Consider the following 72089-nt stretch of genomic DNA (forward strand, 5'->3'; position numbering starts at 1 on the left):
AGTTCAATGTTTTTGTGTCATTTCTTTGTTTTCTTTTTATCTGCTTCCTGGATATGACTCATTAATAAATAATAATTACTAAAAGACTTTTGGAAATCACAATAATCTGTTTCCTAAAATACTGTTTAACAGTCTTTATTTCTGATCTTGTGTTTTGATCAGCAAAGAAACAAAATGAACTACATAATCTGAAAAGCAGAGATGAGATGAGCTTTCTACTACTTGGCCACGCTTAAAAATTCAGTCAATAAAAATTATGAACATAATATGACCCGCCAGCCAACCCACTGGGGAAAAATCCAAAGTGTTGCTGGTTATGTGGACCAACCTGTTTCAACAGTTGTAAATGAATGGAAAACCCCCAACATACAAGCAGCAAGCCGAGGGGATACTAAAATACCCACCCCAGCTACTGCCTCTTAGCAAGAGTAACTCCAGACTGAGACAGTCCAGTCCCTCTCCAGGAAACTGGTTCTTGTTAGCTGAGCCTGACTATATACCTGAAGGCCTGAAGGTACCTCTCAACCTAGCTCAGGCTCCTTTCCCACGAGAGAGGTGACATTCCATGTCCCACTTGCTAGTCTCAGTAGCCAGGGAACAGTCTGCCAGGATCTCCACTCGTGGCCACCGCCCAGCACACACTTCACCTGACCCCTATGGCACCATCTATTGGTAGGGGGCCTACAGGAGGAAAACTTCTGCACAATCTTGTCAAATTTGAATAGTTTTTAGCAACAGTCAGTTAATGATTTTGGTAATAAAGAAATGTGTTCACAGAGCGAGGAAGAGGAGTGCTGTTTGTGAGGAGGAGCAGCTGTCCTGCTGTGCTTTGTGTCAGGATGTCCTGAAGGATCCAGTCTCTACCAGCTGTGGACACTGGTTCTGCAGACAGTGCATCTCCTCATACTGGGACCAGTCTGCTTCATCAGGAGACTCGTCCTGTCCCCAGTGTGGAGAAAGATCCAGAAGCAGAGCTGGACTGCAGACAGCCAGTCAGAGCAGCTGTGTACAAAGTAAGACTGAACATCTGTCTGCTGATGGACTCATTTCTGAAAACTGGACTTCTTGTTGTTGTTCAGACATTGAAGAGTTTTCTTTCTCTTTCTTTCAGCAGATGTTGGTCTGCAGGAGGTTTTAGATGAACATAAGATCAGTCTGAGGAGGAGATGTGAACGTGTGACTGAAGGAAGTGATGAAACAGGAAGTAGAACCCTCCTCAACAGGATCTACACTGAGCTCTACATCACAGAGGGACAGAGTGAAGAGGTTCATACCCAACATGAGGTGAGGCAGCTGGAGACAGCTTCCAAGATGGACGCCCTCCATGACGCTCCAATCAGGTGCCAGGACATCTTTAAAGCCTTCCCTGACCAACAGAGACCCATCAGAGTGGTTCTGACCAACGGCGTGGCTGGTGTTGGAAAAACCTTCTCAGTGCAGAAGTTCACTCTGGACTGGGCAGAGGGCTTGGAGAACCAACATGTCAGTGTGGTGGTTCTGCTTTCATTCAGGGAGCTGAACCTGATCAGAGATGAGCAGTACAGTCTTCTGGAGCTGCTCCATGTTTTCCATCCAACATTACAGAAGGTCACAGCAGAGAAGCTGGCTGTCTCTCAGCTTTTGTTCATCTTTGACGGCCTGGATGAAAGCAGACTTTCATTGGATTTCACCAACAGGAAGCTGCTGTCTGACGTCACACAGAAGTCATCAGTCAGCCAGCTGCTGACAAACCTCATCCAGGGGAATCTGCTTCCCTCGGCTCTCGTCTGGATAACTTCCCGACCCCCAGCAGCCAATCAGATCCCTCCTACATGTGTCGACAGGCTAACAGAAGCACGAGGCTTCACTGACGCCCAGAAGGAGGAGTACTTCAGGAGGAGATTCAGTGATGAAGAGCTGTCCAGCAGAATCATCTCCCACATGAAGACATCCAGGAGCCTCCACATCATGTGTAGTATCCCAGTCTTCTGCTGGATCACTGCTACAGTTCTGGAGCACATGTTGACTACAGAGCAGAGAGGAGCGCTGCCCAAGACCCTGACTGACATGTACTCACACTTCCTGCTGGTTCAGACAAAGAGGAAGAAGAACAAGTACCATGAGGGACATGAGACGAGTCCACAGGAGCTGACGGAGGCTGACAGGGAAGTTCTTCTGAAGCTGGGGAGGCTGGCGTTTGAACATCTGGAGAAAGGAAACATCATGTTCTACCAAGAAGACCTGGAGCAGTGTGGTCTGGATGTGACAGAGGCCTCGGTGTACTCAGGAGTTTGTACAGAGATCTTCAAAAGAGAGTGTGTGATCTTCCAGAAACCAGTCTACTGCTTTGTTCATCTGAGCATTCAGGAGTTTCTGGCTGCAGTCTACATGTTCCACTGTCACACCAGCAGGAATACAAAGGTGCTGAAGAACTTCCTGGAAAATAAACCACTTGATCCTTACTATTACATTTCATTTTCAGATGATTTGTTGAGGAGAACCATAAACAAATCCCTCCAGAGTAAAAATGGCCACCTGGACCTGTTTGTTCGCTTCCTTCATGGCCTCTGTCTGGAGTCCAACCAGAGACTCTTAGTAGGTCTGCTGGGTCAGACAGAGATCAGTCCAGAAACCATCCAGAGAGTCATCAACAACCTGAAGGACATGAACAGTAATAAAATCTCTCCTGACAGAAGCGTCAACATCTTCCACTGTCTGATGGAGATGAACGACCTCTCAGTACATCAGGAGATCCAAGAGTTCCTGAAGTCCAAGAACAGATCAGAGGAACTCTCTGAGATCCAGTGCTCAGCTCTGGCCTTCATGCTGCAGATGTCAGAGGAGGTTCTGGATGAGTTGGACCTGCAGAAGTACAACACATCACAATGGGGACGACTGAGACTGATTCCAGCTGTGAGGAACTGCAGAAAGGCTCGGTGAGTCCAGATGTGATCATTAACATCATTGATCAGTGTAGGTTAGAAGTTTAGTTCTTCAGATATACACAGTACTAAACGACTCTCATTAGTTTGAGTTCCTCAGATAAAATGATATTTTCTGTCGATCAGGAAATGTGTGTGTGCACTCAGCATGATCCTGCATTGGTAGTCGTACGCTGTGTATTGTAGACTCACATCTACATGTAGTACCTGTGTTGTGTCATTAGGGGGCAGTATTTTAAATCTGCTGCTGCTGTTGTTGGTCATTCAGACGCTGCTGTTAGAGAGAAGACGGAAATAAGAATCTATGAAGAGCTTCTTTGTAGTGAAGTGAACTCTGATGTTACAAACAGAGACAAATATCCAGAGCAGTCACCATCTGAGCTTCTCCTCTGACTACAGACAGAACTACAGACACAGAGTTTGGTGGCATAAACATGGTGAGTGAGGATGAAGGTGCTGAGGAAGACTCTGGTTTAGTGTGATTACAGTGTGATGTCCTGATGAGTGACAGAGCTGTGGGTCAGAGTGAGGCTCAGAGGTGAACCAGTTGTGCTCTCTTACTGCCAACAGTGGGACAAACTGAGAGAGAAGACACATCTGGACTGAACATGTGTCAAATCTGTGAGCTAACGTTGTCCCTGTTTCCTGCTGATGGAATTCACTGCTGTTTTTCTGGCTGCTGTTTACATCCCCGAGCTAACGTCCTGGCAGCCAAACGTCATGATGTCATCAGTGCTTTATAGATGGTAGGAGGTTTAGGTTGTAAGCACAAAGTGTTTGTGTCCGTACACTGCAACCTTCCACACCATCCTTTATTGTACAGACTCAGCAGCAGCTCCATGGATCCCAAATCCAAGAGTGGAGAACAGGTTTGAAGTGTGTCACATCCATGCAGTCACAGCTGTTTCCACCATGTTTCCACTGATATTGATCCTGTTCAATGACACGTTTCATATCAGTGAATATGTTCTTTAGGACGTCCACTGACATGTTTAAGTGTCCTGCTGGAAATCACGCAAATCATCCATGAAATCCATGAAAAATCCTTTTAGTGTTTCTAACTTCACCCTCTGTCCTCTCTCTCTCTCCATCCTCCTCACTGCTTCTTCCACTGATAATCACACAAACATCGTATTCAGCTACAAAATAACACAATAATATCATCTGATGATCATTATTATAAGAGCAGGATCCATATTTGATATCAGAGTAACACACTGCTTGGTTATGTGCAGTCATCATCAGTGACTGTGGGTCAGACAGCAGCTCTCTGATTGGTTGCTGACCTTGGTCACCTGTCCACTCTCACCTGTTTGTGTTTGCTCTCTCTTTGCTGTCTCCATCCTCTCTCTCCTTTCTCTCCCTCTCTGTCTTTGTACCGTCACTCAGGTCCAATGGAAACAGTGACATTTACAAACCAATCAAAGACAAACTGATCCATGTCAGGTTAGAACAATATTCAGAGTGAATACAGGCTGCTGCTGGACACAGACAGGTAACATCATTGTGACTTGCTGTCACCTGGATCTGGACTCATAAACACTGAAGCCCTGAACAGGAATACAAATCATTTTCTGCCAATGAGAGATATACCAGCAGATAATGGCTCAGAAAGCTAAAATGAGCCAATCATTTCTGTGTTTAGTTCCCCTGAAATCAGATCTGATATCAGCAGCTCTGAGTTCATTCATCATTATTGTCCAGTGATGAGATTTCTGCTCCGTTTGGTAACAGTCAGCAGGTTTTTCCTGCGTGTGGACGTGAACAGTCGTACCTGACAGCAGGTAGCAAACAGAGATCATCTTTCCAGCTGGAACTCTTCACTGAGCTGAACTCATTCAAAATGTTCTGGATCAGATTCAACACAGGAAAAAGTCCAAATGTGTGTCTTCACTCTGACTCTGGATCAGATCTCAGGGACAGACTGTGGACATTATGGAAGCCTAAATGTGACACCATCTTCCTCCTTCATCTGCAGATTAAAGCCAAACAAAGATTCTCATTAAAAGTCTGCAGGTCTGAGAGAGACTCAATCGTTGTGTCAAACACAGTAAGAGGAGCTGAAGCACAGATGTGAAGAGCAGATGTTCATCAGATTATGACCTCACTCTGTTTTGTCTTCATATACATTCAGTCTGTGTTTATAACACAGATTTTCTGCTTTTATAATAACACATTTTATATTTGCTATTATCACAGACTGGCTGAGTGTGGACTCTCAGAGTCTCACTGTGAAGTTGTGGCCTCAGCTCTGAAGTCCAACCCCTCCCATCTGACAGAGCTGGACATGAGTGAGAACAAGCTGCAGGATTCAGCAGTGAAGCTTGTGTGTGCTGGACTGGAGAGTCCAAACTGTCGACTGGAGACTCTGAGGTGAGTTCACTGACTGCGGCTGTTGTTGTTTTTGATGTTTGAAACTTTCTTTAGTTCCTAAATGTTCAGGATGTGTCTGAAGAGAAATGTAAAGAAGTTTGAGTGCTTTCAGAAATGTTGTGTCTTTCCAAACGACAACAGTTCGAGCAGGGTTCATTTAAAGGCTGACAGAAGTGGAGTGGTGACGGGGAGATGTTTGACAGGACAGTGTTTCAGCCTCCACAGGTTCATGTTGTGCTCCATCAGCCAGTGAAGATGAAGTCAGTGCTGATGAGGCTGTAGAGTGTGTGAGGGATGTGAATGAGACTGTTGAAGATCTGATGATAGCAGATAAAAACAGACTTCAGAGACTTTGAGCTTGTGTGGAAAGACATGAATGTCAAAGCTAATGAAGGTGAAGTTAGGAGCTGTGATGATGTTCATGTATCAGAAGCTGATCTGGCTGCTACAGAGACGACCCACACAGCTGCTGTGGTGAGGTGTGTGTTAAAGCAGAGGAACACAAAGCAGCCTAACACAGGCCCAAACATGACAACACAGCAGGATTCAGGCTCTGTGAGAGGATTTCAAGCTGGCGAAGAGAAAAGACTCTGTTGGACTGACCACAGAAAGAAGGCAGCTGAGACCAGTCTCAGTGTTTCCATGGAGCCCGGTCTAACATTCATTTATACACTAACGTATAGAAGTGAATGGGAAAATGAATCCATTGTTTCAAATGTAGAAATAGTTCTCAGTTCATTTACAGAGTTTAATACAGTTCATAAGGTAATGAGAAATGTTCAAAACAGCAGCTGGTAGGAAGTCTGCTTCACAAAGTTGGTTCCAATTCCAATAGTTTGTGATGCACTTGAAAGCAGCATGAGCAGTTCACGGCCTAACCCCACAGATACTGTCAGTCTGGACTTTCCTTTTTACCTGTTAGCTGTCAGTGAGATTTCAGAGCAATCAGACTGTGGGTCTGTGTATGAAGTATAATTCACGTGCAGTTGTAGAATGAATGGATTAACCCTAACCTGAGAAACATGGTACGCCCCGGCTCTGCTAGGCGACAGGGGAGGTAATATGAATGAGCCCAGAGACAGGAGGGTCAGATAAAAAAGAAAAACAAAAGGTTTATTACCACAACTGAAAACCGTTACGGAAACAACTCACTAGGCAATGAGGTGATATAAACAAACAAAAAAACTTATCTATAGAGGTTGACAGACCACGTGACTTTCAAGCATTGCTTTGTGGGTACCCGTGGCAACAAAATCAAAACACTGCATCAAGCGCTAGTATTTCCAGCACCGGTAATCATTAATTCTGCGGTTTTAATCCCTACTTGCATTTTATTTGCCCCAAAAACAGTTCTGTACAAAACAACGAAGAACACGACAGCTCCGTACAAAGACAGACTTGACGAAAAGGCAAAAAAAAAGTACGAGGAAAAAATCAAAGGAGTGAAAGGGTCAGACCCATACGAGCATACAGAGTGGAGTAAGGACGTTAGCGTGCTGCCCAACTGTCATCACGCACATATTTATTATTATATGGTCCTAAGTGTGAGTGCATACACTCACAAAATGTTTAGTAACTTCAGATCCCTGCAACAAGCCCAGCTCCAGTTTACTTTGTTGATTTGGACTATTCCATTTCACCGCTGTTGTTTTTTTCCTTTATCTCCTGTACAGGCCAACACATCTGTTTGTTGTTTCAGGTTGTAGTGTTACACAACATTTTCAGATCCAGTAGAAATAAAATGAGTGTTTCCCAATTCATCCAATTTATTGTCTTTATTTATAACTGTCATTATTGTTTCATTCTATTATAGAATCTTACAAGAAAGAGGCAAAATTGTATTCCATCACGCTTTATTAGCTGCTTCGGTGAAAAACAAATCAACAATGCAAAAAAAAAAAACCCAACATTGCAAAACAACATACTGGAAAACAGTTATTCATCACTTGATTGCTTCAATACAACACTTGGGCACATATATGCGGGACTTTTCGTGGCTGCTTTGATATCTCTCTTAATCGATCAAATCTGGCTGTGGTAGCAGCTTTACACTCGGTATGACCCAGGTTGATAGAGGGCGCCCAGTCTGGAGCCATTCCAGCATTTTGTAGGCTGGTTTTCCTACAAAACACAACAAACATTAGCCCGCAAAGCCACAGTGAACAAAGCAGCATAGCGCAACACATTCAATTCAAATCAATATAAGACTTATTTGTAACCTACATCAACAATTATGTTATGATAAATTACGTATTAACTACTACAAAACACTTACCTTGGTGGAAATATTTGGAGCAGACTAACATGTGAGCTGGAGTGTTCTGGGACGTTACATTTGGTCTTCGAATGGCTGCAATCCAGGCCATCCGTCGGCTCTTTGTTTTTTGGGGGGTTTTTTTTGTTTGTTTTTTGTTTTTTGTTTTTTCTGCCTGTCCCGTTTGGATCTTTAGCCATCAGAATTGTTGTCTTAAGGCCAAGAGAGATGCCAAGCGGATTTACTTTACCAAGTGGATCATCATGGCCTCGCCATATTGGTCCATTTGATTGACCTTTATTATAATTATGTATTTATTTTATTTTATTTTCGGTTGTTACAGACGGGACAGACATGGAGAAATGGAGAAAGAATGAAAGAAAGAGAGGGAGAGAAAGAAAAATAGAGGGGAGAAGAGATGGAGAGAAAGGGGGGAAGAAAGAAAGAAAGAAAAACAAACAAAACACCTGGATCACCTGTATGGAGAAAAAACAAAACAGAAGAGAAAACAAACAAAAAAGAGCAACATAATATATACAACACCATTACAATAAACTAGCTAGCAGTAGATAACAGTAGATACTAAATATTAAATGTTATTGTGCAGTACACAAGATTGACAGCGCACCATGTGCTTTGAGGTAGCAGCCAAGAAAGTGTACACCTGTGAGCATGAACGCGCTTGTTTTTAAAAGGTTCCTGCATGTAATGATCTGTTAGAGGGTGTGGCTCCCCACACCCTCTAACAGATCGGCCGTCGGCTCTTTGTTACTTCGGAAACACGGCTTGAACAATTTCTCTTCAACGACGTAATCCGATAACAACCGATCTCTTTACCCGTCGGCTTCCCGTGGCTGTCATGCGACCGGCTATTGCAGTTAGTAATACAACAGCCTCTTGCCATTTTTTGTGTTTCCTTTTTATCGCTGTGTAACCACTCGTTCCCACAATCCTTTGCGGTTTTACCCCTGAATGACATCACATTTTCGATCTCTATTTAAATAACACAAGAACACTAGTAGACCGCTAATCATCTCACAGGCAGCAACTCAAAAACAAAGGTTCAAAAGGCAGCAGTACAAAGGCAGAGGCAGGTGGGACAGTCTACACCAGGGGTCTCAAACTCACGGGCCATTTGCGGCCCACGTCACCTCTACTTGCGGCCCGCATATTGATATGAAGAAATTCTATATCAGCACTTACTCCTTGTAAGGAGTAAGTGCTGATATAGAAGAAGAGTTGTGTTTTAATGAAGCTATTTAGTTAACCAATTATTGTATTGTATGCTGGCATTAAAAAATATTTCATTAGACTGATTTAATTAATTTGTTTGTTTGTTTTTCTTCCAGACTGAGTGGCTGTAACCTCTCAGAGAGAAGCTGTGATGCTCTGTCCTCAGTTCTCAACTCCCAGTCCTCTAGTCTGAAAGAGCTGGACCTGAGTAACAATGACCTACGGGATTCAGGAGTGAAGCTTCTGTCTGCTGCACTGCAGAGTCCACACTGTACACTGGAAACTCTCAGGTCAGGATCCAAACATCCCCACTGCTGATCATTGAATGATATTATTGTATAAACAACCAAGCTTTATAGAATTAGCAGGTGAACTTTTCTTTTTTTTAATTATTATATGAAAAATGATTTAATACGACGGCAGAGTGTTACGGGCATGGGCCTTTAAGACTGTAGCCTCATGGGCGGTGTAGTCCTTGCTGCAAGCAGAACGTGTGGGACCGCCCCTCCTGCTGTGTGTGTGTGAGCATGAGGGAGGGAGAAAAAGGGGAAAAGTACGAGGTGCTACTGAGCAGAAATGGGAGATGGAAGCATGTAAATATAATAATAACCACTGCAGCCCAAAAGAGTGCCTGACGAGCCCAGTAAGCTATTAAGACTCGACTGTATGCTGTGTTCGTGTTTTCCTCCGAAACAATAAAGTTCTGCTGGAGCAGCCTTTCAACGCCTCTTTCTGTCTCTCGCTCGCAAAGTTGACCCAGACAGTAAAGCTAGTTCCCGGCTACGAGCCCGACACAGAACCCAAAGTCTCATTACCACGGTTCGGAGCTGCGGACCTGGCCGAGGTAACAAGAGAGTGCAAACATGTTGAGGAATTAGCTGTGTTAGTTCAGTGACAGATTTATTTGGAAAGAAAACAGTTTTTAACTTGCAGTCAAAAACTAATGTGTACGCTTATGCCTACATTTTTATTTTGTTAAATACAAACAAAATTATAGCAAAAGTGCTGCCACGTGTCTGGCCAGAAAGAGCTGTTTATTTGGTAGTTCAATGAACGGCTTCAGATAGTAAGAGTGAGAAAAGAAATACGTTCTTGTTTGCAGTTTTGTCTTGTTACACAATATTTTTAATAAAACAAACAAAACACTACATTTTAGGAAATATCAGTGGGGGTTTTCGTGTTTGTACTACTTGGACACTAAAGTGGCCTCCAATGAGATGACGGTGCCAGAAGTGGCCCGCGGCTCATTTGAGTTTGAGACCCCTGCTCTAGAGAAAGAAAACTAGTCTCACCCTCTCTCCTAGTATGTAGGGTCAGCAAGAGCAATCACACAAAATGACAAAGGTCACAAGAAGATGCCAAGAAAAAATAAACTTAGCAACACGCACAATGCAAACAATTCCTTGTTTATCTTCTAAAAATGTTTGGGAACTGTAATAAAAAGAACCATGTGTCTTCTGCAGACATTACCAATAAGTTTGATGTGTCACATGGCCCTCTTCCTATTGGAAAAACAAAAGTTGTATCCAAGATGGCCGACTTCTAAATGGCCACCATGGTCACCACCCATCTTGAGGAGTGTGGCCCCTCACATATACTAATGTGCCACAAACAGGACTTTAATATCACCAACGATTCCCATGTTATTACGGTGCATCCATATAAATGGCCCACCCTGTACATTGTGACCTTTGTTTGTGTAAAGTACTAGAAACAAAAATGCATTTCTGGAGGGTTGCTCGCCTTTAAATATACAGATAATATCTTCTTGTAGATGTCAGCTTTTACCACAGCTCTGATCAATGAAAAAAATTATTTCTTTGCGTATTTATTTTAATGAAGCTTTGCATACGGTTTCCCCTGTCTCCAGTATTTGCATTAAGTTGTGATAAATGTAGATCAAGAGTATACAACCCCACAGTGATACCATATCAATTTCGAGTCAGTCTGATTTTGCCTTTCAAATTAATAGCACTTTCAAATTGACCACAATTGACTTACTCTTGGAACGATTTTGAAATGCTCTAAAAAGAAAAAATTATGGTTCCACAGGGTAATTCCACTTTAGATCAACAGTATACAACCCCACAGTGAAACCATATCAATGTCAAGTCAGGCTGATTTCGCTTTCCAAAATAAAAGCCTTTTCAAATTGCCCATATTTGACTTACTCTTGGAACTATTTAGATCAACAGTATACAACCCCAAAGTGATACTATATCAATATCAAGTCGGTCTGATTCTGCCTTCCAAAATGACTTACTCATTTAACAATTTCAAAATGCTCTTAAATTGAAATTTGATGTTTCCACAGGATGTTAGATCAATAGTATCCAATAGTATCCAACCCCACTTCTCCCTCCCTTCCCGCCTTCTCTGTCCTATACCGTGAAGACAAAAGGCCTCAAGTTCTGAAAACTCTTCCCCTTCATCATCTTCCAAATCATCTCTCTCATCTAAAATCACCAGTATTCTCTGAATAGAGAATCTTTTCACAATCTTGAATGATAATGATCCAAGTGGGTAAAGTTTATGTATTTGCTGTGTTCTCCCCAATTTGTAGTTGGGACAGAGTGTGGAAAACTCCCCAAATTACATCCAGTTTAGAAGAAAAACATTGAGTGAAGTGTTTGTTTCATCATTTTTCACAACTCATCAACCAGGTGTCACAAACTGCAGCAGAGCAGTACAAAGCATGTCGTACTGGATGGCTGCAACAAGCAGAGTTTTACCTACCTTTGGTATATCTTGACAGCATGAGCGTAATATTTACTGAACAGAGTCGTCTTCTGTAATCTTTTCAGATTCAGATTCAGAACACTGTATTTATTTTCAAGGGGCAATTAGGATACTGACCTTGCCAACCGTACATACAATACACAAACATCACATTGGGGAGACAGGTCAGGCTAGGTAGCTGGCCGGTCAGTAGCTGAGACGGTGTCCTTCGCCCTGCCAGGTGAAGTAAACAGTCTTCCAGCCGTCCCAGGTGGCCTTGCTTAGGATGGGAAGGAACAGTCTAAACACCGTCTGTTATCAGGGTGAGATTTGTTATGTTCAGCTCCAGCCTTGAGACCACAGCTGTCGCCGGTATGTTAGCCGCATGAAATGATGGTGGTTTTCTTTGGTGTGAACAACTGCATGTCAATTTCACAGCTGATCTAACAGTCCATCACTCGTCTCTCAATCTCCCGTTGGAGAGCCACGAGCTTCTCCGAGAGGTTATCAGTTTTGCGCTCAAAGAGCAAAGTCTGAGAACTCACGACCGCCATGAGCTTCTTCAAGATCTTATCCGTGCTGCGTTCAATGAGCCCATTTTGAGAAGTCACGACCCGTCCCATTGTTTCAGTCACAGCGGGCAGCCTGGTGGGGTTTTGAACAGCTGATTCCGCTTTCTTTAATCTTTGATAAGCCAGGGCCAAGCCAGCTCAGATCAGCAAGTGGCAATGGATCTGAGAAGATTTCCAATCATGTTTGTGCTAGATTTACAGTTTGTTTTCATGTCTTCTGACTCAGAAGGTGGAGCAGGTGGAGCTTACAAGGAGTAAGTGCTGATATAGAAGAAGAGTTGTGTTTTAATGAAGCTATTTAGTTAACCAATAATTGTATTGCATGCTGGCATTAAAAAATGTTTCATTTGACTGATTTAATTAATTTTTTTGTTTGTTTTTCTTCCAGACTGAGTGGCTGTAACCTCTCAGAGAGAAGCTGTGATGCTCTGTCCTCAGTTCTCAACTCCCAGTCCTCTAGTCTGACAGAGCTGGACCTGAGTAACAATGACCTGCAGGATTCAGGAGTGAAGCTTCTGTGTGCTGCACTGCAGACTCCACATTGTACACTGGAAACTCTCAGGTCAGGATCCAAACATCCCCACTGCTGATCATTGAATGATATTATTGTATAAACAACCAAGCTTTATAGAATTGGCAGGTGAACTGTTCTTTATCTTTGGATTGCTTAGGACATTCTTAATTACTGTCTGAAGATTTTTTACAGTCATTTTGTTTTAATGGTAAAACAGAATTATTGTTCAGTTCAATGAGCAGGTAGCTGTGAGATTCATAATAATGAGGTATATTTGTATTAAAGATGACTAAATTTGAACAGTAGCTGTGTGAGTTACTTTGTTTACTCATGTGTGTTGATGTTGTGAGTCATTTAAAGCTGAAGTAAACTTGTGATGAGTTTAATAGAGTTTCTGAAGTAAGTGTACTTGGAGATATTTATGTGTTTACTAAAGTCCAGGAGCAGGAGGCTGTGTGTAGCATAGAGGAACCCAGACCTCAGCTTTGTCTCCTGGTTTCTGTTGCTGCTGTTACAGTTTCCCCTCATCGTTCCCTTCAACAGTCTCCTCACTGTAACAAATCAAAGTGTTACTGTATAGATTCACGTCTGAATGTTGCCATGTGCTATTAAAACTAAAAGCGATGTTTCATAAACCCACGTGGTTCAGTCACACAGTAACTGATGGTAAGTAATGTTTGTGTTGAGCACATCGTACAGGTCAGCTGCTCCACACAGATCTCAGGTTTACATGCTGGAACAGTTTGTGATCATGAAGGATAAACTTCCTCTTTGTTTCATACAGATGTGACATGAACAATAACACGTTCATGAAATCCTTTTAGGAACACAAACACTATTGTAGCTGGAGAATATATTTGAATGTAGGATACTGTAGGGGATCATAAACAACAGTAATAACTAACCACCACCTCACCATTTGGGTGGTAGCTGCATGTTGATTGATGAAGTCATTTTCTTCTTCCTCCATTTCTACCTTATTAACATCAGATTAAAAGCTGCACAGAGACAGACACTGGACATGTTTAGCCTAGCTTAGTACAAGAACTGGACATTGGGGAAACGGCTCTCATCACTGGATCAACACATGAAAACAAATCTGAAGTAAAGTTTTGTTGAAGTGAACTGTGGTGGTGCCCAATGCTCCCTCTAAGCTGCATGCGTGCGCAATTGCGCACTGCTGGCACGATCTCTGCGCACAGAAAATCTGCGTTGTGCACAAAAAAAATCAAATCTCAATTGAAATTAAAATTAATACTTTAACAATTCTGTTTTGCAGTGTTAGTCAGTAAGTGACTGGCTGCTCCCGTATGGGATTAGAACGATGCCACCTTATCCCATAGTCCAGACAATGATGTGATTCACATTCATATATACGCAGCTAATCAACGTGGTTGACAGGCTATGACAGCGTCCTTATGTGCCGACACCGGTGTCTTAGCTAGCAAAGCGGCGTGGCTGATGTCGAGTGAAGCCACGTTAATGTCAACGTGTACAACCATTGGAGATGTGAGCAGGACGGAAAAAGTGTGGACTTTATACCGGTTTTTAAATTGTGTTGATAGGCCACGTAAAACCAGAGTTATGATAAAAATATCTGCAATGTTTGGTTTTCTTCCTGAATACTGTCGTTGTTTATATTTACTGTGGGAAGAAATGGTAAAAACGGCATTTTATAAGTAAAACGCTCGAAAGCCTGTGAGCAAAGATGAAACCAAAAACCCTTTCCTATTGGTGCAAAAATGTACCATGTCGACCAATCAAAAAATGATATGGCGATATGGCCTTTAGTTGTTTAGGAAGGGGGAAGTTTTAGGAGTGACGGCGGTGTTTTGAGATGTGAGAGATTTGTGACGTTCAGCGTGTTTGGAGTGTGTTAGTGTGTTGTCTTGTGTAGTTAGTGTGTAGTGTAGTCAATACTTTTGTTGTGTGTCATAACAATGAGGCAACTGCTGAGTGTTACAGGTGTTACAGCAGTGATACATCTCCTGCTGTCAGGCCTGCAGGTATCAGGCTGTTGTTTTCCTTTATCTCATAGTGGATAGAAATTAGTTTTTTTGAGTGGCACAAATAATTTATGTGGCATCAAATTTGATGCAGAACAGCTGATTGTTCTGTAAGTAGTTTGAAATGTTTATTTAAAAAAACGCCTTGGCTGCATTTTTAGGTAAACAGCTGCAAACGTTTGTTGTTTGCAAAACTCAGTAACTTTTTTGAAGAAGTAACTATATAATTAATTGCCCAACATTGGTCATTATTTACTGTATTTTGCAGACAGAGAGTTACAGGACTCTCTCCCAGACCACAGACTCATAATACAAGTCAGAGCTTTATAAAAAAAAAAAAAGAAAGTTGTGTTTTCAAAATTGGAGTTCAAGTTATTTTTACTTCCAATAGTGTTAACATACTACACAGGTCATGAACAAGATTGTTTTTAATTGTCATTGTAAGTGGGCTAAAGCAGTTAATTAAAAGTAGTCTAACATAAATGCTGTAATTTGATTATTTTAATAAACCATGTAATTTGGATGGATTAGATGCTGGCGTGACCACAGTGCACACGTCTGATGTCGCTCACAGTGGTCCAAGGGACGCTCAGGGAGTTTGTGTGTTCGCTCAGACACATGAAACATTAGAGGGAACATTGGCGGTGACTGACAGAGAAAAGGGGAATGATAAGACTTACTGTAAATATAATTATGGATGTATTGAAAAAGGAACAACTAAAATGTTCCAGCTGAAAAAAATGAAATCAGTTTCAGTTTATGAGCTCTGTTTGTTTTCTTTACAGTTCCAACCTTTTATATTGAAATGAGCTGCTCATTCCTGTTTAGATGACCTGCATAAAACAATACAGAGCACATTGGGCTGAATATGGAAAGAAATCATCACAGTCCAGCTTCACTGAAGCTTTAAAGTCTCTGATATGAGATGAGAAATGAAGCAGCCAGAGCTTTTTCATGAGTGGAAATCCACTGTGACTGTGAGCTGCTGCTACAGCCTCCAGATTAGCCAGCAGCTCATCCTGCTCAACATTTTCTCACCAACTTTAATGGAAGTGTGATGTTTTCAGCTGGAGTGGTCAGGGTGGCCTCCCTCTCCTCTTCTCCTCTTCCTCTTTCATTTGTAAAGCCACTTCTGCTGCTTTCATTCATTTGGAAGTCCTGTAGCTGAGTTTGGGAGAGACTAACAGCCTCGGCTGCAGAGGGGAGAAAGGCTGTAACACCACCACTTTATTCTGTTCTACCTGTCACATCATTTTATCAGGAAACATATGCTCATGTTTTTAGTATGTTTGGCTTGAAAAGCTAAAATATAAGAAGATCACATGGTGCTCTTTATTATTGTGTTGGTTTGTTTCCTGTCTCTTGGATGGAGCCCAGCTGTGCGTGGCCCCTGGGCCTGTGGTCAGAGTGTGTGCTGGATAATCCAGCCCAGGATGAGGCCAAACTGACATGGGATGAAATGTCTGTCACATAATTGAGCTTAGTGTAGTTTCATTTCTGCACAATTCAAAAGCAACCAAAACTTTGTTCTGTCTTTTCTATGTTATACTGTAGACTTTCTTTAATACTGTGTCCAAAAGGAGCAGCTTTTACTTTGAAGGGGAGCCGTCTCTGTTTCCTCTTCAGGTTGGATGGTGGAAGCAAATTTGTAGCTGTGTCCCAAAACGTCGGCTGCATCCTCCGGAGGCCGCATTTGAAGGCCGATCACGTCACAGCCAGGCGATGAAGACTGTCCGTATTCGTCGACTCCTTCAAATGCGGCCGACAAATGTGTCCTTCATTTCCCCGAATTTGAAGGATGGGTCGGGTGTGTCCTTCGTGGCCCACCATATCCCAGAATTCATAGCCAAATTTCAGCTGCCAACAATGGCGGCTGCTACTAAGTTTTAAAATTAGTCTTATTAATGTTTCTGGGTCACAAAATAAGCTTTTAACATATTTTCAGGTGAGAAAGTAGCTGTGTAAACTTCAAATATCTGCTTGGTTTATCGAGACATCGCATATTTGCAAAAGTGTGCCGACGTTTTCGGAGACGTCTGTTACCCACCCGCTCGATAGCAAGCCGGGGGGTTCAATGGTCACTCCAGCCGGCGCGAGCAGCGGACTCCCGGCTTCATGGTTTTCAGACCCCCGCTCTTTCGCTACTCAGGTTAAACATGATATATAAGTCACTCGGATAACTTAAAAATGTAACTGTTTGCCTTGTTTCGGTGTTTTATTTGTTCCGGAGTAAATCGGTTTGGCTGAGATCAAAGTTATTAGATTAAATAAAACTTTATTAATCCATCGGGTGGGTTCCTCCGGGATTTTCAAACAGCTGAATAAACGTTAAACAGAAAACAGATTAAAAAGAAGTGTGAGACGGTCGAGAATTTACTCCAGTGTCCTGTTATATTTTAGATAGCAAGGAGCAGACGGCCGAGTTTATTAAACTCCACCGACACCGCGGTGACGCAAATCTGAAGGCTAGACCGTCCCATTTCACAGCCTCGCACTTCCAACCTTTTCGGTCTTTGAAGGACCCGGCCCGCGAAGACCAGGTCCTCCTAAGGATGCAGCCGACGTTTTGGGACACAGCTAGTGTGTGATGTTCTTTCAGTGTTGCACTTTGTAGACGCTCCCTGAGCACTGGTCTCACAGCCAGCTGCACATAGAGACCAGTGTTGTTAGTCCAGGTCAGAAGATGACTTGTTGGAATGAAAATGAGTTTGTAGTTTGTCTGCTTTAATCATGTGACTGGAAAAAGGTGTTGGACTTCAAATATGTCCGTTTCTTTCACACTTCACCTTTAAAAGTGAAGCCTTGTGGTTCCTGGAAGGAAAAACACGACTTTTTCAAGTCTTTGTCCTGTTTTTATGATAAATGTACGACTTTAATGTGAAACATTCAGAGTTTTTTCTCTTGTTGTGTTTGTTTGAAGCTGCTTCCTGTTGGCTTCAGCTGTTTGGAGTTTCCATTTTCTAAACTTCTACATTCTGAACCTTCTTCAGCTCTGAACAGATGATGAAACACTGAATGATTTCAAGCTCACACTTTGTCTAATAAACTTACATCTTTCATTCTTTATACAGATTGATGGATTGTGGTTTGTCAGAGATCAGCTGTGATTATCTGGCAGCAGCACTGAAGTCCAACCCCTCCCATCTGAGAGAGCTGGACCTGAGTGAGAACAACCTGCAGGATTCAGGAGTGAAGCATCTGTGTGGTTTCCTGGAGAGTCCAGGATGTGGACTTGAAACTCTGAGGTCAGTCACATGTTTTAGTTGTGCTGAGATGAATATGATGTGAAAGTTGTGCTGACACTAAACTGCAGACATCAGGCTGATATTATACTGATCCACACTGAGGATCTTCATGGTGAAGTCTGTTTTCTTCTTCTCTGGTTTAGTCCATTGACTGCAGCAGAACAATGTTCACATTTCAAACAGTGAGACTCAACGTATGGCCCGCGGCCCACACGCGGCCTGCCCAGCTTTCCTGATTCAGAGAGAGGGGACCCTGATTAACTGTGTAGTGTTCTTCCTCACAGTTCTAAGTATCAGACACAACAATGAATAATCCACAGCTGACTGTCTTTAGCAGGTCAAAGGTCACGGCACACAGCAGACAGTGGGAAATATTCTAATTCTGATCATTTATCAGCACATATCCATATGTATAAAAACAAACACTGTGAGACTTGATCAGAGGTGTGATCATCACAGCAGAGGCCTTTGTGTCAAAGTCACTGAGGATCAAACAGAAACACATGAAGCAGATTTTCCTCTTCTGGCTTTTTATCGCAGATAACCTTCAAAATATTCTGCAGTCGATCAAAAACTGAAGCAAACCATGAATCAACATGTGAACATGAGCTGATGCTGCTGAAGTGAAGCAAAGTTACAGAGGTTTGATTACAGACACAGCTGAGAGTTTGTAATCTGTCATCGTTTTAAAAGCTTTCAATTTCTTCAGTATTGAACAGCAGAAATGAGGCTTTGTTTTCGGAGGCCGACAGCAGTGAACACAACAGCAGACTGGTGCGTAATAAGCAGTGAATAATGCAGAAAACAGATTTTTGAAGGTAAACTGTTCTTGAAGTACACTGAGAGAGAGAGAGCTGTGCAGGAAGTAAAGGTCAAAGTCAGAGAGAATTCATGACGATGTTCATCAAACGTAAAGCGTAGTTTGGATCTTCTTTTGCTGCTGGTTCACTCAGTTTTGGTTGGAGACAGATGAAACCTGCAGCTTCAGGATCTGTGAGCTGTCCACTTTCAGCCCCGACGGCGTGTCCGTGTACGTGCCGTCGAGTGAACGATCCACGCTCTGTGTTTCCATCTTTGTGTGTTTAGCTGCTCTCATTTACTGTTTTATCTGTTTGGTTGCTGTTGAAATACTTTTGGGAGCTTTAACCTGAGATTCTGGCAAAATACATTTATATTAAAAATCCATTCAGGATTGAATGAATCAACATCGCTTTATTCAAATTAAAACCATTTAAATAGGAAAATCCATTTTTTTTACAGCCGCCTCTAATGCTGGGTAATGTCAGCTGGTCCATGTGCAGCTGGCTGTGAGGCTCAGGGAGCGTCTACAAAGTGCAACACTGAAAGAACATCATAAATATTGAGGAATAACTGGACTCTCATACAGCGAGACTCAAATGCCTTTAAACATCAGCTTATCCTGCTGATCCAAGTCCAACACTGAGTTTGTAAAAACATGTTTGTCAATCATTTTGTTTGGTTTCTGAGGAAAATGATTCAATAACTTGCTGCTAATACACAACATTTCATCATATTTCCTCATAACCCTCTTTTGTCTGACCATTTGATCCCATTTGAATTTGCAATAAAGGATCCACAGAGTTTGGTGACAATAATGACAGTAGATGTTTGTGTGAAAGTGCTGGAAGCAAATGAGTGTGTGATGTTCTTTCAGTGTTGCACTTTGTAGACGCTCCCTGAGCACTGGTCTCACAGCCAGCTGCACATAGAGACCAGTGTTGTTAGTCCAGGTCAGAAGATGACTTGTTGGAATGAAAATGAGCTTGTAGTTTGTCTGCTTTAATCATGTGACTGGAAAAAGGTGTTGGACTTCAAATATGTCCGTTTCTTTCACACTTCACCTTTAAAAGTGAAGCCTTGTGGTTCCTGGAAGGAAAAACACGACTTTTTCAAGTCTTTGTCCTGTTTTTATGATAAATGTACGACTTTAATGTGAAACATTCAGAGTTTTTTCTCTTGTTGTGTTTGCTTGAAGCTGCTTCCTGTTGGCTTCAGCTGTTTGGAGTTTCCATTTTCTAAACTTCTACATTCTGAACCTTCTTCAGCTCTGAACAGATGATGAAACACTGAATGATTTCAAGAACATACTTTGTCTAATAAACTTACATCTTTCATTCTTTATACAGATTGAGGAGCTGTGGTTTGTCAGAGATCAGCTGTGATTATCTGGCAGCAGCACTGAAGTCCAACCCCTCCCATCTGAGAGAGCTGGACCTGAGCTCCAACTACAAGCTGCAGGATTCAGGAGTGAAGCATCTGTGTGGTTTTCTGGAGAGTCCAGGATGTGGACTTGAAACTCTGAGGTCAGTCAGCATGTTTTAGTTGTGCTGAGATGAATATGATGTGAAAGTTGTGCTGACACTAAACTGCAGACATCAGGCTGATATTATACTGATCCACACTGAGGATCTTCATGGTAAAGTCTGTTTTCTTCTTCTCTGGTTTAGTCCATTGACTGCAGCAGAACAATGTTCACATTTCAAACAGTGGGACTCAACATATGGCCCGCGGCCCACACGCGGCCTGCCCACCTTTCCTGATTCAGAGAGAGGGGACCCTGAATAACTGTGTAGTGTTCTTCCTCACAGTTCTAAGTATAAGACACAACAATGAATAATCCACAGCTGACTGTCTTTAGCAGGTCAAAGGTCACGGCACACAGCAGACAGTGGGAAATATTCTAATTCTGATCATTTATCAGCACATATCCACATGTATAAAAACAAACACTGTGAGACTTGATCAGAGGTGTGATCATCACAGCAGAGGCCTTTGTGTCAAAGTCACTGAGGATCAAACAGAAACACATGAAGCAGATTTTCCTCTTCTGGCTTTTTATCGCAGATAACCTTCAAAATATTCTGCAGTCGATCAAAAACTGAAGCAAACCATGAATCAACATGTGAACATGAGCTGATGCTGCTGAAGTGAAGCAAAGTTACAGAGGTTTGATTACAGACACAGCTGAGAGTTTGTAATCTGTCATCATTTTAAAAGGTTTCAATTTCTTCAGTATTGAACAGCAGAAATGAGGCTTTGTTTTCGGAGGCCGACAGCAGTGAACACAACAGCAGACTGGTGCGTAATAAGCAGTGAATAATGCAGAAAACAGATTTTTGAAGGTAAACTGTTCTTGAAGTACACTGAGAGAGAGAGAGCTGTGCAGGAAGTAAAGGTCAAAGTCAGAGAGAATTCATGACGATGTTCATCAAACGTAAAGCGTAGTTTGGATCTTCTTCTGCTGCTGGTTCACTCAGTTTTGGTTGGAGACAGATGAAACCTGCAGCTTCAGGATCTGTGAGCTGTCCACTTTCAGCCCCGACGGCGTGTCCGTGTCCGTGCCGTCGAGTGAACGATCCACGCTCTGTGTTTCCATCTTTGTGTGTTTAGCTGCTCTCATTTATTTTTCATTGAGACCTTTGGGTGGCGCTGTCACTTGGTGTTTCGCTCGCTTTGTGGTAGAGTATCACTTCCTGTTCCTGCTCAAACACAGTGGTGTTTCTGAGTAGCTTTTCTGCTTAGCAATTTAATTGAAATCTTTTGATACATCCCTTTTTTATAGTATAATCTTAACGTGCTTCATCTGAATCACCCTTTCTGTGTACTCACTACCTAATTTATAGCCAAAGTATTCACTCACTGTCTCTTTACTGTTTCGCTAGCTTAGCTTAGCTCGTAGCCGACTCGTTAGCACCATGGCTACTTCACCTGTCCCTGTTGCACTTTCCTGCTCATTGTGTCAGATGTTTAGTTACTCCTCGGCCTCCTTTAGCAGTAATGATACCTGTAACAAATGTAGCATATTTGCAGCTCTGGAGGCCAGGATTACTGAATTGGAGACTCGGCTTCGCACCCTTCATTCACCCGTAGCTAGCCAGGCCCCTGTAGCTGGTGCAGCCGAAGATAGCGTAGGCCCCGCTAGCTGTTCCCCGGCAGACCCCAAGCAGCTGGGGAACGAGGGCGGTTGGGTGACGGTGAGGAGGAAGCATAGTCTTAAACAGAAGCCCCAGGTACACCACCAACCTGTTCATGTGTCTAACCGTTTTTCCCCACTCGGCGACACACCCGCCGGGGGTCAAACTCTGGTAATTGGCGATTCTGTTCTCAGACATGTGAAGCTAGAGACACCGGCAACCATAGTCAATTGCCTTCCAGGGGCCAGAGCAGGCGACATTGAAGGAAATTTAAAACTGCTGGCTAAGGGTAAACGTAAATACAGTAAGATCATAATTCACGTCGGCAGTAATGACACCCGGTTACGCCAATCGGAGGTCACTAAAATCAATATTGAATCGGTGTGTAACTTTGCCAAAACAATGTCGGACTCTGTAGTTTTCTCTGGTCCCCTCCCCAATCAGACCAGGAGTGACATGTTTAGCCGCATGTTCTCCTTAAATTGCTGGCTGTCTGAGTGGTGTCCCAGAAACGATGTGGGCTTCATAGATAATTGGCAAACCTTCTGGAGGAAACCTGGTCTTGTTAGGAGAGACGGCATCCATCCCACTTTGGATGGAGCAGCTCTCATTTCTAGAAATATGGACCAATTTATTAAACCCCCCAAAATCTGACTATCCAGAGTTGGGACCAGGAAGCAGAGTTGCAGTCTTACACGCCTCTCTGCAGCTTCTCTCCTCCTGCTACCCCCCCAAAAACCCATCTCCATTGAGACTGTGTCAGCTCCCAAACAGACAAAAAACAAACCAAAAACCAGCAATAAAAAACTTAAACATAAAAAATCAAAAAGAAAGAACAATACAGAATCCACATCTGAACCAAAGAGTAAAACAGTGAAATGTGGATTATTAAATATTAGGTCTCTCTCCTCCAAGTCTCTGTTAGTACATGACTTAATAATCGACCAACAAATCGATTTACTCTGCCTTACAGAAACCTGGTTGCAGCAGGATGATTATGTTAGTTTAAATGAATCAACACCCCCGAGTCATTCTAACTACCAGAAACCTCGAAGCACAGGCCGAGGGGGCGGTGTGGCAGCAATTTTTCACACCAGTCTATTAATTAACGAAAGACCAAGACAGACTTTTAATTCATTTGAAAGCCTGATGCTTAGCCTTGTCCACCCCAGCTGTAAAACTCAGAAACCAGTCTTATTTGTTATCATCTACCGTCCACCTGGGCCTTACACAGAGTTTCTCTCTGATTTCTCAGACTTTTTATCTGATTTAGTGCTCAGCTCAGATAAAATAATTATTGTGGGTGATTTTAACATCCATGTAGATGCTAAAAATGACAGCCTCAACATTGCATTTAATCTGTTATTAGACTCAATTGGCTTCTCTCAAAATGTAAAAGAACCCACCCACCACTTTAATCACACTCTAGATCTTGTTTTAACATATGGCTTAGAAACTGAACATTTAACAGTGTTTCCTGAAAACCCTCTGCTGTCTGATCATTTCCTGATAACATTTACATTTACAATAATTGATTACACAGCAGTGGAGAGTAGACTTTATCAAAGTAGATGTCTTTCTGAACGTGCTGTAACTAAGTTTAAGAATATAATCCACCCACTGTTATCATCTTCAATGCCCTGTACCAACATAGAGCAGAGCAGCTACCTGAACGCTACTCCAACAGAGGTCGATTATCTTGTTAATAATTTTACCTCCTCACTACGTACGACTCTGGATACTGTAGCTCCTGTGAAAACTAAAGTCTCAAATCAGAAGTACCTGACTCCGTGGTATAATTCTCAAACACGTAGCCTAAAGCAGATAACTCGTAAGCTGGAGAGGAAATGGCGTGTCACAAATTTAGAGGATCATCATTTAGCCTGGAGAAATAGTTTGTTGCTTTATAAGAAAGCCCTCCGCAAAGCCAGAACATCTTACTATTCGTCACTGATTGAAGAAAATAAGAACAACCCCAGGTTTCTCTTCAGCACTGTAGCCAGGCTGACAAAAAGTCAGAGCTCTACTGAGCCAACAATCCCTTTAACGTTAACTAGTAATGACTTCATGAACTTCTTCAGAAATAAAATTTTTATCATTAGAGAAAAAATTACCAATAATCATCCCACAGATGTAATATCGTCTACAGCTACTTTTAGTACCATTGATGTTAAGTTAGACTCTTTTTCTCCAATTGATCTTTCTGAGTTAACTTCAATAATTACTTCCTCTAAACCATCAACGTGTCTTTTAGACCCCATTCCTACAAAACTGCTCAAAGAAGTCCTGCCATTAATTAATTCTTCAATCTTAAATATGATCAACCTATCTCTAATAATCGGCTATGTACCACAGGCCTTCAAGGTGGCTGTAGTTAAACGTTTACTCAAAAAGCCATCTCTAGACCCAGCTGTCTTAGCTAATTATAGGCCAATATCCAACCTTCCTTTCATATCAAAAATCCTTGAAAGAGTAGTTGTCAAACAGCTAACAGATCATCTGCAGAGGAATGGCTTATTTGAAGAGTTTCAGTCAGGTTTCAGAGCTCATCACAGCACAGAAACAGCTTTAGTGAAGGTTACAAATGATCTTCTTATGGCCTCTGACAGTGGACTCATCTCTGTGCTTGTCCTGCTAGACCTTAGTGCTGCGTTTGATACTGTTGACCATAATATCTTATTAGAGCGATTAGAACATGCTGTAGGTATTACAGGTACTGCACTGCAGTGGTTTGTATCATATCTATCTAATAGACTCCAATTTGTTCAAGTAAATGGAGAGTCCTCTTCACCCACTAAGGTCAATTATGGAGTTCCACAGGGTTCAGTGCTAGGACCAATTCTATTTACATTATACATGCTTCCCCTAGGCAGCATCATTAGAAGACATAGCATAAATTTTCACTGCTATGCAGATGATACGCAGCTCTATCTATCCATGAAGCCAGGTAACACACACCAATTAGTTAAACTGCAGGAATGTCTTAAAGACATAAAGACCTGGATGGCCGCTAACTTCCTGCTTCTTAATTCAGATAAAACTGAGGTTATTGTACTCGGCCCTGAAAATCTTAGAAATATGGTATCTAAGCAGATCCTTACTATGGATGGCATTACCTTGGCCTCCAGTAATGCTGTGAGGAACCTTGGAGTCATTTTTGACCAGGACATGTCCTTCAAGGCGCATATTAAACAAATATGTAAGACCGCTTTCTTCCATTTGCGCAACATCTCTAAAATTAGAAATATCCTGTCTCAGAGTGATGCTGAAAAACTAGTTCATGCCTTCATTACTTCCAGGCTGGACTACTGTAATTCGTTATTATCAGGATGTCCTAAAAACTCGCTGAAAAGTCTTCAGTTAATCCAAAATGCTGCAGCAAGAGTACTGACAGGGACTAGAAAGAGAGAGCATATTTCTCCTGTTTTGGCTTCCCTTCATTGGCTTCCTGTTAAATCCAGAATTGAATTCAAAATCCTGCTCCTCACTTACAAGGTCTTAAATAATCAGGCCCCATCTTATCTTAATGACCTTGTAGTACCATATCACCCTATTAGAGCACTTCGCTCTCGCTCTGCAGGCTTACTTGCTGTTCCTAGAGTATTTAAAAGTAGAATGGGAGGGAGAGCCTTCAGTTTTCAGGCCCCTCTTCTGTGGAACCAGCTTCCAGTTTGGATTCGGGAGACAGACACTATCTCTACTTTTAAGATTAGGCTTAAAACTTTCCTTTTTGCTAAAGCATATAGTTAGGGCTGGACCAGGTGACCCTGAATCCTCCCTTAGTTATGCTGCAATAGACGTAGGCTGCCGGGGATTCCCATGATGCATTGAGTTTTTCCTTTCCAGTCACCTTCTCACTCACTATGTGTTAATAGACCTCTCTGCATCGAATCATATCTGTTATTAATCTCTGTCTCTCGTCCACAGCATGTCTTTCATCCTGTTTTCCTTCTTTCACCCCAACCGGTCGCAGCAGATGGCCGCCCCTCCCTGAGCCTGGTTCTGCCGGAGGTTTCTTCCTGTTAAAAGGGAGTTTTTCCTTCCCACTGTCGCCAAAGTGCTTGCTCATAGGGGGTCATATGATATGATTGTTGGGTTTTTCTCTGTATTTATTATTGTGCGATCTACTGTACAATATAAAGCGCCTTGAGGCGACTTTTGTTGTGATTTGGCGCTGTATAAATAAAATTGAATTGAATTGAATTGAATTGAAATTGAATTTACTGTTTTATCTGTTTGGTTGCTGTTGAAATACTTTTGGGAGCTTTAACCTGAGATTCTGGCAAAATACATTTATATTAAAAATCCATTCAGGATTGAATGAATCAACATCGCTTTATTCAAATTCAAACCATTTAAATAGGAAAATCCATTTTTTTACAAAAGCCTCTAATGCTGGTTAATGTCAGCTGGTCCATGTGCAGCTGGCTGTGAGGCTCAGGGAGCGTCTACAAAGTGCAACACTGAAAGAACATCATCCATAAATATTGAGGAATAACTGGACTCTCATACAGCGAGACTCAAATGCCTTTAAACATCAGCTTATCCTGCTGATCCAAGTCCAACACTGAGTTTGTAAAAACATGTTTGTCAATCATTTTGTTTGGTTTCTGAGGAAAATGATTCAATAACTTGCTGCTAATACACAACATTTCATCATATTTCCTCATAACCCTCTTTTGGTGTCCTGGATAATCCGGCCCAGGATGAGGCCAAACTGAAATGGGATTAAATGTCTGTCACATATTTGAGCCTAATGTAAAAACATCCTCCATAAATATTGAATAATAACAATAATAATAAAGGGTCAGAAGATGACTTGTTGGAATGAAAATGAGCTTGTAGTTTGTCTGCTTTAATAATGTGACTGGAAAAAGGTGTTGGACTTCAAATATGTCCGTTTCTTTCACACTTCACCTTTAAAAGTGAAGCCATGTGGTTCCTTGAAGGAAAAACACGACTTTTTCATGTTTTTTATGATAAATGTACAACTTTAATGTGAAATATTCAGAGTTTTTTCTCGTTTGTTTGAAGCTGCTTCCTGTTGGCTTCAGCTGTTTGGAGTTTCCATTTTCTAAACTTCTACATTCTGAACCTTCTTCAGCTCTGAACAGATGATGAAACACTGAATGATTTCAAGCTCACACTTTGTCTAATAAACTTACAAATTATGGAACAGTCTAACAGAAGAAATAAAGGAAAGTAAAAACATAAATCAGTTTAAAATAAAATATAAAAACCTAATTTTAAATAACTATAAGAATGAAGAAAACGGGGTTAACCCAGGACGGTAATGTCGCTGGTAATGGTGTTGTGGTTCTTTTTGGGTTTTTTGTTTGTTTTTTTTGGTTTGTTTGTTTTTCCATAACTTGTGTATCTGCAAATATACACATTCTGTATTTTTCATATGAAAGAAACTATACTGTGGTGGGGCTTGCTTATTTCTTGTTTTTGATTTATTTACGTTTTGCTTTTTTTTTAACTTTTGTTTCATATGTTGATTGTTTAATTTAAGACTAAAAGAAAATTAAATGAATGAGAGGTAAAACTTGAGGGGGTAGGGACAAATAAGTAAATACTTCTGCCTACTCCTTTTCAAACAAATAATGAAATGATATTTTATAATGATTGCGAAGACACATGTTTGAAATGTTTGAAATAAAAATGAACTGAACTGAACTGAACTGAACTTTCATTCTTTATACAGATTGGAGCGCTGTGGTTTGTCAGAGATCAGCTGTGATTATCTGGCAGCAGCACTGAAGTCCAACCCCTCGTATCCCAGAATACTGGACCTGAGTGGAGACTACAACAACCTGCAGGATTCAGGAGTGAAGCAGCTGTGTGTTCTTCTGGAGAGTCCACGATGTCGATTTGAAACTCTGAGGTCAGTCACAATGTTTTAGTTGTGCTGAGATGAATATGATGTGACAGTCGTGCTGACACTGTGGATCAGTAGGCCCACACAAAATCCTTACGTCCTTTACGTCCACTGTGAGCGACCATCTTTGAACAGAGGCGGTGGTTTACGACACCAACTGTCTGCCATCTATAATCCAGTTCTGAGTTCCCTCCCCAGACGCCTTAATGCCCACTCACATCCTGGGCCATCTGACCTCAGGAAATCACATGATAGGGTGGGGCCAGGTTTCACAATGAGCTCACCCGAAACCCTGGCTGATTGGGACCCACACCCGCTTTCACACCTTGGCTCATGTGATTAGAGGATCATCAGGGGGTCCTTTGTCCCTCTTTGGGGGGAAACTCCCATTGGGTTTAAATCTGGGACTCTCCACCATTTGACCTTTGAACTGAAGAAGCTTCTTGGATGAGAGTTCGCACTGACGTCTACTCCAACGTAGGAAGATATGTCTGTGAAGGTTCTCAGTCATCCAGGTCATCGTAGTCTAAGGAGCTTGGAAAGAAAAGCGTCTGGACTTCTTTGAGTTGCTTGAAGACGTTTCAACTATCGCATGTCTGCCATTACCTGCCCAAAACCAGAAGTGATGTCAATTTTGTGGAAAATGTAGGGGTTTTTTTGTTGTTGTTTTTTTGTTTTTTTTTTACCTCCAGGGCCGTATAAGCCTATACTGGTGTTTTTAAAGTTATTTTTTACTTTATGACTTTCTGTGTCGTTTCTGGGATGCTTAGGACTCATATTGCACTGCTGGAAATAGTTTATTTTGATGCATGTGCTGTTTTTTTTGCAAATTTGGATTATAATATTTATTTCCATTTTTTCTGCAGTATATAAAAATTGGTGTATTTCAAAAATAAAACTATGAAGACACTCAAAATAAATTTCCTGTTGTTGGAAACTATTTTGTGCAACTTTTTTGTATTTACAGTTTTGAGGGATAAACCTCTTAAATTTCTCTAACTAGAAATATATGTTAAAAAAACAAAAACTATTTTCATTTTTTGTAGTTTATTGCACTTTTTTGCAATTTATGTAGTTACTATGCACTTAAGGCATACATATTATTAAAATTTGGGCTATAATGGTTGTGTTGATGTATATCAACTTGAAATGCTCCAAAAAATGGCACTACAACATGTAAAAATATAAAGATAAGCTCTAGTGGACTTGGTTCTATGGTAGGTCTTAAAGGGTTAATCCAAACACCTTTCTCTTTAAACTCTGTCAGTCACAGTATATCCAGTACAATCCTCTTCTTCACTGAGTCACACACATTCAGAGATCAGCGTGTCCTGTGTGTGCTCTCATTCACTCACACTCACTCTCATATGGCTGAAGACTGTTTGTACAGAGGCTAACCTCAAGAAATCACATGATAGGGTGGGGCTAAGTTTCACAATGAGCTCTCCGTAACCTTGGCTGATTGTGACCTACACCCATTTTCACACCTTGGCTCGTGTGATTAGGTAGAGGATCAACAGGGGGTTCATGACCCCCTTGGCGGACTCTCCCACACGGCTTAAATCTGGGACTCTCCACCATTTGACCCTAGAAAGAAAGAAGCTTCTTGGATGAGAGGTGAAACGTCTTCAAGAAACTTAAAGAGGCCCAGATGCCTTTTTTCTAAGCTCTTTAGATGACTGCGAACCTTCACAGACACCTCATCAGTGTCACTCTCAGAGCTACCAGCCCTTTCCTAAAATCACAAAGCTCTGCATTGAAATCAATGATATCAAAGCTGGAATTAAATGAGTCCAAGTCTTCTGCTGATTCAGCATCACATTCATCTTTGGTCCTTGTTCTGCATCCCCACCATGGACTTCATTCCTTTCCAAGCCAGCCTTGAGTGTCCTTTATTCAACTTATGCTCTGCTTTACTTTTAGATCTGATTTTAGCTGTTTTATCTCTCTTTGAACAAGTTTATGTGCCTCGATCTTTTTCTTCTCTCCCTCATAACAAGACAGTTTCTTCTGACTGAGATGCTTGAGTGATTTACTAATCCAGGGCTGCTTATTGGAGAAAATAGTTCCTGTTTTCAAAGTAATCCCCATTTTTCCCAGAAAGAAATGTAAGTAGAAATAGATGATCTAAGTGAGAACATGAGCCTTTAAAAAGGCTCTTCTGAGGCTGCTGCCAGTGGCCAAACCCTCCAACAAAGCTCTGTAAATAAATATGTGATCATAGCTTTAGTTTTTAAATGTTTAGTCTAGTTAACACAAATCAGGTGGGAACAACTCAAATAAAATATCAAAAATATTAAGTGGTCATCGGTACTCAGTTTGTTCAATACTGAATACATTGGAGCACAAATTGTCCACATTTCTGAAATATTTCTGGGTGTAACTGTTACCAAAGTGCCATTTAGACCTGGCCTGTGGTTGTTATCTAAGTGATAATCATCAATTCTACTAAAACAAATAAAAAATAAAGACATTTGACACATTTTGTTGATATCAAAAGCACACTGAACAATTCAGTGTTTTTTTACTGCTGTTCTCTCTTCACTTCTTCTCCTCTGATTCTCTCCACATGTTGCTCTGCATCAGTTTCCTGACAAAAACAAGATTAAATATTGCTAAATATAATAGTATCTCATTACACTTCAACATAAGTGTTTTATTTTTGTAATTGTTTATCTGTTATTTTTCAGACTGAGTCACTGTGACCTGTCAGAGAGAAGCTGTGAAGCTCTGGCCTCAGGTCTCAGCTCTCAGACCTCTAATCTGAGACAGCTGGACCTGAGTAACATTAACCTGAAGGATTCAGGCGTGAAGCTTCTGTCTGAAGGACTGAAGAGTCCACGCTGTACACTGGAAACTCTCAGGTGAGATCAAGCATTTTTCTTTCATCAGCTGACAGAATTAGCAAATTAATAATGAGGCAGTCCTCTAATAAGAGGAGAAGTGGAGGTGTTTTGAAGGGCAACATACTCTTATGTTAACAAGACAGGAAGTAGTTCCTGGGAACTGCTTCCTTTGTTATTGTCTAAGTAGAAACATGAAGGAGAAACATGATGGTGGATCTTGTACAATCATTTGTTGTGCTGGGCAACCATGAACACTTTGAATCACCATTAATGGCATTGCTACAGCAACATGCAATCATGAATTCAAAAGTAACATATTGTGTACTTATTTTAATAGTATTGCAGTATGAGAAGTGCGACATTCAGTGTGCAGAAACAAATCAGTTGCTTTCTAACAGCAGTGTTCCCTTTAACACAGCAGCAGTTCAAATATTTCTGTCAATCTGAGCTGAAACATGAATCTAATCCAATCAAATATCAAATCAAAGTTCTTTGCCTCTGCCAGGACGTTAACATTTGATCTAGTTTTTTACAAAGTTCCCCTCAGAGTCCAGAGCCACCAACAGCAAGTGAACATTTATAAATGTGTGTTTTCAGAACAGGAAGCAGCAGAACTATTTTTCTGTTATCAGGTAGCAGCACAAACGCTCATCAGCTCATTTACTGTGCAGGACTTTGAGTGTGTGAAGTGAGTGTTTGTGCTGGATTTCCTTTGGAGAATCTCAGTCAGAAACAAGACAAAGAAAAACACTTTCAGTCGTCCAGGTTGAGTTGACAACATGAACTGCATTTATCTGTCTCTGACTTGACATTTTCTTCCTCCTCTGCACCGAGCCAGCTGCTAAGACACAAGCTCACTGACATTTTCTGATGACAAAGAAACTCTCTTCTTCTGTACAATATGAGCAGCAACAGAGAACAAGCTTTCACAGGTACAGATGTTGCAGCTGTGGCCAAGTACATGTGCTGCATGTTTGAAGCTGCACTCTAATGGACAGACCTCTGTACTGATGGTGGGCTCTGCTCTGTATCCACCACACTGTTCTCAGCTGAGTCTTCCTCCTGTTCACAATCACACTCTGATGAAGCAGCCAATAGGGCCAACTTCTTTTCTGGTGGCTTGGATGTTGTTGCTTCCACAGGTTTTCCTCCAACAACCCTCTATTCCTTCAGTAAGTTGGTGACTAAGGCCCAAACTTCAGCCTCTCAGATCTGGGTAAACACTTGAGCTCCTTGAATCTGGCTCCAGTGCAGCAGCAGTTTTTACATATACAATGTTGGCATTTTGCTTGCGTGTCTCTAGGTCTGTTCTGAATGTAGACTTGACTAGACTGAATGATGACCATGTAGGCGGGGGTCATCATCTGAGCTCTCCATCACCTGAGAGAGATGACAAAACACAGAATCACAGAGCATGAAAACCAACTTTTCTCCTCCCAGAAGTTGTCACAGACCTGCAACAGAAACAAGAATCAAAGATTCAAATGAGAATGTAGAGCATTCATTTAGTTATATACACAAACATGTCCTCTACATATTCATGCTGTATTTACACACACATACAGAGGCTGTTTGTCTCTCACACACAGACAGGACACTGAGAAATACGTCATGTTAAATATACCTGCAGGGTTCCAGCTGTGCACTTTGTCCCTGTTAGCTGTGATTGCCATGGCAACCTTGGTGTTGTGCGCGATGCAGGGACGTGTTCAATGGCAGACGTCTGGCAGCAGCATCATATATGATGCACTATCTGTACTGAGTGTGCTGATTTTATTTCAAATGTCCCACTGCTGTGCAACATGAATCACATGTTCTGCACGTTTCTGTAACTCCCAGGTAACCATGGTTACCCAGCTATGCCCAGTAGTCTCCAGAGAGACCAACAGCTGGTTCATGTTGTAACGCTGTGGCTTTCGTAGTCTCTCCTTTTTCTACAGCTCATGTGTTCTTCTTGTGATGCTGCGTCTTGAGGCTCATACATGCCGTCATTTGTTGAACCTAAGAACGTTCCTCAGACCGACTTCTTCAACAACACTAATCAGCCTGCAGTTTGTAGCTACTCACTTCATACTTCATACTCACTTCACTGTGGCGTTTGTTAGCTTGTCTTTCTTTGGTTTATCTAGACTCGTCCCACAAACTGAATCTACGTAGTCTGCCCAAGCCTCCCACCACTGTTTGTTTGGGTTTGTTTGCTGCCATCAACAGCGTGTAATGCATTTAAGTGATACTTCAGACTTGAAGAACTCCAACGATAAAAAACTCAACTTTGCTTCCAGATAACTTTAGTTGTATCAACACTGCCCTCTGGAACAGTTTAAAATGAACATGTCAAAGACCTGTACGTGTCTCCATGTTTCTGTCCCCGCCCCTTTCTTTCTGTCCTGGGTCATGTGAGCGCTGCAGTAGTATTAGGCCCACCCTCAATGCTCTCATTGGCTGAGACGCATAATGACGCCCATTTCAAGCCAGCACTGGTCACCATCCCTCCTGTGACCCATGGCTTTTCAGAGCCAGTGAGCACTTTCACAATAATCATGATTTTTAAAACTGTGATTAAAATAATTGCTGACGTTAATCAATTAATGAGTTAACGTGATAATAACAGGTTAACTTGCCCTAATAATTAGACTTTGGTGACAAACTGATGTGATCTCCATGTTTCCTTTGTTGGACTGTGGGCGAGTGTCAGAACTGAATGTACTGAGTAACATGTAGAGTTTAAATATGTGTCAGTTCCAGTTTTAGAGCTCTAAAGTGCAGCTATCATGTTAGGAATATGTTAGGAATAGACAGAAACACTGAGGTCAAATCTTTATTTTACCACTCGCTGCATTCTTGATGTTCATGAATTCAGCAGGTTCATTATTGTCTGCAGCATTAATCTCATATTTCCATCTAAAGTGTTGAATTTGACTGTTTGATGTTCTTTATGATCTCTGGCACCAGTTCATCTGTAGGCTGAGCTCAGTCCATCCATTTAGTGAAATGATGTTTAAAGATCTCCTTGTTCTGTGAGCGTGCACAGATCCTGAAGCAGAAAGCCTGGGTTAACAGAGAAATGATCATCACTGTGATGATGCTCATCATCTCTGACTGGGATTTGAGGTTTTGTCAAACCAGCAAACACAAAGAAAGCCTGGTTATGTTGGACTTGGTGTGGAAGCAGCTCCCAGTTTGAGTTCAGGAGACAGACACCCTCTCTACTTTGAAGATCAGCTTCAAACTTTCCTTTTTGATAAAGCTTATAGTTAGAGCTGGATCAGGTGACCCTGAACCATCCCTTAGTTATGCTGCCATAGAGATGGATAACAGACGGATTGTTGTTTTGTGTGTCTGCAGTCTGTCAGGCTGTCTTATAACAGAGGAAGGCTGTACTTCTCTGGCCTCAGCTCTGAGCTCCAACCCCTCCCATCTGAGAGAGCTGGACCTGAGCTACAATCATCCAGGAAACTCAGGAATGCAGCTGCTGTCGGCTGGACTGAAGGATCCAGGCTGGAGACTGGACACTCTCAGGTATGGAGAGAATGGGCGTTTATCAATATGCGTACTTGTGCATACTTGCGTTCTCGTGTACTCGTGAAACGTCATCAGTCGGAGACCAAGTACTGTTCCAATTCGAAGTACGCATCAAGCCGAGAACGCGAAAAAGTCCCGGATGTGTTCTCGGTCCGCCCATTTTATCGAGCATGCATCGGTGTAGACTTGGGACAGCTAAATATCCCAGAATGCATTTCGTCCAAAACTCAACAGCGGACTCCCGGCACATCGTCCGTCCCCCCGCTCGCGGACTTCTCACTACTCAGGTTAAAGAAACCCCAGCAGCTGTCTATAGTATTGAGTGTACACTAGAATAGAAATAAAAGCGTTCTAACATCTCACCTGCTTGTTTTTATTAAGGTATGTACACGTATGTACATATACACTATTTTTATTAATAGAGGTTTCACTACTGAGGTTAAAAATGATATATAAGTCACTTAGATCACTTCTAAATGTTAATGTTTGGTTTATTTCAGTGTTTTATTTGTTCCTGAGTAAACCGGTTTGGCTGTGATTAAAGTTAAGCTTCATAACATGTTACTCACAGTTAAATTAGGAGGGGACGGCAGTAAAAACTCCGGACCTGTGACATCATCACGTACGCAGGTGTTCCGACTGTACAAATCACAGGTCCGTGCTCCCGTACTTGAGAATTGAGAAACATCCCACGAGTCCGTGCTCGCGTTCTCGGCGGGTACGTACTCCCGTGCGTTCTCGGCGAGTACGTACTCACCGAGCACGCGAGTACGTACTCGCGTACTTGGGCATTGATAAACGGCCAATGTCTGATAGAGGAGGAAGAGCTGGAAACATTTCCTGTGTCCTTCACTCACTTCCTGTTTGTTTCCTGTAGATGAGACATGAACAATCACACATGCAGGAATATTTTCAGGGACAGACATACTAGTCTAGCTGGATAGTACATGGATATTTATGTAGGGGGTCTCCAAGGAGTCTGTTTGCAGGAACATCTAGGTCACAGGTGTACCTGAGATAGATGCCAGTGTACCTAATAAAGTGCCAGCTAACATTTGGAAATGGAAGCTTAATGACAAACTTCACAGCTGAATTCACAATAAATTTGTTCTCAAGTGCACATTTTTCTGTTATTGTTCTCAAACAACAGAATGAGAATGAAATATTGATTCTAACAGGGCCCATAAACAGCATTAGCTTAGCAGCATTAGCTTATCAGAGTTTCCATCATGGTCACACAAATCCTTAGCAGAGTAAAGTGGCCTACTTAGCAATACAGTGGGGCAAAAAAGTATTTAGTCAGCCACCGACTGTGCAAGTGCCCCCACCTAAAATGATGACAGAGGTCAGTAATTTGCACCAGAGGTACACGTCAACTGTGAGAGACAGAATGTGAAAAAAAAATCCATGAATACACATGGTAGGATTTGTAAAGAATTTATTCGTAAATCAGGGTGGCAAATAAGTATTTGGTCAATAACAAAAATACAACTCAATACTTTGTAACATAACCTTTGTTGGCAATAACAGAGGCCAAACGTTTACTAAAGGTCTTTACCAGGTTTGCACACACAGTAGCTGGTATTTTGGCCCATTCCTCCATGCAGATCTTCTCCAGAGCAGTGATGTTTTGGGGCTGTCGCCGAGCAACACGGACTTTCAACTCCCGCCACAGATTTTCTATGGGGTTGAGGTCTGGAGACTGGCTAGGCCACTCCAGGACTTTCAAATGCTTCTTACGGAGCCACTCCTTTGTTGCCCGGGCGGTGTGTTTTGGATCATTGTCATGTTGGAAGACCCAGCCGCGTTTCATCTTCAAAGTTCTCACTGATGGAAGGAGGTTTTGGCTCAAAATCTCACGATACATGGCCCCATTCATTCTGTCCTTAACACGGATCAGTCGTCCTGTCCCCTTGGCAGAAAAACAGCCCCATAGCATGATGTTTCCACCCCCATGCTTCACAGTAGGTATGGTGTTCTTGGGATGCAACTCAGTATTCTTCGTCCTCCAAACACGACGAGTTGAGTTTATACCAAAAAGTTCTACTTTGGTTTCATCTGACCACATGACATTCTCCCAATCCTCTGCTGTATCATCCATGTGCTCTCTGGCAAACTTCAGACGGGCCTGGACATGCACTGGCTTCAGCAGCGGAACACGTCTGGCACTGCGGGATCTGATTCCCTGCCGTTTTAGTGTGTTACTGATGGTGACCTTTGTTACTTTGGTCCCAGCTCTCTGCAGGTCATTCACCAGGTCCCCCCGTGTGGTTCTGGGATCTTTGCTCACCGTTCTCATGATCATTTTGACCCCACGGGATGAGATCTTGCGTGGAGCCCCAGATCGTGGGAGATTATCAGTGGTCTTGTAAGTCTTCCATTTCCTGATGATTGCTCCCACAGTTGATTTTTTCACACCAAGCTGCTTGCCTATTGTAGATTCACTCTTCCCAGCCTGGTGCAGGTCTACAATACTTTTCCTGGTGTCCTTCGAGAGCTCTTTGGTCTTGGCCATGGCGGAGTTTGGAGTCTGACTGTTTGAGGCTGTGGACAGGTGTCTTTTTGACAGATGATGAGTTCGCACAGGTGCCATTCATACAGGTAACGAGTGGGGGACAGAAAAGCGTCTTACAGGAGACGTTACAGGTCTGTGGGAGCCAGGGATTGTCCATGTTTGAGGTGACCAAATACTTATTTGCCACCCTGATTTACGAATAAATTCTTTACAAATCCTACCATGTGTATTCATGGATTTTTTTTTCACATTCTGTCTCTCACAGTTGACGTGTACCTCTGGTGCAAATTACTGGCCTCTGTCATCATTTTAGGTGGGGGCACTTGCACAATCGGTGGCTGACTAAATACTTTTTTGCCCCACTGTAGCTGCTCAAGTTGTAGAAAGCAAGGGAAAACAGTATTAGCATTAGCTGCTAATGGCAGCCTACTTAGCATAAACGCTTCACATCGTTATAACGCAAGGGAAAGGAGTCACTCATGGCAGCCTATTTAGTATTAACGTCTCACATCATTATAACACTAGAGAGAAGGGTATTAGCATTAGCTACTAATGCTTATTCACCTCAAATTGGCTACTTAGCTGCTAATGGTAGCCTACTTAGCATAAACCCTTCACATCTTTATAACGCAAGGGAAAGGAGTCACTCGTGGAAGCCTATTTAGCATTAACGTCTCACATCATTATAACACTAGAGAGAAGGGTATTAGCATTAGCTACTAATGCTTATTCACCTCAAAATGGCTACTTAGCTGCTAATGGTAGCCTACTTAGCATAAACCCTTCACATCTTTATAACGCAAGGGAAAGGAGTCACTCATGGAAGCCTATTTAGCATTAACGTCTCACATCATTATAACACTAGAGAGAAGGGTATTAGCGTTAGCTACTAATGCCTATTCACCTCAAATTAGCTTTAGCTGCTAATGGTAGCCTACTTAGCATTAACTCCTCACATCGTTGTTACCCAACGGAAAAGAGTATTAGTATTAGCTACTATCATTTATAATAAGTAAGAGAAAACAGTGTTAGCATTATTGAATAATGCTAATTCACATTAAATTAGCATTAGCTATTTACAACAACGTACTTAGACTTAGCCGCTCACATTGTTAAATTGTTGTAAGGGAAAACAGTATTAGCATTAGCACATAATGCTAATTCACGTCAAAGTAGCGTTAGTTAATAACGGCAGCCTACTTAGCATTAACTGCTCACTAATATAATGCTAATTCACATCAAATTAGCATTAGCTGCTCACATTGTTAAAAGGGAAGGGAAAACGATATTAGAATTAGCTGCTAATAATTATTCACCTAATTAGAGTTAGCCCCTAATGGCAGCCTACTTAGCATTAACTCCTGACATCATTATAATGCAGGGGAAAAGGGTTACCATTATCGGATAATGCTAATTCACATCCAATTAGCAATAGTTAATAACAGTAGACTTCGTATCATTAGCTGCTGTCATTCTTACAAAGCAAAGGAAAACGGTATGAGCGTTAGCTGCTAATGCTTTTTCATCTAAAATTAGAATTAGCCACTAATGGCGTCCTATTTAGCATTAACTCTTCACATCGCAGGGGAAAAGTTAAAATTGAATGAAAAAAGGTGTTCACATTAGCTACTCATATTGTTAAAAAGTAAGAAAAAACATTGTTAGCATAAGCAGAAAATGGCAATTCACCTCAAATTAGTATTAGCTAATAACGGCAAGAATAAAGCAAGAAAATATGGTATTAGCATTAGATGCCAATTCCTATTCACCTAAAATTAGCATTAGCCACTAATGGCAGTCTACTTAGCATTAACTCCTCACTAATATTGTATCTACTCTGGTCGAAAGAATCCACGCTTCGTACTGATGTCCACAATTCTTTTATTCCTCTTCCAATCATGGAGCACCGTGAAAACTAGAAACAAGTAAAATAATATCAATAGCACATATGATAGTCATCTCAGCCACTTATTTCCTTTCACAAAGTGCACAAGTGTTAAAAAAATAACAGCATAATGTTTTTTACCGTGTACGCCTTGTAAAACCAGCAGTAGAAAAGATGTATATTCCGAAAAGTCCGCCGTGTTACCGTTCTGTCTTGTCTCTCCCGCGCACAACTTCCGGTTCCCGCGACTCACAGGAAGTGACCACTTCACAATAATTTTTAACAGACACATTTCTTATAAAAAATAATGGCCAGATCACTGGATTCACAGATTATCTTTTTCCTACTACAAATGTACACAAACATGAGTACCAAATGAAGAAAACAAATAGAAAACAATATAACAATCTCAGACGCGCTTCTGGTGTTGTCATGGCAACCCACAAAAACATTACAGCGACAGCTACAAATATAATGCTAATCCACATCATATTAGCATTAGCTGCTAGCATCAGCCTACCTAGCACTAGCTGCTCACATTGTTAAAAGGGAAGAGAAAATGATATTAGCATTAGCTGGTAATAATTATTCACCCCTAATTAGAATTAGCCGCTAATGGCAGTATACTTAGCATTAACTCCTCACATCGTTGTAATGCAAGTGAAAAGAATTAGCATTATCTAATAATGTTGACCTTGGCCCACTGGAAAAGTTCAGAACTAAAGATTTAGGAGGGTTTCTTGATAGCTCTTTCTCATTTGAGAAACAAATTCTGTAATTAAACCAGCTGTCAGGTTTATATTGTTGATTGTCATTTATGCTTAGAAATATTTACTCATATATGCTTAGAGTTTTATAATCGATTGCACAATGATAGAGGTTTGATCCATAGTAGTGTGTAAAGACTCTGTGTGCCTTCCAGAGTGCTCTGGCATGCACACACAACTTGGGGCCATGAGAGAGGTCGAACCTTCTCTTACTGATTTATGGTATAGGAGCCCTTTGTTAGGGGGACCGCTGGACTCTTAGCACCAGCTTTGGGAGTCTTCACAGGGTCACAAATGGAACACACACACACACACACACACACACAAACACAGACTGGTACTCTGTGTTCATACCTGTATAAGGCATCATATGTTAATGAACTTATGCATATTCATGCAAGCTCAATAAAGAGCAGTGTTACGAGGGAGCAGACGAGAGCGACTGAGGTCAAGCGAAGGAACGGCGCCGTCACAGTTCTCTCCCTCATGAATTGTCTGGTTCCAGCGGGGGGTCTGTGCTAGACGACCCATCACCAGCTTTTTCCAGCTTTTTCCACTGGTTACCAGTACGTCGTAGAATCCACTTCCAGATCTTGTTGTCTTTAAATCTCTGAGTGGATTGGCTCCATCTTATCTCTCTTTAACAAAAATAATCCAAGCAGAGCCCTCAGGTCTGCAGATAAGCAGCTTCTGACCAGAACTAGATGTAAAAACAGAGGTGAGCTTTATCGATGGCTGCAGCCAAACTCTGGAACAGTCGCCCTTCACATCAGGTCGTCACCAACACTCGACATGTTTAAAACCCGGTTGGAAACACATTTGTACTCTGTAGCTTTCAATTCTGACGAGTCTTTATAGTAATTACTGTGTATGTTTCCTATTTTATCTCTACTCTGTGCAGCAATTTGGCTCAAGCTGTTTTTAAATGTGCTGATAAATAAATGTAGATTTCTTTGAATCAAACAGTGGAGCCGAGCTTTGAGCTCAGTGTGTAACAGTGTGTGTATGAGAGCCATGTAATGTCCATGTGTGCATGCTGACTGCTCTGACCCCTCCTCCTTTCAGGGTGGAGCCTGCTGGAGTCCGATGGTTGACACCAGGTCTGAGGAAGTGTAAGTGTGTTTTTAATGGGATTCATGAAAACAAAGCAGCACACATTCAACCATCTTCATCATGTCAGGAGTCATCATCAAAGTGTCAATCAATGAACAGATGATGGATCAGTAACTGCAGCTGGATTGTGTTTGTTCTCTCCATCAGATTCCTGTCAACTCACAATCGACACAAACACAGTGAACACAAACCTCCAACTGTCTGACAACAACAGGAAGGTGACACATGTGGAGGAGGTTCAGTCATATCCTGATCATCCAGACAGATTTGATGTTCCTCAGCTGCTGTGTAGAAATGGTCTGACTGGTCGCTGTTACTGGGAGGTCGAGTGGAGAGGATACGTTTATATATCAGTGAGTTACAGAAGAATCAGAAGGAAAGGAGGCAGAGACTGTTGGTTTGGATACAATGATCAGTCCTGGAGTTTGTTCTGCTCTGATGATGGTCCTCGTACTGTCTGGAACAATAACAGACCAATATCCATCTCCTCCTCCTCCTCCTCCTCTGTCTCTAACAGAGCAGCAGTGTATGTGGACTGTCCTGCTGGCACTCTGTCCTTCTACAGAGTCTCCTCTGACACTCTGATCCACCTCCACACCTTCAACACCACATTCACTCAAACTCTTTATCCTGGGTTTATGGTCTGGTCTCGTGGTTGCTCAGTGTCCCTGTGCTGAGTGTAAAGAGTGTCTCCTGTTAGAGAAACACTCTGACTGTTGAACAGATAGTTCAGTCTGTACATGTCGGTCTCTTTCACTCACAAACACGTTTTCACATTCATGGATTCAATCAGTTGATGTTTGAAACTCTTCTAAATGATTCCTTGTAAACTTCTTCCTCTTCAGTCACAAACAAACAGGAAGTGATGTCACATGTGTTCCTGTCCACACAGCAGAATGAGTCTATTGCTGACAGTGATGTACAAACAGAGTGAGCATTTCTGAGGCCAAAATAAACTGAGTAGTTCACTGAATGAACACTGTGAGCTCAGTTCCTTCATCATTAGTATGGATTATATATGTATATGTATTATATTAGTGTCATATATATCAGGTGCTGCTGGTTTCAGTCATTGTGCAAATGTGCTGTTTGTAAGGTTGTAAAGCTGCAGTCAGCTGAGACTGAAGAAGTCACCTGATCAGTGAGCAAACGTGAAAACGTCCAGATGAACAGAATCAAGCTTTTGGGATCAGCCAGCAATGCAGCATCATTGTTGTTCAGGTTCAGAGGTTTGCAGGAATGAACTGATGACCAGAAACAGCTGCAGAGTCCAATCAAATACCAGCTGGAGTCCAGCTGCATTTGAAGAAGTCAAAGAAAAGTAAGGATGGCAAAGGGCGATGTTTTCAGTCTGACTGACAGAGAAACCTGTAGCTGCATCTACATGTGAGGCAGAGGCCACACAAGCAGCTTTCTATGTTTCACAGTGACTGAGATCTTCAGTGGGGGTGGACATGCTCCTGTACAGACCTCTGAGGAGAACCAAGGTGCAGTCAAAGAGTCCAGTCTGTCCTCACACATGTCAACATGTGGTTTCATCAGGTCTGCTGTCAGCTAGCAGGCTCACATCAGAATCACTGTTCCTGAAAACACAGTCTGTGTGACATCATCAGTCAGCTGATCGTCCCAGATCTGAATGGTTTCTGTCTCTACTGAGGAAGTCAGAGAATCTCACTGAGGTGTGGATCAGGTCTGAGTGACCTGTGGAGGGACAGCTTTAAACAGTCCACAGGTCTCACGTCCTGCTCAGTCTGGTAGCAGATACCTCGTATTGTTCCAGATGTGCTGACATCACCAGCAGCAGCAGCAGCACAGCTGTGTGATACGATGAATCTCAGTTATTGATCCAACACACAGGAAATACAAAGATCAGGATTTATGAGAGTAATCATTATGAGTCTGAACACATGATCACTGAATGTTAGTCTCCACAATAATAAGCTAACACAAGCAAACACAGCTTTCAGCTCTTATTTTGAAACTTCTTTAGAGAGCTGTGATGTGAGCGTGCCTGGCTCTGAGGCACTTGGGTCAGCCTCTGTTGTTTAGAAGTGTTACAGACTGTGAATGACACAGACCTGTCAGTTTCATGTTTGTCTGTAACACAGCTCAGGGGCTGAACTCATCCATCCAGTGTTATTGATCCAGGACTAATACCAGCATTGGGATCAATACTACACAATCACATGTGTCCACGTGATGGATTTGACCAGCTTTATTCATTAATGATCAATCAACTTATTTACTGCATCTGAGTCCAGCTTCATTTAAATGATCCAACCATGAAAATGACATCAGTCCTACAGAAGCACTTAATGCTAACAGGAAGTCATTGATTAAGGTGGAATAACACAGAGACACAACCACTCACAGTTAACCTGACCCCACTAACTGCATGTGTTTGGACTGTGGGAGGAAGCCGGAGTACCGGAGAGGACGCACACAAACACGGGAGAACATGAAGCACTGAAACAAAGATGGTGGATTTGACCTCAGGACCAGGCACGTAATTTCCAGGGGGGTTACGGGGGTCATGACCCCCCAATAATCAGATCCAGCTACACTGAAACTGTCAATTTCATTTCCTTTTACTGTTTTTAAAGCTATCAGGCTGCTTTGCGGCTCACTTATACTAAACTAAGATACTTTCAGTGTGAATCATTTGCAGGAACACAGGCAGGATATAAAGTGCAGAACTTTACAGTCTCTGTCTCAAAGTTGGTCTAAACATGCTAACAGCTCTTTGTTTTTTTTCAGTTTGCACTGGTTTGATGTAATAAAAGAAATGTTAAAGAAGCAAACAATTGTTGTTATTTTAGTTCTATAATTTCATAAATCGTGGTGTGGATCTAAGTCAGGTTGGTTCTCGGCTACATTTACATACAGATGTTAATGTGTTCAGCAGCTGGACACATCTGAGGAAGGAACATTGGAAAGGTGCTCAGTGCACAACTGCATCACTAACTTTATGTAAGAGCCTGTATTTTATTGTATTTATATATTTTTAACATTTGACTTAAACACTTTTGGGAAGCATGAAAATATTTTCAGGAGGAAGTTTTTCCTTCTGTCCAACTGTAGTACACACAACACTGGGTCTCCCCCATTATCACTGCACACTGCCTCAGGCTGGTGATGAGCGCCCCCTGGTGTCACAGTGTTGATGACATCATGCAAAGTGAAAAATAAACAGCGTCTGTTAATAAAAAATCATGTGTCCATTCTCATGTTTGCATCATGTTTCTGTAAAATCATCAGCTGTTTTCTGAACCTTCTTCATTGTTTGACTCGTTCCAACAGCTGTGAGCTGTGATGGAGTCAGAGCAGCTTCATCACTGATGTTCAGGTGAAGCTCAACTTAAAAAACTGTAGAAATGATCAGGATGTTTTCAGGTTGGATGTGTAAAACAGTTCTGTGTGAGGTCACAGAGCTTCATATGTGTGTGTGGGCTGAAGCACACACGTGTGAGTCCTCAGAGGTTTCACACACATCACTGCACACATTTATAATCCTAGTTTAAGCTTGTGGATCATATCGGACACATCAGCAGCTCTTTGGAGACAAAGATTTGAGATTTAAGATGAGTCGTTGTTTTTCTATCCATGGTAGCTTCCACTGCTGAGGCTCGGGAAACATGAAGAGGATAATTAAGAGGAAGCATCAGCTCTGTCTCATCTAACTACACAGTATTATAATCATGCACTTATGTCTCAAACTAAGACAAAATGAGACAAAATGAGTTATGTGAGTCTTTAGATTATCAGTAAATTCTGGTGATAGTTTGAGGCTCAGTGGAGCCATTTTTGGTTTGCGATGAGTGTTTTGTGATGGTCAGCTTCTGTTTTGTGAATCGCTCTTTGTAATTTAGAAGATGATGCAGAAATGTGCGTGTCCTTATCTGAGAGTACATGGAGAGAGTGTCGCAGACTCGAGGTGAGAAGATAAATCTCGGAGCTGGATGGCCTGCACGTTACCTATGTGCATCTTTTCAATGACATCAGGTGAACCCATAATAAGCATTTCTATGTCTTAGACATCTTCGGTCCCGCGAAGGCTGAAGATGCGATGATGAATTAATTTCTTACTCTGGCACGGAAACTGGAACTAGTGTTCTAGTTTGTGTTCAACACGGACTCTTTAGTGCGCTGCACACTCGCTCTCTCAGCCCGCGAGTTTGGGAACAAGAAGAAAGGAGAAAAAAGAGCACGAAAGTTTTTGTCCTCATGTGAACAAAGTGACTGTGTGTGCTGAAAGCAGCTGCTGTGTGTGTGTGTTTCACTTCTTATTGCACACTAAAACACACACACACTCTCTTTCAGCTCAGTTTAGTGTGTGCAGCCAAACATCACGGCAGACTGCCACAGAGTTCAGCTTCCTCATAGTTTCACACGTCATAAGCCTTCACATCACTTCCTGTCCTCACAGGAAGCTAAACTCTGGCTGTGTCCGAATTCAGGGGAAGGATGCTCATAAGGACACTAACTACCTACGTCACAAGGTAGTGTCCTTAGACGGACGGGTAGTCAGGAAGTTAGCGGCTTGGACAGCCCCCTTTTTTTCTCCATAGAAACTTTATTGAACAAACAATGAGTATCCAACATAACAGACGGGCTGTGGACAGCCTCCTAGCCTTCAACTCCGCCCTTGTGTGTTTTCCCGGTCGCTAGCGCCACAGCGCGAAAACTTTAAAATGGACCCAGAAATGTCGCTCCGTTGTTTGGACAATTTTATTTCTCGAGGAGCTAGAAAAACCTTATCGTCGCCGCCCGCACGTTTTGTACCTTAGGCTCATCAGAGACAATCATATCCAGGTAAAATAATTTCCTTTAATCTACACACATTTAGGAATTACTTAGCTAATTACACGGATAAATGAAATATTGCCGGCGTTGTGCCAAAAAAGTGTTCGCCTGCCAAAACTGATTTCCAATGTTTCCGTGTGTAATATGTGTAATATCTTCATGTATGTTGGTAAATAGACTTCGGTGAACATGGTTTACTAAGGGGTTTTATATATACAATAATTACCTGTTGTTCAAGTATCTTTATAACTCTGGTTATAATGTAGGTACAATTGATATATTTGTTGCGCTGTCTGCTGTCCTCTTGGCCAGATTACTCTTAAAAAATAAATTTCTAATGTCAACATGACTGTTTGTGACCTGGATAAATAAAGGATATATAAAAGTCTCTGCCAAAATTTGAATTTGATTGCAGCTTCTACCTTGTTACAGGAATGTTGCTGGTGGCAGGTGACTTGATATCACTTATGAGGGACACATTTGACATGTTTCACGTATTATAGACCAACAAGTTATTCATAGCAGGATAAATACGAGCAATCAGTTTAGGGCAAAAACCGGAAATCAGTTTTTGGCAGACGATCATTTTTTGCCACAACATCAGTCATTCTCACACATGTACTGTATCATATAAAATATATAAACTAAATATCTTTGAAACGTATAGAATCTAATCTTTTGTTTGTTTGTTTGTTTTTTTACATAGCACTTTATCAAACTGTTGTCTGCTACAGAGTTACAAGTATTATACTAATAATATAGCATCCACCATCTCCTGCTTGCATATCTCTGTAGACATCTTAGTGGTGTGGCAGCCATGAGTGAGCCCTGCAAACCCTGTGGATGGACGATGCAGTGGACAGTGGGAGGAAGCATCCTGAAGCTCTCTTTGCAGACCACCCTGTGTGATTCTCCACTCACAGACCAGAAAAGACAAACCGCAGGTCTCAGTTGCAGCAGCTCATCCACGTCTGATCTTGCTCGGGCAGATTCAGCAACACTGCCAGAGACTTCCTGTAATCTATTACAGTTGTTCAAGAAACGGTCCAGGAACAGGTCACTCAGGTTAATCCTGTGTGAACAACTGAAAATATTGTTTTTCATCTTTACATACTGTGTATTTGAAATATTCTTATTGTTATTGTTATTTACTTTATTGCTATCAAATAAATATCCAAGTAATATTGTTCAAAGTTAGCGTCATGTTCATACATGTTAAAAATGCCTGTAAATCAAATTGAGTTCAGTGACAATTACTGTTTGTTTGAATCAATTTATTAATAACATAAAACATTTAAACTAATGCAACACATAACAATGTAACAAATTTATTCAAATAAATAAATTTCTCAATACACAACTCATTTGGGAACTACTCTTTCAAGAAGTGAAAACAGTCTGTCCGTCCTCTCCCTGCTCTCCTCTCCTCAGCCTCTCTTTGCTGCCTCATGTCCTCTCTGATGAGGTCTAGCAGCTCATCATCTCTTTTCCTCTTTCTCCCTGTCATAGGTGGCTGAGCTGTTTCGTCATCGCTGTCGTTTTGGTCACCCACTGCTGCGCTTGGCCCTGGAGTGTCCTCAGGGAGAGGGGACATTAGGACAGGAGGCTTAATGGAAGGCATCTGTCCTATCACCTCATCCATGAGGGCAAACCAGGGCCAAGTATCAGCAGTGGGCTTCCCACTGACCCCCTCTCCTGAGCCTGGATACTTGTAATCCTAAAGGCAGAGGAAATAAAAATGACAGCAGGCAAATAAAAACACCACAACAACTCTTAGTAACTGCACATTTATTAACTTGTGTTCTTGGGAATTATCTTCTTGATAACACACATACGTACTTTGTATTCTTTAAAGTTATCTCATGTCTTCTGGCCTGCAAGTTAAGGCTCCGGTGTGAAATTTATGGTTTTCAGGGGTTTTATTGTTAACTCGGTTTCCCTGAGTCTTTCCCTTGTTGTAGTTGTTTGTCTTATTTTGAAAGAAATATTTACACGTTACCATAGCGACCAGAGAGCATTAAGCGGCAGAGAGGAGGATGTTACTGTCAATATTGGCGCATTTTCAGGACGACACTGCTAATAAAGTTACACAATTACACAGCACATTCACGTTTATTATTATATTTACAAAATACCACAGTTTTTGTCTTGGTCGGATCATTTTATGTGGTTGTATTTATCCGCGATACCTTAAAGGCTCCGTGTCTGACATAAACCGGTCTGTGGCGCAAAAAAGGTTGGGGACCGCTGCTGTACAGCATGAGGGCTAATAGAACCGTACTCATATGAATATGATGTGTAAATTGATTTATTCTTGTACATCCACGCCGTAGCGGCCCAATTCTTCACCCCAGTGAAGAGGTGATCGTTTTCTCCTCGTTTTAATAAATTAAGCCGTTTGGTCTTTGTTCCCCACAACATATCACCAATTCGAAAAAATTAAAATTAGCTGTATGTAAGCGGCAATACATGAAAAACTGCGGGACCCCCGATACAAGCTGGTTTATGGTTATTTTAAATAAAAGAAACATGTCTATGCAGATGCCCAAAGCTTAACAACACGACCGCTATAACAATTTAACTTTTGTACAACCAGATTTTCATATACTTACATTTGAAAGTGTTTTCCTCTCCTGCTTCGACCACCATCGTTATCAGAAACAAATCTCCTCTATGACCCGCAATGAATCCTGGGATATAGTAGGACATGAAGGATACATCAGACCATCCTTAGAATTCAGGGCAAAGTAGGACGCATTTGTCGCCACATTTTGAGTGCTCTTTGAATTCGGACAGTCCTCGTCGTGTAGCTATGACGTCATTGCATCCAAATATGGCATTTTAAGCATCCTTCCCCTGAATTCGGACACAGCCTCTGTCTCTCACAGCAAAGAACGGAGCGTTTGTCAGAGCAACACATATTCTTAAGGACAAAATCAGTGTTTCACAATAAAAGCCTTGTTAATACAAAACTGTCCAGCAGCTATTAGGAGGACCTTTAATTTGAAATAGATGGAAAAGGAAGCAGAAAAGGTCAGCCAGCTTCAGCGGTCAGAGGTTAAAGGTCATGTGAATGAAGAAATGCTGTTCATACTTTGGTTATGTTTTCTGTCTGAACTGGCAGGAAGTCCTCTGTGAGAAGCAGGAAGTGCTCTGTGAGGAGCAGGAAGTCCTCTGTGAGAAGCACGAAGTCCCACTTTTGTTGTTTTTGGTGACTTTCAGAAATCTTCCAGCCGCTATAAAATAAAGTGATGCTGGAAACATGGCTGTGGCAGATGGAGGGCTCAGCCGCCTCCAACCGAGTAAAGAGGCTCAGCAGCTCTGATGGTTCATTGGAGGCAGCACAGAGTGTGGAGACATCTAGTGGTGGTGGAGAGAAGTGCAATCAAAGCTCTGCTGGTGGATGTAGTTACTGTAAGGTCCCTGATGGAGCTCTGTGATTGGTGGATTGTCCAAACTAAACTCAGTGATAAAGTTTCCTCTGATAAACAATGAAAGGACCGATCAGCTGATCAGCATCGTGACACGAGCACTGGATCCAAATTTGAAGTTCTTTTCTCTGACCAATGAAATCTGACCTGGAATTTGGGGAAAGTCCTGGAAAGTTGTTTTCCTGCATTAAGGATTCTGCTCACAGCCTGGGTGACCTTTGACCTTAAGCTGAAGATTCAGCTCCACATTAATCATTAATAATAACTGACATATGAAAGTGTATCAGGGCCTGATGTGGCCCGCTGGCCGTATGTTGGACACCCCTGCTTTAGCTGCTGAGTCACGGCTGAACGAGCACAAACAGCTCAGACTTGTTTCTCACTACTTTCTGTGGAGAAAGAAAGAAAACAAACCCACTCATGATCTTCAGAGTGTGCATTTGATTCTGTGTCACAGTGTGACTGTGGGGATGAAGGAGCTCTCAGGGCCTCCACAGCCTCCTGCAGGGGGTGGAGGTGCTGTCCATCATGGGGACAACTAAAGCTGTAGAAGTGACTACATGCTTGTTTTTGCAATATGTGACACCTGCTTCCTTTAAGAAGTCAGTGAGTGTTTGTTGTACCTGCAGCAGGTGAAAGTCGTATCATACAGCTGCAGCTACTGTGTGTGTGTCAGGTTTAGGCTTCAGTTTGGAGAATAAGTGGCGAGAAAAAGCATCATCTTAATTAGATGTCCTCCCTAAAACATGAGAACAAGTGTATTTGTGTGAAAAGCCAGCGGGCTGAGTGGGTAAATGTAGCGGTGCATCCATTAAAACAGTGATCTGCCACAGTCACAGGGTCATGTTCTCTATCTCATGTGGAAACATGTTTATGTTTGTTACATGGAGCTGCTGCTGTTCCTGATGTCCTCTGTTTGATCATGGACCAGAGGAGACACACACACACACACACGCACGCACGCACGCACACACACACACACACACACACACACACACACACACACACACACTTAGCCGCTGCTCTGAGTTTGTTCCAGACTCAAACAAAAATAATCCATTTAAAGAATAAAAACATTGTTTTTCATCATAAGGTGAAGATGACCCTGTTGCCATGGTGAATTCCTGTTTTAATGGCTGCACCGATGTGCTGGGAGAAGTTGTTTCTAACTTTCCCAGAATTCCTCCAACTCTGATTTGCTTTGTTTCTAAAAGCAGCAGCAGCAGCTTCAATGACAGGAGGGGGAATAATTATGTGTTTAGTTACAAACAACAATGTCTCTGATTTGATGCTGTTTCATTTTAATGCAGACAGAATATCAACAGCATCACAAAGGCTGCAGATAAAGTGTTTTCATGTCCCTGAGTGAGGAAAGTATTAGATGCTACAACACACACTCCTGATCTCAGCTCATGTGTGGATGAAGCACAGCTGTGCACAGAGTCACTTTCTTCTTCTCCACCCTCTCCACCACCACAGGACCAAAGAGCTAAACCACGCCCCCTCACCCCCATCACTGCTAACCTCTTACAATAACACACTTATTGACTCAGGCTGTGGAAACTCTTTGCTCGTCACTCCTGCCTGGATTTTGCACTCAGCTCATAATCATCCATAGTTCATATTTTCTAATCTATATCTGTGGGCAGGTCTGGAACAGGTGAGTGATCAGCAGGTGTGACCAGCCCACCTACTGACCAATCAGCTGTCATGAGGGTGTGTCAGAGCTGTGTGGGGAGAGCACAGTTGTTCACAGAGTCTTTGTTCCTCTGATGAGCATCAGTGTTGATTATGGAAGCTCAGACACAACTTTACTCTCTGATTCTTCCTCCATCAGCTGCTCTGTGAGCAGTAATATAGGATCCTGTCTCTGACAGACACATGATGACCTTTGATGACCTTTGTGAACTCTGTTTTTAAGTTTACTCTGAGCGTGAAACAGCATGAAAACTCAAATTTAAACATTCATTTATGAAACACGATTCTTCCTCACATTCTCCTCGTCTTCATATTGATGCTACGCTCACTAAACATCATTAATACTTCACACACACCAGCTTTGTCTCAAATGTCCAACATAATAAATCCCTGTGTGATGTGTGATAAGCTTTAACATCACTGTCACTGCTGTGGGCGGAGCTGAACTCTCAGAAGGAGACAAACTAGCGTAAAACTGCGAGTAGAAGAGAAACTGACTGAGATTGAATGAGATCCAAACATCTGGAGCTGATTTTACCTTCATCTGTTTAAACTGTAACACACCTGGATCGCTGTGATTTTATTATTACGACCCTCACGTGTGATATGTGAGGAGTCCAGCACACACCTGCTTCCTGCTCTCTGCTGACATCGTGACCCTGAGCAGTCGTGTAACAGAAGGTCGAGCAGCTGCTTCCTGCTGCGTCTGAGATTTATTCAGGAGGAAGAGGAGATGTGTTTGTCTCTTCTTCTCTGGAGCCAACCACAGTCCAGCTGCAGCCCTGATACGCTGCCTTCAGCTGCAGATACTGAGTGTGTGTGAAGCTGCTGTGTGACTGTGTTTGTTGAGCTGTAGTTTCAGACTGTTGTTAGTGTAACTGTGCTGCTGCCTTAACTCGGCTACATTACAGGACGTGGCCACGATCCTACAGGTCCAATGAAAACTCTGCAACACTAAATGTTTTTAAAGTGTCAGCCTCCTCTAGAGCAGAGCTGTCCAACATAAGGCCCGGGGACCAGAATCGGCCAAAGACTTCAGCCCATTGGACAGCTTTGGAAAACATGAAGCAGGGCATCAGTTTCTGTAACTTTAAATATATGAAATAAGTCTCACAGTGCCCTGCGACAGACTGAGGAGCTGTCCAGGGGAAGCCCACCTCTCCCCCCGTGGTGACCGGGAGAGGCCGTCCTGTCCTGTAGAAACACTGAGACGTGCTGCTGAAGCTGCTCCTTTATATTAACATGTCTCAGGAATCAACAGTGACTTAAAGATCTTTGCACTGACACAAAGAGGAGCTTCACTCGTCCACTGACCATCAACATGTGTGTAAAATCAGTGTGACGCTGCGCTCTACAGGAAGAGGACGACACTCCACACACAGAATCCAGAAACTAGAAAAGCTGAGGACAGAAACCCGAGAGGGGCACGAGCAGAACCAAGGCGTCACCGACAAAGACGAGAGCACGATCAGATATCTGCTGCACCGAGACACCGAGCCAACAGCTGGATGTGAAGAACGTGAGAAGATAGCGCGTCCCAGAGGCCAACGAGGGAACAAGATGTTCCCACAGGAGCTGAAACAAACACGTCTTTTTTTTTTTTTTTTTTTTTTTTTTTTTTCTTAACCTGTCCCGTTTGGTTCTTTTGCCATCAGAATTATTGTCTAAAGGTGAAGAAAGATGCCCAACGGATTTACTTTACCAAATGGACCATCCCAGCCTTGCCGTAATGGTCCATCTGATTCACCTTTTATTGTTTATTTTATTTTCACTTGCTGAATACGGGACAGACTTGACTGGTGGAAAGAAAGGGGAGAAAGAAAGAGAGAAAGAAAAAAAAAAAACCTGAGAAGAGGGACGGGGAAAAAGGGCAAAAAACAAAAACCAACAGAATAAGCAGACAAAAAAAAAATACATATCGATCACCTGGATCACCTGTTGAGAAAGAAAGAAGAAAGCAAGCAGAAGAAGACAAGAGTAATAAACAAGATCACAATGATATATGGGAATATGACAGTAAATACTAAATATTAAACATTATTGTGCAGCACGTGAGATCGACAGCGCACAGTGTGCTTTGAGGTAGGAGCTCAAAAGGGTGTAGTTTGTGTGTGTGATCACCCGTGTGTACACCTGTGAGCATGAACGCGCTTGTTTTTAAAAGGTTCCTTCATGTAATGATCTGCTAGAGGGTGTGGGGGGCCACAGCCCCGACCTCCAGGGCATGAAGCAGGTATGGAGGAGATCAAAACTCCAGACATCCAGAGGCCCCCAGAACACAAGAGACCAAGGAAGACCAACAGAGGGGCAGCCGCGCCACTATCCCAGAAAGAACTGAGGAGAGTCCCAGATGAGGGGTCACTCAGCAGCCGCGGAGCAGAAGCCAGGGGGGGTTGCAGTGACGTGCCCGTGAGCTCCGCCGGCAGCCAGCTGCGCCTGAGTGACCGAGCCCCGGGCCGAGAGGCCGAGGGCACCCCATCCCTGAAGTGGCCCGAGCGAGCCCCGGGCTCCAGGCCCCGATAAGCAGCCGCCAAGGAGTGAGCCGGTGGGTACCTGGGCGCCCACCCCCGGACACAAAGAACCACCAACGCACCGATGTCTGAGGGCGTCTGCCACCGGCAGGGGAAGTGGTGGGGGGAGATGGGCCTCCAAACCTTGGAGGGCCTGAGATGTCCCCAGAGAGGTGGGGTCTGATACCCAACCTGACATATAGACACAGACAAACATCTATTCCCACCCTCATGCTCTCAACACTCACCCAACGTGGAGACAGACATAGAGAGACACTGTACACACAATCACTCTCCCCAAGCGTACTCTAAGCCCCGGGTCTAGGTACCCTTGCCCTTGGAGGGGGAAACTGCGCCCAGACCCAGGTGGTGTTACCCTTTTCCCTGCGGTGGGGAGAAGCAGACCGCCCCGACTCCGCAGCAGTAGGGAGGCCCCACATTCCAGACCCCAGTTGGACGGCCAACTCCTCCTCCTAGCCCCCCCGCTCCAGCAGGCCGCAGAGAACGGGGGTGTAGGAAGACTCCAAACCTCCCTCCACCCGCTCATATGTAGTGTTGATGTATGTGTGTTCTAAGGTGCATTTAAAACCCAGGAGGGCATGGAGCTACCTGCCAGAGCAGCAGGTAAGCGTATAGCCCCTCCTGCTAGCCCTCAATGTCTACGTGTATTTAAAATTGAGAGGTGGGCAACGATGCCAGGGGTGAGGTGTACACCCTGATGGTGATTGGAATCCGTGTAGCGTGCCCACCCCCAAGATCCTATATGTATGTGTAATGAAAGTGTGAGTAATGTGAATGTCTAAGTTGTGGGATAAAATTGAGGCACAGGCAGCCAGAAGGGGACAGAGGGGGGGGGGGATGTCTCCTCTGCACCCTGGTGACACACCCCTACCCCAAGGCCCTGCATGTGTGGGTGATTGTGGTGGAGCGGGAAGAGGGAGGCAGCTGGAGATGGGGAGGGAAGGAAGGGAGGGGCAAGTGACCCCTCCCTGGGGTCAGCTCCCCCGCTGATCCCAGTAGGCACCCCCATACTCTGCAACCCGCCAGGGAAAGGGGGGCCCAGGGCCATCCAGACCGGGGCCCAGTGGAGCAGCGCCTCCCGGCCCCACAGAGCCCGGGACAGTCCACCTGACCCCACCACAGAGAAAACTGCGCCCACCCCATCATCCACTCATCTTCCAGACTACACAAGACAATAGACGCCCAGGCTGAGATCTTCCTCCACCTCTCCTGTATCTCCCCCTCCTGCAGAGAGAGTTCCTGAAGAGAGGAAGGCTCCTGCAGGATGTGACAACCTCCCCCACCAGTTGAAGAGCCCCCCAGGTGGTTCGATGCACAGGTGGCAACCTGCGCCAGGACTGGGCCCCCATACACCCACCCGCCCACAACCCCGGCAACACACCAACCAGGACCCAAGCCCCTGAGGCTTGGCCAGGGCCCCAGCCCAGAGACGGAGTGCCCCCAGAACCTCACGCCCATCCCGGACCCACCCAGGGGCAGCCAGGCTACCAGGTCAGTAACCCACGTCCGTCAGCACAGACCCTCCCCTAGCCCTGCTGCACGCAGCCACGAGGAAACCGTCACCTAAGAGCCAACAGAGCCCCTAATTGGCCATGACCGCTACCCCGGGTTGAGCCCCCCAAGGAAGATGCTCCTGGGGAACCCCCCGATGCCCTAAGCCTGTCCCTACCCCCACACCAATCACAACAGTGAAGGTGGGACCAAACTAAGACCCCCCACCCCCACTAGGTGATGGAGCTGATCAAAGGAGCCCAGAGCAATTGACCTGATGTGGTGGCAGAGGCTGTGTCAAGACTAATGTAATAATCTAATAGATAATTTCTATATTGGTTAGAATTAAGATTATTTTTATTTTTCCAGTTCATGAGGACTGTTTTCTTGGCTATGCAGAGGGCAGTGAAAACCATATGGGCTATATTCTTTTCTGAAGTGACATTATCTAAGCTGCCCAACAAACATACTAAAGGGGAAGTTGGAATGTTACATTTCAGACACTTTGATAAGTCTTCACATATCTCACGCCAAAACTTCTGAACTGGTGGACAGAACCAAAGTGCGTGGATATAATTGTCCGGTGAATTGGTTTGGCAGTGTGAGCAGTTGTTGGTAGACGTAAAGCCCATCTTGAACATCCGATGACCTGTATAGTGCACTCTATGTAGTATTTTGTATTGAATTAATTGAAGACTGGGATTTCTAATTAGATGAAAAGTTTTTAAGCAAATCTGAGACCAGAAGTTTTGGTCAAAGTTAACTGATAAATCCGCTTCCCATTTTGCAATAGGAAGTGATATTGATTCATCTGTTTTAGAAAGCATTCCGTATATTTTGGATAGTAATTTGGGGGTTTTAAGAGTAAGAAATTGAACCACACTTGGTGGTGTTTGTAGTTCAACTTGACCCGGTTGAAATCTCTTTTTTACTATGGATTTAATTTGTTGATATTCTAAAAATCTTTTCTTGTTGATCCCATATTGTGTAACTAGTCTGTCAAATGAAATAAATTCTGTTCCTTCTAGTATATGTTCTAAATATTTGATTCCTTTACCATTCAAATCTGAAAAGTTTATCATATTATTGTTTTGTTATATGTCAGGGTTGTTCCAGATAGGTGTACGTTTGCATGGGATTAGTGAAGACTCAGTCAGCTTCAGAAACTCCCACCATGCTGTCAGAGAGGAGCTGATGTTGATGCTTTTGAAGCATTCATGTCGTTGGATGTTTAAGCTGATAAATGGTAGATCTGAAATCTCTAGATTATTGCAAAGTGCTTGTTCTACATCTAGCCAAGGTTCATCTAAGAGGGTATGTTTTTGCCATCCTGAGATAAACTGAAGCCTGTTGGCTAAGAAGGTAGTTCTAATCCTCCTGTATCCTTGGTCTTTTGTAGTGTTTTTAAGCTTATACATGGGGGCTTATTTTTCCAAAGGAATTTGGACATATATGAATCTAGAGATCTGAACCAATCTTGCGGCGGTTTAGTTGGGATCATTGAGAATAAATAATTTATTTTTGGTAATACCATCATTTTTATAGCGGCAACCCTTCCCATGAGTGATATGGGTAGACATTTCCACCTAGCCAGGTCACCTTCTACTTTCTTTAAAAGTGGGATATGGTTTAATTTAGTTAGATCTGCAAGCTTGGGAGAAACATTAATACCTAAATATTTTATATTTCCCGATTGCAGTGGAGTAGAAGAGGAATTATGGAAGGAGCAATTAATCGGAAGGACTGTGGATTTTGACCAGTTAATTGAGTAATCTGATATTCTTGCAAAAGAGTTTATCAGTTCAATCACTCCAGAGATATTGTCTCCAAAAGTTGAATCTGTTCATCTGGACGTAGCGTTTTGTGGGAGAAACGTTTCGTCACTCATCCAAGTGACTTCTTCAGTCTCAGCTGACTGCAGGTTTCCCCAAACCTTATAAACAGTACATTATCCACAAACCAATATCCAGAGATATTGGTTTGTGAATTTTGGAGAAAGAGTAACACATCATCCGCATAAAGGCTGATTTTATGTTCCACATTCTTGCATTTTATGCCCTTAATTACTGAATTCTGTCTAATTGCTGCTGCTAGTGGTTCAATAAAAATTGCAAACAGTGAAGGGGAGAGTGGGCATCCCTGCCTGGTGCCCCTCAGGAGACAGAAGCTGGAGGATGTCTGGTCATTTGTTCTGACACAAGCTGTTGGGGAATTATATAATATTTTTAACCAGTTGATGAAAGAAGATCCAAAACCAAATTTGTGTAAAGTTGCAAATAGAAATTTCCAGTTAACTCTGTCAAATGCTTTTTCTGCATCTAAAGATAATATTGTAGTTTCAAGATTTTTACTGTATGAGTACTCTATCAAATTAAGTAATCTACGTGTGTTAGTTGATGAGTGCCTACCTTTTATGAAACCAGTTTGGTCAGGATGAATTAAGAGGGGGGTTATTTTCTCTAGTCTCTTCGAGAGAGCTTTGCAGATTATTTTAAGGTCTACATTTATAAGGGATATTGGACGATAGCTTGAGGGATATACAGGGTCTTTGCCTGGTTTTAGCAGGAGATTAATGTTTGCAAAATTCATATTTGATGGAAGTCTGCCGTTTTCTTTGATTTCCAACAACGTTCTGTAAAAAACTGGTGCTAGAATCGTCCAGAATTCTTTGTAGAATTCTGCAGGAAAGCCGTCTGGACCTGCAGCCTTATTATTGGGCATACTTATCAGGGCTTCCTGGAGTTCACCTGGTGTCAGTGGTGAATCCAGTGCCATTGCTTGAGTGTCTAATAATTTTGGGAGAGTTATGTTGTCTAAAAACTGATCAATTTCCTTTTTAGATGGGTTTATTTGTGGTGAATACAACGTTTTATAGAAATCCCTGAAAATGTTGTTTATTTGTTTCGGGTCATATATTGTGTTCCCAGATGAATCTTGAACAGCACATATAGTTGTTTTTTCTTTATTTATTTTTAGCTGGTTTGCTAGAAATTGACCTGATTTATTACTATGTTCATAATTTTGTAAGCGTAGTCTTTGTATTAAGAATTTTGTTTTTTTATCAATTATCTCATTTAATTCTAGTTTTGTTTTGCGTATTTTGTTCAATGTTTCCTGATCTTGGTGGGACGCGTAGGCTTCTTCTAGTGATTTGATGTTTTTTTCTAATTCCTGAATATTTTTGTTTTCTTTTTTCTTTTTATGTGATGAGAAAGAAATTATTTTACCTCTCATCACAGCTTTCCCTGCTTCCCATAAAACAGAAGCTGATGTTCCGGGAGTGTCATTAAAGTCTAAATATGAAGTCCACTCTTTTTTAAAATATTTAATAAAGTCTTCATCTTTGGGCAGTGATGTATTAAATCTCCAGTTTTTACTTGGCGTAGTATTATTCTTGTGCATTAGTGTTAAAGATACAGGAGCATGATCGCTGACAGCTATAGGGTGAATCTCAGTGTCTGAAATGTCCCTCAGCAGTGAGCTGCTGACCAAAAAATAATCCAGACGAGAATAGGAGTGATGAACATGTGAAAAGAAAGTATATTCTTTACTGGTGGGGTGAAGGGAGCGCCATGCATCGCAAAGACCAAAGTCGCTCATATACTGTTTGATTATATTTGTGGACTGCCAATTACGCTGAGTTCCTGCTGTATTGAGCCTATCCATTTCTTCATTTAGCCCAAGGTTGAGGTCGCCTCCAAGAACAAGTGTGCCATCTAAGTGTTCAGAGAGTGCACTGAAAAAACCGTGAAAGAATGAGGGATCATCAACATTTGGACCATATACACTTACAATACATAGCTTTTTATCACATATAGATAGTTTAATGATTAAGAATCTGCCCTCTGGATCTATAACTGTATCGAGTACTGTGAACTTAATATTTTTATGGATTAAAATTGCTACTCCCCTTTGTCTAGAATTATAACAAGCTGAGAACACATTAGGAAACTCAGGTGTTTTAAGTTCATTCGAAGCTTTAAGAGGTCTGTGGGTCTCTTGTAAAAGGACAACATCTGCCTGTAGTTTTTTGAGTTGGTTAAATATTTTTAACCTCTTTTCTCTGGAGCCAGCTCCATTTACATTCCATGTAACGAATCTTAGTTCACCCATAGATATGTTTGTATAACTAGGGGTGTACGCTGTGTGTGTGGCTTAGACAGGTGGAGAGAGTACATCACTTGTTCATAAATAAAGAGAAGGAGAGAGAGAAAAAATGCGTGGCGAGATGTTCCCTGAGTCTGACTATGTGTGTGCATATTTACTAATATGAGTAGTACGCTTGACTCAATTGTGTGTATCCTATACTGTGTGCGCTGTCTGTCTGATGTAAATGTGCTGCCGTTGAGCGCATGATTGTGCGTGATCGTGCTGTGCGTATGCGTCGAAATAAAGGATGTTGTTTGTGGATGAGTCTGGAAGCAGGTGATCGAAGCAGTGAAAGAAATAAAGAAAGAAACCAAGGACAAGTGTGAGCAGCATAAAAACAGGAGGGGGGAAAAGAGAGAAAAAAAACGAGAAGGAGAGAAAAACAACAACAACAACAACAACAACAAAAAAACCCGGAAACATTCCAATCATACCGTTGACGGAGAGTGACGGTGTTAATTCTGCTATGAAATCACACTTCAGATGCGATTTGATACTGGTAAGTTAAACAGATGTTAATGTTAAGTTAATGCAAGTTAGTGTGAGTGGATAGGGAAAGGGTGTAGCGGATTCTTATCTGGTGTGAAGTTAATACAGCCACGGAGTGATGTCGGGGTCGCGGTGGAGCTGTCCGTCCACGTACAGCCGGTCCACAGCGATGACGGCGCGGGAGCCCTTCTGGATGAAGCTGCGTCGGATTGGGAAGAGGACCCTGCGTCGTTCCAGGATCTCTTTGGGGAACTGGTCGTTCACGCTGAAGTCCGTTCCTTTTAATTCCCTCCCGCGGCTTTTCACCTGCTCCTTCTGTTTGAAGTGGCCGAATTTGGCCACAATAGGACGTGGTCTCCCGGCCGGCGTCCTCACGGCCCCCAAGCGATGCACTCTATCGAAGGCAATGTTCTTTACGGTGTCCTCCGGCAGCTTCAGGTGGATTTTAATGAAGCTTTTCACCGTTGGCTCCGCATCCTCTCCGGCAGATTCTGGAATACCAGAAAATACAAGGTTGTCACGCATGCTACGGGCTTGTAGATCGATAATGGACTCTTTTATTTTTTTATTTTCAGTGTTTAGCTGGGTCACGTTATCGGTGAGAGATTTGACCGATTCCCGTAGCGTGGCATTTTCAGCGGCAAGCGTTTCCACTTGCTGCTGGCTGAACTCCAGGGATTCTCGCAGAGATTTAAATTCCCGGTGTAAAATCTCCACCAGGGACAGCCTCGCATCGAAACTGGACAATCGTTGGTCGATTGACTCCAGGATGTCTGCAATGTCTTTGCCGGCAGGTGATGTTGTGCCGGGGGAGTCTGCCGGGCGATATCTCTTCGATGACGGTGTCTCACTTTTGGCCGGGGAAGATGCACTCTGGGCCTTCTTCATGACTAAATCTTGGAAACAGTGGTCGATGTAATCTTGGAGAGCGTCTAAACTCTCCCCGTTGTCCTCCAGGGTGTTTAGAGATGATAGGACAGATGTTGTTAGTTATATGACAATTGATTAGTATATTTGGTAATACTAAAGCATAAAGAAACTTTGTTCAGTTCTAAACTACCATTCGCTTAAATTTTCCGCCAAAATCTCCGGCGTCTGACGTCAGTCACAACATGTGTCGCTTACCTTGTCCGTCACTTCCGTCACTTACCTCTCTCTCCGTCCCTCCGTCCCAAAACTTTCTATTGCTAAACTACCCTTCTTTTGGAAGCTCTGGTTTCAGAGAGGTATAACAGTTTTGGGGGATCTTTACGAAAACAGTACATTTAAATCATTTGAAAAACTTGCAGAAGAATTTGATTTACGCAGGCAGGAATTTTGGAAATACCTGCAACTAAGACACTTGATGGCCAATACATTTAGTCCATCCGCAAAGTTCCCTTTAAGCTGCGACTTTCTGGAGGAAATAAAAAAAACCTTTGGGCGTGGACAAGAGGCATCAGCTTATTACAAAATGCTTTTATTAGCCTCTGATCCTAACACACTGTCCCTCAAAAGAACGTGTGAAATGGACTTAAGTCTCAGCTTTACAGTGGAGGAATGGAATGGCATTCTGAGGAATTTGAAAAAAATGTCACGCGAATTGCGTTCAAGATTGGTCCAATTTAAGATTTTAAATAGAGTATACTGGACACCCTCACGGTTGCACAGGGTGGGTCTAGCGACTGACGACGCATGCTGGAAGTGCCAGCAGGGGAGTGGCACACTTTTACATTTGCTTTCGGGGTGCTCCAAAGTCCAAGATTATTGGACCCATATTCACACGGTAGTAGAGAAGGTGGTAGGTCAAAGGGTCCCATTTATGAACAGCCTTTATGTATTAGGAGACCCTTCAGCTTTAAGTCACTTACCCACTCCTCTTGCTCACTGGGTACAAACGGCTATTATGCTAGGGAGGAAGCTGCTGGTGAAAGAGTGGAAGGCCTCATTGACTCGTACCTTCTCTCAGTGGTATACCTGTTTTGGACAAGTGGCAGCTTACGAAAAATTATCATATAGACTGCTGAATAGACTGGACGATTATAATGACAAGTGGGCTAACTACTTTTTACATACAGGTCAGTGATGTATCCGGCTAAAGTAGTTAAGGTCGGACTAAATAGGATAGCTGTAATTGGGTCTATGTGAAATATTGGCATCAGTGTGTATTTAGGTTGTGTTTTGTGTTGTTGGGTTTTTTTTTTCTTTGTTTGTTTTTTTGTTTTTTTTGATGGAAATATGCATTGATTATCAATTTGTTGTGTTGTTGTTACTGGGAATGTCCATCTTGTTATCTTTTGTTTTTGTTGTTGTTGTTTTTTTCTATTAAAATCTAGTAAAGTTTGAGTCATAAAAAAAGGGATAAAATACGGTTTCAAAGCAAATGAATTCATTTTCAAAATATAAAATTCAATTTCAATCTAGTGATGATCATTTTCAAACCAATAAATTGAATTTCAAATTAGGCTAATTCATATTCAGTTTTTAAAAGCATTTATTCAAGTTACAATTCAGATTCAATCCGAGCAATTCAAATTCAAATTTAACTTATTCAAATTCAGTTTCTGGTGGCACAGATTTCTGCCCACAAGATGGATCGTTTGAAAGAAAGATGGCTAAGTTTTTCTGGGTTAGGGGTGCCGGGAGCTTGCATAAAGATGGATGTTTTTTTCAGGGGATTTCCCTGTTAACTTATTCTAAGGTTTTGGGGATAGAGGGGAGACAAGGGTTTTTTGGGGTTTTTTTGGGATCGTGAGAGTTTGTTACTCGGACTTTGATTCTAAATCTCCTTGTTCAGATTAAACAAACGCAAATAAATTTAAATAAAGTTTTGCACCGGAACATTACAAGGCACAGGTTTAACTAAGCACATTAGTAAGGTTTAACAGATTTTACACACACACACTTCTTTTAACTTACAATGAGATGATGATAAAATTGTATATTTTTAATAATCAAATATCTTTTTTAATTATTGAAAATTAATGAGAGATGAAATATGATAATTTAATTAATATAATAACTTTATTAATATGATAATTCTATGGCTACCATTTGTTTTATTACTTCCTTTATTTCTTTCTAGGGGCATAAATCATTTACTGGGGTCATAAGACACTCTGTTTGACATAAGGGGTATAATATCCCTCCTATCTTCAACCTTTCACATCACTCAGTCACATCTCTGATAACAGGAGTGATCATCAAAGTGTCAATCAATGAACAGATGATGGATCAATAACTGCAGCTGGATTGTGTTTGTTCTCTCCATCAGATTCCTGTCAACTCACAATCGACACAAACACAGTGAACACAAAGCTCCAACTGTCTGACAACAACAGGAAGGTGACACATGTGGAGGAGGTTCAGTCATATCCTGATCATCCAGACAGATTTGATCATTGGCCTCAGCTGCTGTGTAGAAATGGTCTGACTGGTCGCTGTTACTGGGAGGTCGAGTGGAGAGGAAGAGTTTATATATCAGTGAGTTACAGAACAATCAGAAGGACAGGACGCAGTGATGAGTGTGCTTTTGGATGGAACGATCAGTCTTGGTGCTTGACCTGCTGCTCTTACGAGGGTCCTCGTTCTGTCTGGCACAATAACAAACAAACGTCCATCTCCTCCTCATCCTCCTCCTCCTCTGTCTCTAACAGAGCAGCAGTGTATGTGGACTGTCCTGCTGGTACTCTGTCCTTCTACAGAGTCTCCTCTGACACTCTGATCCACCTCCACACCTTCAACACCACATTCACTCAAACTCTCTATCCTGGATTCTATATAGAATCTGGTTCGTCAGTGTGTCTGTGCTGAGTGGAGTGTAAAGAGTGTCTCCTGTTAGAGAAACACTCTGACTGTTGAACAGATAGTTCAGTCTGTACATGTCTGTCTCTTTCACTCACAAACACTTTTTCAGATTCATGGATTAAGTCAGTTGATGTTTTAAACTGTTCTAAATGATTCCTTGTAAACTTCTTCCTCTTCAGTCCTTTAAAGATGGATGTAATAGTAAAATCAATTTAATTCAATTCAATTTTCAATTCAATTTTATTTATATAGCGCCAAATCACAACAAAAGTCGCCTCAAGGCGCTTTATATTGTACAGTAGACACAGAGAAAAACCCAACAATCATATGACCCCCTATGAGCAAGCACTTTGGTGACAGTGGGAAGGAAAAACTCCCTTTTAACAGGAAGAAACCTCCAGCAGAACCAGGCTCAGGGAGGGGCGGGGCCATCTGCTGCGACCGGTTGGGGTGAGAGAAGGAAAACAGGATGAAAGACATGCTGTGGAAGAGAGACAGAGATTAATAACAGATATAATTTGATGCAGAGAGGTCTATTAACACATAGTGGGTGAGAAAGGTGACTGGAAAGGAAAAACTCAATGCATCATGGGAATCCCCGGCAGCCTACGTCTATTGCAGCATAACTAAGGGAGGATTCAGGGTCACCTGGTCCAGCCCTAACTATATGCTTTAGCAAAAAGGAAAGTTTTAAGCCTAATCTTGAAAGTAGAGATAGTGTCTGTCTCCTATGGGCTCAAAATGTGGTCATAAATATTTTGTACTTGTAAATCAGTTTTGTATGTGTAAAAATAATTTGTATGTGTGTAAAAAAGATTTGTGTGTGGACTTAGCCAAAAAAACCCTGCAAGTTACAAGTACGAATTTTGACCCAATTTTTCTTCCTTTCATCTGATTGGTCAATGTCATGTCAATCACAAATGTAACAATCCAATCAGAGAACAGATGGGTTTGGCTGTCGGAGGGGCAGCCAGGTTCAAAAAAAGTGCCCCTCCGACACAGACCCTTTAACAAAAGACAAATAAACACAGTGAAGCTGAACACGTTACATGAAATCCATCATTAGGTTTGAACACTGGTGTGTTTGTTTATGAAACACTGAGACACAACCACGTTTTTATGCAATAACTGCCAACCAGCAGAGGGCGTCTGTGAGCCAGTCCTGTCTGAGGAGTCACTGTTTCCAGCTTTGTTCTCCTGTCAGCAGCTTTCTTTGGTTCAGGGCTGCCAGTGGGCACATTATAGGGCCGGCCCGGGCCGTCGTCATTTACCCAAAAAAGTCTTTTATAAGTCATTTTATCGACCGCGACGTCACCTTAGTTGATTTTATTAAAGACTGATGAAGAGGTCAGATTAGCTAAAAGACATGTTCACAAAGAGGGACGTTTCTTATGTGTGTGTGTGTGTGTGTGTGTGTGTGTGTGTGCGTGTGTGTGTGTGTGTGTGTGTGTGAGGGCAACACTGCACACAGTCAGAGTTAACAATGGACATGTTTTGTATGTGTGTAATAACAATAATAATAATAGTTTGATTTCACTGCCTTGCTACATATTTGTTCCTTAGGATTATCGGAGGGCCGGTCAACATTTTCTCCACCAGATTGTTGTGTAATCTTTATGTTAGTCAGTCCTGTTGTAGTACAGCTGGTGTGTATCACTCACTTTGTGAGGCTGCCCTGTGCCAGTCATGATGTGCCTTTCATTCATTCTTCACATCTGTAGGTTTACTGTATGCTGTTGTTTTGTGTTGCTGCTGACGTCCACCTGGAGAATCATAAAGCCTGCTACCTGTCCAGAGTGGCTGTAATGAATGCAACCATCCATTATTGCTTTATTTTAAAGACATTATTTAAACTACATGCTAACTGATCCCTGCTCTTCCTTTATCTGCTGTCTCTGCATCTCTGCTCTCACACTGTAAGCTTTGATGACGAGCTCTGTTCTCTATATGTCGCCTTACTCATGTGAATAAACAGTACATTTCATAAAACACTGAACAGACATCTCTAGCAGTGTTTCTGTGACACCCACTTTCACCTCAGGGTGGGAACTGTGACACTGTGGCCATCTCATGATGAATTCCTGAGTAGTGACAGATCAGTTTTTAACATGGTTCCTCTCTTTATCGTAGGCTGTTGCGCTTTGTGTTTTGAAATCACACAATGTGCACGTACTGTATATCCTCTGCACAGCAAAAATTGGAGTGTTAAAATGTGCTGGGGTAAATGTCTAAGAGTTGATGTTAACCCTCAAAGTGGGATTTAAACACTTCGTGATTTAAATCTCAATGTTGGAGTTATTTGACAAAATGTATTCCATCAGTGTTGATTTAACTCTTAATGGAGAAAATTCTAAATACTGTAACTCTGCACAGAGGCTGGTTAAAATGTTAACTCTGTCATCAGTTAATTTAATAACTTTAACTCTGTATAGAGTTCAATTGTAACTCCAGTTAAGCCCAGCCCTGCCAGACACCCCCAATGCGGGCATTTTACTTCGTCGGTTGAAGCTTCATGGAAGAACGACACTGATTTTGCACATGCATGCACTTCTTCAGGGTAACTGGAATTAAGTCAAACTTACTAAGATAGTTAGAGACCGGTGCTATAAAATGTATATCGTGCATGTAAACAATTTAAACGAAGAAAATATGCTAGCCTTTGTTGCTAGCAAGAAAGAGTTAATGTTAGCTAGCGGTCCATGCAAAGTGTTAATAGCCGCTTACTATATCAATGTTACAGATCACATTCAAGCTGTTAGTGATGAAAAAAACAAAGTAAACTGCTGAGGCTGGCATTAATGCTCCTCTATTGTTTCAGTTTTTGCAGAATTTGACATCAAAAGAACTGCGAAACAAGTCTTCAAACATGCGGTGTTTCATACATAGTCTGAATGACTCAGGGTAGGTTTATTTAGTCCTCTTCAAATTTTAATCAGAAAAATGTTGGTCCGGGTTAAATATAATCAACAACAGAAGTATGTGAATATTGTAGGAGCATCTTATATTGATGTAGATTCAGATTTGTGTTTTTAGCTAAGGTGTTGTTTGTATTAACAAACTGTTAAACACCATATAAAGTAAGTAAGAAGCAGTGCCGACACCAGAAGCACACTGAGTCTCTTTGTACCATCTTTCCCACTCATTGAGAGATTTTGCTTGCCGCCTGATGCAAACATTACTTACAAGGATGCGACAGGGACAGAGGTTGATGCGGAAATATTCAGTGACCTTGTTGGACAAGGCAACGTGCTGTTAACAGTATTTTCCAATGATGGCAATGACACTAAAAAGTATAATCAAGCACTTTACATTCAGTTGAACAAATTATTTGACGTTTTCTCTTTCTTTAGTATTTTCTGACCTGTCTTCTGCTTCTGAGTTGTCTGACTCCAACTCAAGCTTCAGCTCACGTGCCTCAACTAGAATCTTAGATGAGGTCCCACGCAGGAGACGAAGAACTGACAATACTGCTGCAGTAGCTGGTAAACAGGTTGCTACAAAGCTTGACTCTTGTCCTTTGTTTTTTCCTCTCAAGTTTCTGGAAAGGTCCCTTATTCTCAGTGTTCATTTTCTCTTTTTGTTTGCGTTTTCATTTTTAATAGTTAATTGAAACTGTCTTAAGAAGCAAGTCTGGTGGTGACTAAGTAATACAGGAATACCAAGCAACAAACACCATGAAGGACGCCACAAGACGACAAATGGTTAACATACCTGTGGCTCACATGATTAATAGTCATGGGTATTATTCAGTGTATGTTGTGTTATAGGACTGGGCGATATGGCCCAAAATTCATATCTCGATATTCTTTAGCTGGATGGCGATATACGACATATATCTCGATATTTTTAAGTAAGAACAAAAAGAGAGTTCTTAGTCACACTGTGTCCCAGCACTTTTATTAACATACAGCGTAGATGTACAAGAACAAATTACTCAGAAATAAATTATCACCATTTATTAAATAATAATTGTCCATAAATAAAATAAAACAATGTTGTTTTGGTGCATAACAAAACTCTCACAATTGTGCAGTCAAAATGTAAACTAACAGATGCTGAGCATAATAACAAAGACAGATTTCACAGCTGCTCTGTTCCCAACTTCTACTGCGTGACTGACAGCCTGGAGTTTGAAATCCGCTTTGTAACCATGTCTCTTACAGGTGCCATTTGTGGTCCTTATACACACAAAGTAATATTACGTTGAAGCAAAGTATGCATTAGTTGCGAGGCTACTGACTACGGCAGCCATAATGCTCTGACAATCCTTTAAGCGGTGCGGCTTTGTACCTTACCAAAGTCGTACTAAAGCATTTTTGACAGATTGCTGAGCGCCGTGTACCACATTAAATCGGTTCGCAGTCAGTAAGCACAACCTGAACTCATACATAAGGCACACTGTCGATTTTTGAGAAAATGAAAGGATTTTAGTGTAAGGTTATAGCCAGAAAAATATGGTACATGAGTTTTGTAAGGTGGTTTGTTTCGGTGCAGGAGGCTGGGAGACTTCGCGGTCTGGGATACAGCACACAGTTTCACACACTCTTCATTTTGCACTTTATGGCGCTGTTGTAAATGGTGAAAATAGTAGAAATGCTAGCTGTACGGCGTCAATCCGTTACCGAGCTAACTGCTAATGCTAACCGCAGCGCTAACGTGTTGACGCTGTGCAGCCCCACACATGGGGCAATCCCGGCAACTCGTTAACAGAGATTTGCCACGTTAATACAGTTATGGCGTTAAAGTCATTTTAACGAGAGTAACGCTGCAGCACTAAAATAGTAATCTCCAAATGTTTTCTTTTTACCGACCAGCTCCTTTTTGATAGCTGCCATGTCTATCTTGTTGCCTGCAGGTGAAGCGATGGGGGAGGGGGAGTTGTGTTCAGTGAAAGAGAGAGGCGAGGCAGAGTAACGCAGTGTAGACAAAAACGTGGACGAAAGAGAGGCAAACTTGCGGCTCCACAAGTATACTGACAACATAACATAGACTATATCGACATAAACAATATTGTCACATCTCATATCTCGTATAAAAATATATCGATATATTTAAAAACTCGATATATCGCCCAGTCCTATTGTGTTCTTTATGCTTGTGCCAAATAAATGCATACTAATTGTCTAAATGTAAAAAACTGAGGATCTCCTGTCAGGCACCTTCCCCCAAAAGCAATCAGAGAGGAGTATGCTTTGGGCATTGTGATGCTGTTCCCCTCGCTCAAAGATCCATATGTAGACAAAAGTTATGTAATAGTCAATATTTATTTATACAACACAAAATTGTTTAATGATGGACATGGAAATGATCTGATATTTTGTTATGAGCTAAATCTGACAAAATATTTTGTTTTCACTTATCCAGGAGCACTTCTATGATGCAGCAAGTGGCACAGGATTCATTTCTTGGCGTCTGACCTGTCCAAGGAAAGTTGTGTCATGGATCTCCAACACCACCTAATAGGTTGACAGACAGTTCTCCAGGTGGCCCAAATCTCCAAAAGACTGTGAATGTTATACACCAGCTTGATGGGGATGCTTGCAAGGAGGCCATGTCTTTGCTCAACCATACTACAGACAACTCTGTGATTCTCCAGAAGATGAAAGAGACCTTTCAGCACCGTCAGAGGCTTGTTAATCACCCAAGCAGAAGTGCTGATATCCTATCCACTTTTCCAAGGTTCCTGCATACAAAAGGACTAGTAAGTTAGAATTCAGTTGTTTCAAATACAATTTTCTTTCTTAAAGGTGGAGCAAGACTTCACTCTCCTGTTCGATGACGACACGTCCTCCAGGTTGCTTCAGAAATGGAAAACATTCTTCAGGCCAAATGTCATAAAAGAGAAGCTTACCTCAACACCAGAGTTGCTTCGCTTGGTGCAGTCAGCAGAAGAAAATCATCAAGGTGATTCTGCAAGGCAGTTGTATTTTTTGTATATTAAAGCTGCATTCAGGGGCAAATATTAACTTGTTTCTGTGTTTTTTAACATTTAAATTCATACAATTAAGACAAATTTAATCTTTGTCCACTTTTTCTTTTTTTTTAGTTTTGATCTTAGAATGAAAAGTAAAGTAAAACTAAACATTATTTGTTTTGTTTATATGATGATCCTGAACTAATAATCCTATCAATTTTTTTTCTTCTTGTCTAAAACTGGATCTACTTTTTGATAACTTTCAACTATAGACTCAGTCTTTGAGCAATCTCTTCTACATTTCTACATTTGTTCAGTTGTTTTTGTAGCTGCACATCATTTCTGTGAATAATTTTCAGTTTCCTTATGTCAACCCAGTCATGCTGCAGTCTGGAAGAGCATCTCTGCAATCAACAAGGTCTGCAACCATACCTCTTCGCTGTCGGGCATCAGAAGAGCAAGATTGCGTATCACTGGGAAAGATTCGCCCTCAAACAAAGGGAGTATGGGCCAATTAAATCCTTTTCACTCTGAGATGGGAATGTGGTCCATAATGAAATGCTTGAAAGAATATTGTCAAAAGAGGTTTTCTCAAGTATCTGGATTAAAGTTGATGGTGTAGAGTATAAAGCTGGAGTTGTTATTTGCAGTGGAAGAAGACATGCCCGTCTTTTGCCAAATAAGTGATTTACTTTTAGTTGAAGACGACATTTTGTTAATGGGAAACAAGTTGTTTGCAGAGAGTTTTGATAACCATCTACATGCATTCAGAGTCGTACATACCGAGAAGAGATTTATAGTGAAAATGTCAGACCTAAGGTTTTATGAACCTTTTGATATTCAAAGGCCATACAATGTTTCACATGAGACAGTGTACATTGTACCTTCATTCACAATGTTTTGAAGACAAAATAAATGCTGTTTTTGGGGAAAATTCTTTTGTGCAATGTAATTCTTTCTCAGAATTAAACGTTAACACTTTTTAGTGTAGAAAACCTGACAGGGAGTGAAGCCAACACTAACCAGAAGGTTAAAAAGTGTATCTCAGCAGAGTCACTTGTTCAGTCTCTAAAGTGTTATTTTAACTCTGTTTTGTGAGTTAAAACATGAACTCTGGCACAGTGTTAAATATTTTAAGCATTTCAAAAATGTTGATTTAACTCTAGAGAGTGTGGAGCTACATAAACCCTGAAAAAGTGTTGAAAACGACTCTGTGGGAGGTAACACTGGTCTTTTTGCTGTGGTGTGTCACATACTTTCACATATCACATTCAAACTCACGGGGACGGCCATTTTGTCCCCATAAGGGCTGTTGGTCCCACAAGTATGGTGATGCCAACTTTCTGTCCTCACAAAGATGTCTAAACATGTACACACACACACACACACACACACACACACACAGCAACACTCAGGACCCGGTCCGGAGTTTGGACTGAAAGGTTTAACATTAGAATTATTTCATTGTATTGATTCTATTCTTCTTCTTTCACTTTATTGATTCCTGATTCTATTTTGATTAATTACAGTATTAATAACTGAGCAGAAGCATAAACGCTGTCACTCTGCGTACGTTACACCCACAATGCAGGATTTTATTTTATGTAGCTGAGCTGAGTGATCACAGTCTCCTGGACATAGTCTAATTGATGAAAGATGACTTCAGCTTCCCCTTTAGATCATCTGCTGTCTTCTTTAATGAAACGCCCTCGTTAAGCTGAACTGAACCATCGATCACATCCTGCAAACACACCATTACACGGCCTGATGAGAGAGGATCATCTCTGCGTCTCTGGAACTTCTTTGTTAGTTTGTAGTTTGGACAGTTTCATCTGTCTTTTAATCTTCAAAGAAAAACTATTAAAATTCACACAGCACTTCTGACACTGGGGCTTTGGATCAATACATCAACCAGCAGGTCAAATCGGGGGGGGGGTGTAATCGTGTGAAGGCACTAGAAGTAGGTGAGAAGACATAAGATTAACACTTATGATTAAAGATCATCTAAACCAAGTGTTCAGGTGTAAAATGTAGAAAATGAAATATTTGGAAACATCAGATAATGAGTTGTTTTTTAATCATATTAAAGTTAAGTAATGTGAAAGCAACGTTATCCATCTGTCAGTCAGTCTGCATCTCCAGCCCCACCTGTGGTCTCCACCTCCACCTGTGGTCCTGAGCCAATGAGAGGTGCTAAACAGCTGCACTCCAACTCCATCACCAGTGTTCAGCTGAACCAGGTCTGTCTTAAAAATGAGACACTGAGTCTCTACGGGAATACCTGTAGAAATAAAGGTTAAATAATTAAAGCTAACGGCTCTCCTTCAGTCTGCAAAGGCTCATGGGAGTTCTACCTCTGCTTCTTCTCTATAGCACAGCTACATGCTAACCACACAGCTTTCTGAGAGACTTCCTGTTTCCTGCGCTGTAACTTGAGGTGAACGTCCCTTCAAGTGTTGTGATTGGTCCGTTCTATACAGTCGACTCCTTTTTAATGGATCAGTGAGAGAATAACTTCAAGGATGAGGAATAATAATCAGATTATGAATATAAAGACTCACAGATGTCAGGAACTTCCAGGAGGCTGAAAGTGTTGGAATGAATGTGAGCAGCTGTACAGAGAAGTGGAAGAAGCAGAGGGACGAGTGTGTTTCAGGCTCTACAGAGACACAGAGTCCATCAGACACTGAAGTCTTTATGAACCGTTGCCTTCATCATGAAGGCAGACGATGAACTTCCTGTAGTCAGTGATACCATTACTCCTTCATCAGTGAATCCATCCTCAGCTCCACCCTCACCACCTGCAGTCTGCTCTCCCTCCATGTGTGCTTCCCTGATACAGGTAGGAAACCTGCCTCAAAGAGAAACTTCCTGAGCTGCTCCCCTCAGGCTGTGCTCCATCAGGGTCAGAACCTCTCGGCACCAGAGCAGTTTCTGTCAACGTGAAGTTGAACTCCTGGACACGAGCTTTATTGCTCCAGCCCGTCCGCTGGTCACTTTACAGTTAATGAATTACAATAACACACTCTTACTATGAACACACTGGACTCCCTGGCAGGGCCACATTTCTCCTAATCTGTGCATGGATCAATAAATAAATGTCAGAAGGTTGCCACCCGTCTGTGTGCAGCACTAAAATCTCCCACTCCCTACCTTTTTACATGCATCATGTTTCAGTTTATACCATGAAAACTCATCTGCCCCCTCACTGATTCCTCAGTTTGGTGCATGTTTGACACACTTATTGTTTCTGATTATTAAACAAATGTAGACTTCCGCTTCCGGACGATGGAGTAAGTAGCAACGAAAGGCAGCTCCGCCAAGATTTTCCATTATCCAAACCTCCTGGGACACATATTGACTTTGATTTTGACCAAGATTCAGCTGTACAAACTCCTCCTGAACAAAGCGAGTCATGAAGAGTAGTCGGAAATACACGCAAAAAACTTTGTCGTCAATTTCTGCTACATCTGGCGGCGAAGAGCTACAACACGACA

General features: G+C 42.1%; 1 protein-coding gene across 2 annotated transcripts; it reads left to right on the plus strand.

Annotated features, from left to right (window-relative positions):
* Positions 1 to 583: 583 nt before the first annotated feature.
* Positions 584 to 40977, plus strand: LOC134624423 (NACHT, LRR and PYD domains-containing protein 12-like). Of its 2 annotated transcripts, XM_063469410.1 has the most exons (9): positions 584 to 1013; positions 1112 to 2915; positions 5121 to 5294; positions 17663 to 17836; positions 19984 to 20160; positions 30343 to 30516; positions 33844 to 34017; positions 40253 to 40299; positions 40448 to 40977. In XM_063469410.1, the coding sequence occupies exons 1-9, from the start codon at positions 746 to 748 to the stop codon at positions 40975 to 40977; spliced, it is 3522 nt and encodes a 1173-aa protein (XP_063325480.1). In that variant the 5' UTR covers positions 584 to 745. The 2 variants fall into 2 exon arrangements, with proteins under 2 accessions (XP_063325480.1, XP_063325481.1); XM_063469411.1 differs by lacking the exon at positions 19984 to 20160 and having other exon boundaries at positions 585 to 1013.
* Positions 40978 to 72089: the final 31112 nt, after the last annotated feature.

Source organism: Pelmatolapia mariae, linkage group LG3_W, assembly GCF_036321145.2.
Source record: "Pelmatolapia mariae isolate MD_Pm_ZW linkage group LG3_W, Pm_UMD_F_2, whole genome shotgun sequence".
In the NCBI taxonomy this organism is placed as follows: Eukaryota; Metazoa; Chordata; class Actinopteri; order Cichliformes; family Cichlidae; genus Pelmatolapia; species Pelmatolapia mariae.

Coding starts and splice junctions, on each gene's coding strand:
- LOC134624423 (XM_063469410.1), top strand. CDS start 746: ATGATTTTGGTAATAAAGAAATGTGTTCACAGAGCGAGGAAGAGGAGT. Junction 20,161..30,342: donor TGTGGACTTGAAACTCTGAG/GTCAGTCAGCAT, acceptor GTTATTTTTCAG/ACTGAGTCACTGTGACCTGT. Junction 34,018..40,252: donor TGGAGACTGGACACTCTCAG/GTATGGAGAGAA, acceptor TCCTCCTTTCAG/GGTGGAGCCTGCTGGAGTCC.